A 68,970-nucleotide genomic window follows, 5' to 3' on the forward strand; every position below is an offset into this window, starting at 1 on the left:
TTCCCATCTGATTCTAGGAGTCCTAAGATAATTCAAATACCCTAATCCTTTTTCTCCTTGGGTTCAGCCGTGCCCTTTGCCCTATATAAACAACTTGGCAAGAGTATTATGCTTTTCATAGTTACGAATGTTTCGTCAATGCTTATGATTTTCACAGAACTTTATGATCTTTGAGATGTATCTCTATCATGCTTTTCATAGTTACGAATGTTTCGTCAATGCTTATGATTTTCACAGAACTTTATGATTTTTGAGATGTATCTCTATCATGCTTTTCATAGTTAGGGAACTTAAGAAGAATAATTTGGTTGCGTCGCTGAGTCCAATTCAATGAACCTAGGAAAATCTAAGAGTTAATTTGTCCAGTTCACAGTTAATTTGGAGCATTGTCATTCATGGTTTATAGAAATAATAACTGGAAATTGATATAAATATGTTTCATGTGTGGAGAACAATCTTTTAGCTATCCTCTCACCCATATTTCATTTACAACTTAATTTACTTGTTGCCCTTTACTTTTGTTTTGATTAAATTCGTCCAAAATCTCCCCCGCATTGTTTTAATGTTATTTTAACTTAGTTTTCAGTTTATAAGTTTAGTTTGTGTTGATTAGCATCCCTTCTAATCCTCATAATAGAACGATCCCTACTTGCTCATACTACAATCGTCTAAATTATATGGTTTAATTTGTGTGCTAGTTTATACCACATCAGAGACTTAGTCTTCAGAAAAGCCTTCATCACCACCTGACAGGAAGGCTCCAAAAAGATAGCTTTCATCTGGGAAGGTCCGTACAAAATCAGCTGAGTAGACAGAAGGGGCAGCTACACCTAACCACTATGAGCGACAAAGAAATCGACAAGCAATGGAATGCTTATAACATAAGAAAGTGCTACGTGTGAACCGACCTCCCACTACTCATTGGACAATGTTTAAGGCGAAAAAGTTCAAAGACTCAAGCAGCTCGATGGACAAGACCTTGCATGCTAAGAATTATCAGTTGTTATGACATTGTTGCCTACGAGCAAAGTTAATAAAAGCCTTTATCCTCAATGAAGATTGAAGGAATTATTCGCAAGTTTGGGCCAAATGCATAAACAAACTGACCAACTCCCGCGATAAGCAAAAGACACCCGCTGCCCGGTAGACATGGTGCAAGACACCCGCTAACATGGCGTAAGACTCCCGCTACCCTGCAAACATGGCGTAAAATGTACGCTGCCCTGCAGACATAGCATAACCAACCTTATGACAAGCAGAATACGCCCTATGCACGTTCAAACATGGCATATTTGGAATATCCAGACGTGGATGGGTGGTACGACTGATCGGTTTGGCCTGATATCAGCGACTACATGAGTCGGACGACTCCCAGAATTGGCCAAAATAGTCCTTCCACTGGAATAGACTTAGCCAACTGAATGATGCAATTCTATGGGATCCGAGGTTTCTAACCGGAAGAGACGCTAAGTGCAGGACCCCTACCCATGAAAGAGTTCGCGTGGCAAAATAGTCTGTTATCGACGCGCAAATCTTCATGAAGTGGCTTGATTTTAAAGTGTTGCAATACTAGTTAAGTGACTTGCAGGATCAAAGTTGCGACTCAGAAGGATATGGCCTCTGAGGAGCGACTTCGCCCATACCTCACGCCAAAAAAGCCTCGGAGTGCCAGGGATGATGACTGAAGTGGTTATGCGGGTTGTCTGGTTCTGTAAGTAAGACACTTGGCTGATAACCCGACGATTAAAAGCCCAAGGTAGCCTGTAAGCCGAAACTTACACCTACCATAACTACGCAGACTCGTCTGCTTATTTACAAGCAGCACTTCTGGCCGACGGTCTATGGTTTAAGTTTTGATGGGACAAAGTCGAGTGCTATGACTATAGCAGCTACGCGGACCTCCTCTGCTTTCTACTAGAAGCACGAGTCCGGCCGACGGCTCTATACGTAAAAAATCTTGCGACATGCCCCCGGAGGGCTAAAGCTTAAGAAGCTACTAAAGTCGAATGTCATGACTATAGCAGCAACACAGACCTCTTTTGCTTCCTATGAGAAGCACGAGTATGGCCGATGTGTCTATAAGTCAAAAATCGCGCAACACGCCCTGGGAGGGCTGAAGCTCAAGAAGCCACTAAAGTTAAGTGTCACGACTATAATAGCTACGCAGGCTTCCTCTGCTTCCTACGAAAAGCACAAGTCCGACCGACAGCTCTATAAGTAAAAAATCTCGCACCATACCCCGGGAAGGCTAAAGCTCACGAAGCTACTTAAAGCCGAGATTCACAACTATAATAGCTACGCGAACTCGCCTGCCTCCTATGGAGACAACGAGTTCGGTCGCCAGCTCTATAAGTTGGAAATCCCGCATTTCTTCCTTTTGCAGGTAAAGCTCTAGAATACCTAAAGCCAAAACTGAAGCCTAAAGTGACCGTGTGAGTCAACTGCTCCATCGAAGTAGCCAACTCAAATGCCCATCCTATGGTAAAATTTTGCAAGACACCTCAAGCAGGCAAGGCTCTCGAAGCCCTAAAGCCAAAACTAAAACCTAAGTGATAACGTGGGATCAACTGCTTCATTGAAGTAGTTCACCCTGCCTCCCGTCATACGGTAAAGTTTTGCAAAAGACATGGCAAAATAGAAAGATGAAGCAAAAACAAGGAAAGTTGTTTATTAAATTTCGAGCAAATTGATAAACCGACTCAAATACCAACAAAGTTCAAGCAAAGCAGAACAAAAAGGAAAAAGAAAAAAAATCATAAGTCTAAGTAAAAAGACTAGTCCTTAACAACTTGCGCAACCACTGGTTCCTTGACTGCCACACATTCAACAGCCGTGCCCTTCCCAGCAGCTCAAACTTCCATTAGCTCATCCTCAGCCGCCCCTACTTGGATTGCCTAACCCTTAATAGCTCCACTAAAGGCAACCTCAAACGAGAAATCAAGCAGATCAACTGGAGAAATGGAAAAAGTCTCGAAGTCCTTATCAAAAAACTCATAATCTGACGGCCTACCCTGAAGATGGTCTATATAGCCAAGCTTGTAGAAATCGGCCTGACAAGAAGCAAGTGCCACTTCGTGACCAGCTTTCTCATTCTTCAGCTACACATTCTCCTCAACAAGCCCAATGTGAGCATCTTGCAGCTCATCCGGTTCTTTTTTCAGGTGCTCACTTCAGCATGCATAAAGATAAGCTCATCGTCCTTGGCAAAGCATGAAGATCGTAGCTCCGAATTAACACGCTCAAGGTCCTCGACCACCAGAGAAACACGACTGACTTCCTTCTCTGTATCTTCCAACATCGCCTGAGTCGTACTAAGCCTAACATTCAAATGGGCAACCTTCTGATGAGCGATCTCCAACTGCAAAGAAGTGGGAGCAGAGACATCAGACCCCTTCAAAACGGCGAGTTCAGATTTGAGCTTTTCGATATTTTCAGCAGCCGAGTGAAGCTGAGCCACCAATGCCACTTCGACCTCCTTAGTACACTTGACATCATCCTAATCAACGCGCATAGACTCAGCTGCTAGGATCAAAGTCTTATGCATTGTAGCAATCATAGAGAACCTCCTCGAGTAGGCAGAACACTTCGTAAAAACGTCTGAATGGACGACAACTTTCCCAACACTGTAAACAAACTTGGCGCATGCATCAATGTTCTCAAGCAAGTCAGCCTCCAGTAGCGCATAAACTTTGGGAAACTCTCTAACCTCAGACTCGGTGGATATCTCACAACTACCCGTGCGAGCAGATTTCCTCTTCTCAACATACGAGTTAGTCACGAAAAGAAGAGCAGGCCCAGACGCCACCTTAGCAGTAGAATCCACCTTCCCACTCTTCATAGTGGTGAGCCTCTCAAAAGCGAAGCCAAACTTAGCTCCCAACGGATGCTTCGATACAAACTCGAACACCAGAGACACCACCGAACTCTTCCGTTAGGCAAGTCTCTCAGCAATGGATGCGATCACCTTTAGAGTAGCAAGTTTCTTAGGCTCAGGCTCAACGATCATCTTTACCCCCTTGGGGGAAGTTGGATCAATGACAAGCTTCTCAACAACAGACGACCTCCCGCGAGCAGCAGAAGAAGTCATCGGCTTCTTTTTAGCTGAAGGCTCACAGGCAAGTGAGGAAGATCTTTTCTTTCCACCTTCAATGGCAACAAGATCTACAGCAACGATCGGGAAAGCCAACACCTCGTCCTTTATTCGATTTATCTTTTCCTTCGGAGGCAGACCACCATTCTCTCGACTAAGAAGGTTGAGCAGCCAGCACCACTCACAGTACTTAGCAGGAATGCCCAAGGCGACGTGTTCTTTCTTCATATCTGCCAAAATCTTTGGAGTTGAGTTAAACTCCACAAAATAGAAAAGGTGATCAATAAATTGAATTGTGGAGCAGTTCAACAAAAATTCAATTAGGACAAGAATGAAGTAGTTCATTTACCATTGATAAAGGTAGTCAGGACATGTAGCTCAGGAGAAGAGTCAGACTCCCACTCTCTACTCACCTCCAAGATGTCTCTCACCCACTCATGATCACCTTTGCTAGAAGCATCGAACAACCTATGACGAGACTTCAGTTGCCTCGTACCTTTCTTGTGGATGATTTCAAAGAAGTACCATAACTCATTAATGGTCAAGCCAAGATCAAAGAACTTGCTCAAGTTTGAGAACCCCAACATCACACGAACTGCATTTGGGGAGCACTGAGCAAATGCGTATTTCATGGAATAGATCACCTCTTGGAAAAGACGCCGCATGGGAAAAGTGAATCCCAACACAAAGTAATATGGATGGAATTTGATGGCCCTCTTCCTAGCAGATGCACCATCACCGCATGGTTCATGACCGCTATCATCTTTCACCCGCTTGACGCGAACCCCTGACGGAATCGCATGCTTGTACGCCTCAAGAAAATCCCTAAACAACTCTTCGGAATTGATCTTGACATGTGTAGCCTTAAAGTAACCCACCTTGCCAGAAGAACCACCTTGACAATACAAAGGTGAAAGATATTCGTCACTTCTATGGTCAGAGGATGACATCTCAAAATCTTTGCAAAAAGTACAAGGAAAAATATTTGGAAGGCAGCTTGCACAAAAAAAAAAAAAGAAAAAAAAAAAGGGATATATGTGTGTGTATGTGTGTGTGTGTGTGTGTGTGTGTGTGTGTGTGTATATATATGCGCAAGGAGCAGCATAGACGCAGCCCACGCCGCACGGCTCAGCGAAGGGGAGGCCCATGCCTCCACCTATCTTCCTTCCTCCGCGCCCAGCGCACTCCAAACAGGCTCTAAGGCCTTTTGGCCAATCTCCTTCACTCGCTCTCGCCTGCTACTACAGGCCCGAGCCTGCTTCTCCTAACTTGGCCCCTGTAAAGCACATTCAGAAGGGCTAGAGCCTTACGACTCGCCCAGCCCAGCGCCTCCGTGCACTTGCCGACCGTGTCACACCACTATGCTACCCATTCACGCACACCAGCCCACGACTCTATGCCGTGTCTCACTCACACCACCTTGGCCTCCGCCAAGCCAATTTTTCAATTCCCAAGACTCCCGAAAATTCAAGAAGAAGAAAATTCAAATTTTTCTTACCTTGGTGCGGCACGGAGAAGAAGAAGAACAACGAGAAACGACTCTTTGCAAGGGCAGGAAAAGAAGAACGCCAGGGGAGGGGGAATAAAAATTTCCTCTGGCTTCTCTTTCTTGTTGGGATAATAATTGTTCTCCAAATTTATTTAATCCCCTGCTTAAGGCAGAGTTAAATAGGTATTGGGGATAATTATTTTCCTTTACCTAGAAGAAATCTATCTCCAAATCAAGAAAGAAGATCAAGTTCAAATTGGGAAACAATTCTGCAAGCCTAAGCAGGTTTGGATTCCTACACCTACAATCATTTTCCTAGTGCAGCACAGTAGGTGTGTGAACATTTGTGGAGCCTAAAATAATCCTAAATACTCTAGAGGCAACACGTGGACTTTTATTCGAAAACGACAAGATTGCCCTTAATAAATGGGCATGCTTCTCAGATGCTCCCACGCGCAGCTCATACCCTTGGAGGTCTCAGTAGTTGAATACAACTACCCACAGCTCACCTGCCCTTGGCAAGGAATTAAAGATAAGGATTAATTACACAAATCCTATCTTTAATACATTCCTAATTGAAGATTTGACTCCAAGTCTCCAATCAAGTAAGTAATTCTAATTTAAATAAATTAGGGATAATTACATCATTGTCTCAAAATATTATTTCCTATTTAATACCTTGGGAATATTTAGAGAATATCTCTCCATTAAACACTATATGGCCAGCCTTAACCCTATAAATACCTCTTATTCTACAAATTTTGAGAGCTTTTGCAACCCTAAAAAAGCTCTAAACACTTTACTTTCTTAGAGAAACTAACTTAGGCATCGGAGATCTGTTGACCTAAACCCCCCCCACACCCACCTTGTGGGCGCGTAAGGCTTAGGTCTCTGATCAAAAGTGTTGATTGTTTTACAGGTGCATTTTCGTCAAGACTGAAGATGGTGGAAATTTGCATTGACAATACCTATATCAAGGGTTAAGCAAACTTAGACTACATCGACATAAGGTTGTTTCATATTACTATAGTTTAAAGTTGGGGAGAAATTGGCACCAGTTTTAAGCTACAGTGGATTTGGATTTATTTTTATATATTTACCGTTTTGCCATTTGTTGCCTTGGGTTGATTTTGTGTGCTTTCCATTTTGTTCCTGCCAAGTTTGTGTTATTACTTCTTCGGCTATTGTCTCATAAAATATATATACACTTTTTTTTTCTTCTTCCTCATCTTTCTCCCTCTCGCTCATCCCCGACTGCGACTCCAACTCCCCGCTCTTCTCTCTCATTTCTCTCTCGCTTCCCTCCCACTCTTCTTTCCGCAACTCACTAGGTACACAGTGACCGATGATGATGATTTCAACGATTTCGGCAACGGCCGTCCTCGAGGTTGATCTCAATCGATTCCTTATCACATCAGGTAGCTTCTAGATCTATTGCATGTAAGCATCTGCTTCAAATTTCTGAATTTTAGTAAATTTTTCATAATTTGTAGAATTCTTCCTTTAAATTCTAGGTTTTTGAAAAATTGTTCACTGAACATTTTATGTGACTTCATTTTATCAGAATCATTTATTTAAATTTCCCCATCTCATATGTCTTTATGATTTTAGAAATTCTTTTATTAATTATTACCTATTTTTTTTCATATTCACTACCTATAAAGAAATTTTGATTTTCTTATCTATTGATTATGTTTTGAAGAAGTTGTATTAATTTTCCTTTGGCTGGAAATTTGGGGATTTCTTAATGTACAATGTTAATATACTGATTTTCTGATTGTGGGGTTTTGCAGGGAGCGCTAATGTACTGATTTTATGGGACTAGAAACGAGATGTTGATTTATCTGGTATTTATTTTATTTATTTCCCTTTTTTTGTTTAATTGTTTTTTTTCTAAATTTAGGCTTGATGGACAGAATCTTGAAAATAACAGCCCCTATGCACATTGCAATTATTTTCCCTTAATTGATGCATTCTTCATAGTCTCCATGAATTGAGCATAGAACTTAGATGCAGAGGGTTGCGATGGGAACTTGAAGACATATTTCTTCACCGTGAATCTTTACCCAGAATCGAATTCTTAGTAGAATTTTGTATTGCAGTAGTCCACATTATCATTGTGTATTGCATGGTAGTTGTGTATTGCAATATTACTCCACAATATTTAACATCTCAGCTTACAATACGCAATGTTTTGCAATTGTACATGTAATTTCGTATATCCAACAATCATTCATGTATGATAGTCATTGCGATTTTGTAATCAACATGCATCAAACTATATTAATCTTTCGTTTGATATAAAAAATGCAATTAGACAATAAAGAAAACTTGTTGCAAGTTTTGACATCATATGTCAAATGAACACGAACCTGACTGGAGTATACTACGAACTTAAACGCACGCATACGGAATTTATGACGTGCACTCATTAATCAAAAGCCACTTATATTGTAGACAATATTATTACGGACAAGGATTGTTTGCCCTCCCACTTCTGATGCCCTCTCGTGCTCTTCTGTTTTGTGTGGTCACGATTAAACCACGTCAATATTTTATATTATTTTTTTTACAGAGATAATAAGAAAAAAATAAATAGTAATATAAAATATTAACATGATTTAACCGTAACAACATAAACAGAAAGGTACAAAAAGGCACCGAAAGTTGGAAGGCAGACAATCTTTATTCTATTATTACATTCTCATGCATCTCATCTTGTGCAAATAATATAACATTATTTGAGTTGTCAATTTAATGTGTGGTCATTGCCCACCTGATTAAAATACTTGCCTTAAATAGTGTAAACCATCTTTTTCATTCGATTATTCCCAACAATAGTGCTTTTACTGTTAATCAAATAGTAAGTGTCAGTATATATGTGGTGTTTAAATTATAGTAAAGAATCCACATACTTACAAAACCAGATTCCTTGTAGATTCCTCTCTTTCTTTTTTTTAATCTACTTTTGCTGTTATTTTTATTTGTAATCATACTATTTCGGTTTCGAGTACTCTATTACGGCTGTAATTCCTTTATCTTTCGTAAAGAGACGGATTGTCTGTCCTCTTGTTTGGTGTATTTTTCATCATTTTTTATTTTGTATAGTTATAGTTGAGACGTGTCAATATTTTATATTGATTTTTTTTATAGAGATAATAAGACAAAAAACAATAAGAATATAAAATGTTAACGTGGCTTAACCATAAACGCACAAATAGGAGGAGATGTGAAGGGCACGAAGGCAGATTGTCTATCCTTATGTTTGGAACCCTTCACATCCCCTCTTATTTTGTGCGGTCACGGTTGAGTCCTGTTAACATTTTATATATATTTTTTTTTATAAAGATAATAAGACAAAAAACAATAGAAATATAAAATGTTAACGTGGCTTAACCGTGACCGCACATATAAGAAGAAATGAGAAGGGCACCCAAACAAGAGGGCAAACAATCTACCTCCCTTTCGTAATGGGCATTGGCATTAAGTTTTGTACCTTTGGAAAATTTTCAGGTTTTAATAGCTGCCCCTAACAATGCATCGACGTTTTTGGACAAGGAACAAGTACCATTATGCTTCATTGTTTCAAGTTTCTACTTTTTTATCTGTAAAAACGAATTCAATTTTCCTAAATTTATTGTTATTCGTTTTCCAATTTTCTTTCTTCTAGTCTTCTAAATTAGTGCAATTTTGCATCACAATTGTTGCATAGGCGACTGTTGGATGCATTATCTCGACATTAATATTCAATTGATTTAGTTTTAAGAGTTTTGTTATATGTCTCTGATTTTGCATATAATTATGGATTGTTTGATTGGATTGCTATATCTCTTCTAACTTGGAAAATTCTTGGAGCTTGCGCGTGGACTTAATTGTTAAGTAGTTTCTCATTTCACGAAGGTAGTACCTTAAAATGTTAATAAAATGCAGAGTGAGTTGGAACTTCCATGTTCCAATTCCACTTCAACACCTGTCACAGCTGCTAATTTCGGATTTAGGGGTTCGAATTTTTGTCAAGTATGTGATTCTTGCAAAAGAGTTATAAATAGAGTTGTAAACCCCACCATTGAATACCTAGTATAGTTGTACTTATATATATATATATATATATATATATATATATATATATTCTTTGCATGTTTTATACGGTTTTAAACATATGTAGCATCACACAGACATACTTTTTTTAGTTTGTTACTGTAATGAAGAGAGTTACATTTACATAAAAAGCATGATTTCTTTTAGAGATCAGGGAAATACTCTTTATGTCCCACTCATAACTATAACTTTTCCATATTTATCTATCTATAGTTACCGACTTACCGTCTTAGTTATGCAAAATTATATTTTATGGCTAAAACTTACCTAACAGGTCTATAATTTTTGCATGTAAGTCTCTTTCTCGTGTTTTAGGCAAATAGTTTCAGATTGAATTCAATTTTTGTAAAGATTTTTTATGAATTGAGACTTACAAAATAAATTGTTTAGATCGTTGAAGTTCGATGTAGTATGAACTTGACAAAGATTTTCTATATATATACACACACACACACACACATAATTTGTGTGCGTACAAACTTATGTACCCTATATTTGATAGCTTTGTTCCTATACATATATCTATTTGTGTACCTATATGTACGTATGTGTATGAAAGTTACATGTGTTGCCTATTTTGGTTCGTCTCTTCAACAAAATGTAACCAGAACAGAAGGTTATAAACTCTCTCACTCAACGAATCCCCGCCGTCCATATTCATCTAATCGACGGCTTCCGTCCTCGATCCGCGTACTTCAACCCATTGGCTCACATTCAAATCCCAACCCTATAAATACCTTACAACCATCTCAGTGCTCCTCCGTAGCATCTGACTGTCTCTCAATCACTTCTCGAATTGTTCTCGGAGGTCCATCAATGGCGGGTCGTGGGAAGGCTTTGGGATCCGGAGCCGCTAAGAAGGCCACATCGCGGTCCAGCAAGGCCGGTCTGCAATTTCCAGTCGGTCGTATTGCTCGTTTCCTGAAAGCCGGAAAGTATGCCGAGCGTGTCGGTGCCGGAGCTCCGGTCTACCTCGCAGCTGTCCTTGAATACCTTGCCGCTGAGGTATAACCCCTCTTTCTCGATCTTTTAATTCTTCTTTATTTGTATCTGCATGTGTTTTTTTCTCCCTTTTTTGTAAATCTAGGTTTAGGGTTTCGAATTAGGAAATATTTTGTTTCAATTTAGTAATTCTGTGCAGAAATTACGTATAGAACATGAAAAATGTGAAATTTTGCTAATTTGTTCTGCATCTGCTCCTGATCAACCAATTTTAGGATCTTGGATCTAGGTTTCTTCTTTTCTTTGAATTAATTTATTTTATAATAATATTATTCATTTATTTTATTTTTGGCTGAATTAATTTGGTATTCTTTTATTTTTCGTATTCATGTAGGGGGCTATGAACTTAATTTAATCGAATTCCTCATCCATTAATCTTTAAGTTATGATCTGGAGGTCGATATTGTTGAGGCATTGTTCAATTTTTAAAAATTAGGGTTCCTTTTGTTTTGGTTATTTATTCTATCAAATTATAATTTTATTGCAATTATGTTATTCTTAATTGTTTAACAAAAAAGGAATGGTTATTTTTAATTGCAAGTTTATTGGACTACTGTGATTGAAATTTATTGATGGTCGAACCATATCGATTTGAATGAGAATTTGTTCCTCAACGTGCTTTCCCCTCCAATTTAGATGTTATTGCGGTTAGGGTTTGTGCGACTGGGATATTTTCTTTGGTTAAGTTATGATTCTGCAACTGAATTGATTTTCAACTTTCAAATTCGGGTTTTGATTCTAATGTCGTTTCAATTTGGTTGATTTTACAGGTTCTGGAATTGGCTGGCAATGCAGCAAGAGACAACAAGAAGACTCGCATTGTGCCGCGCCACATTCAGCTAGCTGTGCGGAATGACGAGGAGCTCAGCAAGCTTCTTGGGGATGTGACAATTGCAAATGGTGGTGTGATGCCCAACATTCACAACCTTCTGCTCCCAAAGAAGACCGGTGCCTCCTCCAAGAACGTCGGTGGTGATGATGACTCTTAGATTCAAAACAAAATGATGATCGTTGCCGGACTAATATGTTAGTTCTGCTCAGTAGGTCAAAGTAGGCTATTGGGGTCTCTGTTTCTGGAAATGTAGTTGGGTTTTAGGGTTAGGGTTGTAGGTTAGTAATGTTTGTGAATATAATCATCTTCTAGCTTCTTGATAGATAGAAGATTTTTGTGGGAATGTTGTTTGCGTTGTTTTTTTTGGATGTGTTGTTTGTTGGTTTAAATGCGTAATGACAATGCTTCAAAGTTTGAGCATCGTATGATTCTTGTGCTGTATTGTTTCTCAGCTTTCACTCTTTCACTTGTGCCATGGAATTGTCATTACTTTGTACCCGTGGTAGTGAAATTTATTCACCTGAAATCTTTTGCACTTTACATGATAGTGAAACCGTTAAAACGGTGTCAATGTTGCGGAGTCTTGAGGTGTTCATGTCGATGAAGCACTCGACGCTGCTGCCATGGTGACAACTCATATTAATGGTTCACGTCTGATTCATGTTTTGACCGTATCGTTTTCGAGTCGGATTGTCCTGTTTCCGAACCTATGTAATAAAGTCGTGATGAAACCCAAGTGCCACTGCCATCCTTGTTTGTCTAGCACTCAATTGAAGGGCGATTTTGCAACAACTGTTTGGTCCGGGATCAAGCAGCCATTCCACCACCATATACCTCAGTAGTCACTACTCGGTAGAAAGTTTCAGTATAAATATCATACTCCAACAGACTTCACAACTTTAAAAATTCATAGTAAACGATGATAATCTTAAATCGAGTACCATGAACAGAATACGGCTTTGGTTTTGTTAGCTTTGTTATAAATCCTGCTACGATCAGACTAGCAGTCACAAAAAACGCAAATGCTTCTACCCTAAAAAAGAGCAAATATCCATGACTATACCACTTGTGACATGTTCATATGTAGATCAAATTTTCCGTTACATGGGAAAGTTGCGGTACATCAGGTCCGTACTTCTTTCCAGGGCCTAGATATCACTAGCAGCCTCATTCCTGCAAAAACACACTGACTTAAGTGAGTGATTTCCATTGCACGATAATTAACTGATAAAAAAAAGCTAATAATGGATTAACACACACCTTTTTAACGCTTCCGCTCTGCCCGCCACTTGAATACAGGGTTGGATGTTGGGGAGACAATCTCATCTTCACGTAGTTTGCGTTTTTTACCCTTTTTCTGTAATTTAGACGGAAACGTATTCAAAACTATCCACGGACAACCAAACTCCCAGAACTAAGCAAAGAAATTTAGATGTCAATACCTTTAATTCCTTCTGCATTGCCATATCCATATAGATTTTCTCCAACTCATTGACTCTCTTACTCCTTGCTTCGAGCTCTCTGTAGGAACCAGCTGTTTTCCTGCACATTGAAAACGACAATATAAGACTTAAACAAAATAATGATATCGCGCTACAAGAATCCTTACTGACAATGAGACAGGAAGGCAGATGCAAGAATTATTCCACAAATTGAAAGGTAGCATAAGAATAACATGAATTTGTTAACATGAGTGAGCTACCTAGGATTCAGGAATACAAAACCAGCATTCTCAACCGAAATACAATTCCAACTAGCACCTAATAGTTGGGCCTCGGACCAACTTCTAATTTATTTCAATTTCAATTTTGCCAAAGAGCTGTTTATCCCATGCAAAGTTGGGCTTTAGTTGGCATAGCAGCAAAGAGCTGTTTATCAAACCGGTTAATAACTTAATATACAGAACAACTTCTGCGAGATAATTTTTTTATTTTTTTGCCATATACTTGTAACCATTAAGATTTGTTTATACTCTTTTAGGTCAGTTGGCATAATCACAAATCACAATCACATACAGTATAAAAGCCAAGTTGCAGCCTTTAGACTAAACATTAAGAGACTGGGTTTGCTTAGAACCTTTTCTCTGTTACGAAACATTCTAGTCCAATTCACTTCACGATTGATGGCCTGGTATCACAAGTAATCTTATTGCTTTTAGAATGCAACCATGCAAAGTGCAAAGGGATCACTGCACAATTATTCTTAGATAGCAATAATGCCAAGATCTTATCACCATAATCGATGCATAGAAATGCATAATTGATGCAATATTGATGAAAATCAAAAGACCAAAACTTCCAGGATAAACCTAACTCCTCAATCTGTCCTCTATCACTGAAAATTTTGTTTCTACCTTTTTATATGATCAGGAATGTCCTCAGAAACCGGCATTTTTCCACTTCTTGAACGTGATTGAATTTCTCTAGCCTCCTCTCTGCCAAAAAAAATAATTAACAATAGATTTTTTTAAATGTGCAAAACAAGATAAAACATATTTGGCAAATGGGAACATAAATGACGTGAAATTAAGAAACTACTTTCCTTCCCAACTCTTTCACCCAGAGTGGTTTCATGTGAATTCTATAACATTATAGGTCTTATCCCCATCTGAAAGAATTGAAGAATAATGTCTTCCCAGGAAAAAATTAATAACACTAAGAAATTAGCCTAGTGTCCCCAGTTGAAGCCATGAGGATCTACTCTACTATAACTACATGGGCCAGAAAGGAGGTAGTTTGCAGATTTGTAATAGCACGCTTATTGTCCTTGTATCACTGTATTTCTATGTCCCCTTTCTCGGGGCCATAATAGTTTTTGTAGATATACTCAAGTAAACAGGATGAAAAACTTTTCATACAAGTCCAGAACAGGATCAGGAGAAACACACTTTCCATTTATTGATCAAGTTTTATGGATGCGTCTTCCCATTTGTTACAGTATTCCTTTTCAGTGTTTGTATGGGTGGATGTGAAACTTCGGGTTCATGTAAACTAGATATGTATTTGTGTTTGTGTGTGTTTTATGTTGTGTACTTGCTTAGAAACAAGGGTTAAAATCACTCTAGATACTTTTGCCTACTGATGAAAAAACCAATTCAATGAACATGAAAAATATACATAACAAAATCAATTAGAACAATGGAAACAGACCTCTGTGGATAATAAGGGACAACAAAGAACCAAAAAATGGTGAAAATGGTCTTTCACCATATCCAGTCTGATTACAAATAACAGCAGCAACGAAAAATTACAAATTAAAAAAAATCCACTAATTCAGAATTAAGATTCTCCATGGATAGAAGATGTGAAGGAAGCTCAAACCTGTCTTCGGCAAAGTAAACGTGTCTACTTGAAGGCCGATTATCAAGAGAGTGCAGTGTCGCAGTTAACTTTTCAATTTTCTGCATTAATTAACACCATAATTAGAACCAACATGTTAAATTCATAAAACCAACTGGTAGACCATAGCTTCATGATATATATTTATAACCTTTTTCTCACTCTGCACTTTCTGAAATATGTATCCAATATCTTGGGTCTTCATAAGCATGAGCTCTTCTGGAGTATACTTGTTTGCCTGACTCCTGTAGTAAAAATCCATATCACATGAGTAGCAAGTGTGAAAAAGGAAAACGATATAGAAGAGTAAAAGAGAGTTTTATGTTACTCTAATTTATGGACTCCATTAACAGTTCGTGTCTTGATCATCTTGAAGTTGAACTCATCTGGGTTTCTGTAGAAGGCTTTCTGCTTCAGTATCTGTTGAGTGAAAAGACAGATGAGACATAGCCTAAGATGTATACCATATAGGAAGTTAAATTACCAGACTATTAATAGATGACGAAATCCAAGGAGAAAAACAACAAAGCCATCATAAATCTACCCGTAAAGTCTCCTCCTTTTTGTGATACGCTTTCGCGCGCTCAACATAGTCCTTGTGCTTTTCAAGAAGCCCAAATTTTTTCCTCGATTCCCTATAAAAAATTTGGACCCAAAACACAAAAACATTAATCCCATCATCTGATTCAAAACAACATTATCCGAAAGTCTAACAGCGAAAAGGAATGTGGTCACTCACGGTTGAGCTCGCTCCTTGTGAGCCCGTCGGCTAACAGCATTCCTTAAAGACGACATGCTGAATAATTCAAAGCAAACACCACAAGTTAACTGCGAAGGTACCACTAATAAGCTGTGGAATTACAGATACAACAAATATTCATAACCATGTCAAACAAAATTTGATAAACCACAATGTCGAACAATTAGGGAAATTAATTCTTGGGTAAGTTCCAAGAGCTCAAATCTTTACCCGTCTGACTACAACAATTGAATTGAATTGAATTAAAATCCTAAAATCTAAGCAGCAACTAGGTTGTTAAAGTTGAGCAATTTGAAAGATGAATGACAATAATAAAGATTAAAGCGAAACAAACCTTGACGATGAAGAATTGGGATTCCTGAGCAGCCCAATGGAATTCCGAATCCCTCCTTACTCTTCAGATGGTGGAATTAAAGCGCAGGCAAAACCCAAGATGGAGAACTGGCCTTTGGAAGACGCAGACTAAACCCTAGAAAATGATTAGGGTATAAGAATTGGTGATTACAACTAAGGAGGAGTGAGCAGTGGTTGTGTGTGGGGCGGCCTACGGCTGCTGGGTGTGCGTGTTCAGATGTAATTTGGTAAAATTGGGTTTCCAACTTTCCACACGACTTTTCTTTGTACTTCTTAGGTTGAGGGCGATAATAAATAAAATTAATTTACGATACTATTTGTACTATATTTTTGTATTATATTTTCATATTATTTTAAGTGGCATTTAATATAGGCAGCCACATCATTTGAACTAATCAGATTTTTAAATTTAGTTCATTATTTAATAAATTAATAATTAAGAAAAATTAGTTAATTAAATAATGATCGTAATATACCAAGAGTCATTCTCCTTTCTTTCTTTGGGTTTTGCAAATTTTTCAAATGATGCGGTTATCCACATCAGATGCAACTTAAAGTGGTATAGAAATGTAATACAAAAACATGGTATGAATATCATTACTCATTTACGATATGAAAGAAAATTACATTTTAAACTAATTTGACGAAATTTATGTCTACACACTATTTTTTACATTTTATTTGGAAAAAAACATCATAATTATTGGTACTGAGTAATTATGGTGAACCGACAACTATTTCTAATTTGATCCATTTTTATTCGTATGACTAACCCTTCAAGGCAAAACTACATAATCGACGATTCTGATTATTAGTATGCAAGATTGGAAAGGACGTTCACATATTTCTTGAATGGACAGGATTGTCTACCCTCCCACTTCCGATGCCTCCCATGCTCTCCTATTTTATGTGGTCACGGTTAAGCTACGTCAACATTTTATATTGTTTTTTATAGAGATAATAAGACAAAAATAAATAGTAATATAAAATGGTAACATGGCTTAACCGTGATCACACAAACAGGAGGACATGGGAGGACACCGGAAGTGGAAGGGTAGACAATCCTTGTCCTGAATGAATGTCAAGTATTCTCACCTAAAAATTCTCCGACGATCTCAAGAAAAATGGTTCTCAGTCCACTATGCCTCTTTTTTTTTTTTTTTTTTTTTTTTTTTTTTTTTTTTTTCAACCAACAATATTTTTTATACTAAGAAGGAAGAGATGGGCTTAGCCTCATGATGGGCTAGCAATTCACCTTTGGCAAGAATCAAATCTAAAGCCTATCACTAAAATAATATTAAATGACACTATAATACCTCTTTAGTACAGTTGCTTTATAATTGAGGGTATTCATGTTATTTTCCATTTGTAATTGAAAAAAATGGCACATGCATCAAAGAAATTGAGGAGTCATGGTTGTCCTCATCACTCTTCACGCGATCAAGTTGGTCATGTGATTATATAATAGGGTGAACTACCAATTTAGTTCTTAATATTATATTTGAAACTACAATATTTAATTTTTCGTCAATTTAAATCATGTTACTTGCATGTAATACACATTGGATGGTAGATTGGTAGTTTTTCATAAAGAAATAATGTATGGAGTTAACTTTGTAGGGTAAATTGGTAGTTTTTCATAAGAAATCGTATAAGTTAACATCCGAGGGTAAATTAAACGTCAGATTCGTAACTTATATGAAATGTTAAGGTCTTATAGACGAGAAAATGACAGCATCACACTCTAAAATGTGTTAAATGACTTAAGTTGATGAAAAATTAGATAAAATAGCTTTGAATATAATAGGAAATTATCAATTTTTAATGAATTTAGAGACTTAATTTACCGAAAAAATAATTCAAAAAACTAATTTTCACTGAGAAGATAGTTCAGAGACTAAATCAACACTTCACTCTATATATTATAAAATCGCACAAACACTTTCTTTTCTTATCATGGGTTGTATACCTTTTTGTTCTTTTACCACGCATCACGTGATATAATCCTGTGATGTGTGATGATGGATAACGTGGTATACACCTCGGGATAGGATGTCTTTCCCGAGGCCATGAGATCGTTCCTTACAAGCGTTCTCTCGACAGTAAATTTCATTCCCAAGAGTAAATTGAACAATTCTATACATAACAAAACTACCTTGCTACACCTTTCACTCCCAAAAGGTCAAAATTATGAACAAAAGAAAAAATAAAATACAAATAATGATAGGTGGAAGAACAAAAAATAGGAAAAAATCACTTAAGTCTAAATCGCTGCTGCGGACGTTGGGCTTTCTGAAGGCAATAACGTTGTTTTGTCATGAGTTCATTCTCAGCAGGACACCAATTTACAACGAAGGTTGCTGTACCATGGCGATGTTAGGTCCAGTAGTTACAATCACTCAAGAAATTGTTCGCCTTTTGAATGATGAACAGCCACAGTTCCGTATAGTATTGGTGTTCTGAGACTCTAGTCCTGTCGTCCGCCTGATCAGTGAGGAGTCATTGATGTACAGAGTCAGCCATGAGTAGGTGTCAAACATCACCGGAGGTACCTTCCAAAGCGACCGTAGGTTCAATCCAGTGAAATTCCACTGCAAAGAGAAGGGCATGGTCCGCAGGCTCAGCTCTTAACTCCCTTTCACTTATCCTTCTGTGATCTATGGATATGGATAACATCTTGACAAGAACCAAGAAAGCATTTGTTGTCGAAATTGTACAGTGATGGTCACCTGAGAAGATGCAAAGACAAGAATTTCTTATTTGGTATCCTTAACTCGCTTTTTTACTAATTAAATTGCACGCGCACGCACACATGAATTGAACCTCTATACAATATAAGAGAGATTATCTTTCTTCAACTAGGTTTAGAACATACCTTCTCCAAATAAAATAAATTAACTTTCATCATCTGAACTAGAATTATCCATTCGTCGATCTTGGATTTTCGGGAAAAGCCGCTTATGAAGATCAGGAGAAGGAGGCTGCCGAAGATCGGAGGCAGATGGCATTGTTGAAGGCTGGCGGGGATCAGAGGAAGGTGTCTCTTTTTTCTGAACTTTTGTCGACTTTTTTGGTGCCAATCTTACCTCTCTACAAACCTTATCTAGCATTATTAGAAAATCTCGGACAATAATAAACAGTCGTAAGCCTTCATCCTTCCCTGCATTCCCATGAAAGTAGTCACCGGTGCTCTTCACCAGAGCCATGATTCTCTTTTCTTCCTCGAGGAGACCCGTGATATCAACCTCAGCATTCTGCACAAAACTCTTCAGTGCTTCATGGAACTCACTATCTTCCCCTGAATCTTTCATGTCCGTGTTCAGGAAGTCCCGGATCTTTATCAGTGAATGACCAAGTTTGGCAACAGTTCCTGTTAAGCTTTCAGAATCCAAAACAGATGCTTTTCTAACATTCTCAAGTTCATTGCTTAAACCTGAAACTTTCTCAAGTCCAAGACTGCGATAGTGTTCTTGTTCTTCTGTTTCATTGGAAGTGTCCTCAAGGAGATCATCTGTTTTGACGCTAGAGAAACTCCTGTTCTCTTTTGCTGTACGAGCAGCTCTGACACCCTCAGAGCGGATTATTTCCTGAACAACAAAGTGCAAAAGCGTTGTCTTGCCATCTATTCCTTTAACATCTGACAATTTCAAGAGTGTGTCAAGTTTGAACGCTTGTGCTCCACCACGAAATGTTCCGTCGTTCATGCGATTTCCAGTTTTAAGAACAGCTTCTAAAAGCTTGAGGAAAAGCCGGCTGCTTCTCAGTTCCTTACATGCAACCTGCCGTAGAAATGAGATGCCACATGATTTAAATATTTTTTAGAGCAACGTTTCAAGATATGGACCAAAAAACACTCGCAGACAATGTCATGCACATACAAAAAAATGATAGGTTACAACAAGAAGAAACTGCACCCCATTTTAATATAAAATCATAGACATTTTTTATATACGCTGTAAAAGTACAGTCGTATACACCCTCATGCCAGATTATCTCCAGGAGTCTCCCCCAGATGCAGATAGATACTATATCTCCAAGAGTGCCCAAGATGCAGATAGATACCATATCTGACGTCCCAAGGACAGTATGGTCTGGGGCATTTGAGCCGTCAGCATTGCTGATATGACTAAGCCTAAGATATCTAATAGATATGATATTGTTTCGCCTCAAGAAAGCTATCTAACAGATAGTTTTAATATGATATTGTCCTTTTCTTCAACATGTGAATATCATTAGCAATATAAAAATGAAATCTGAATAAACTCGTCATCGAAGAAGTGATGTGAACTTCAACCATAAGCAGACCGTACAAAATATCTGCGAACATTTTCCAATCTCTTCAGCAGTCTCATCTAAGGAGAAATAGCAGTCATGGGACATTTATCATTTGAGCTTGTAGATGAAGTAAAGCAAGAGTTGGGGTCCAAACCCCACCAGAAATAAAAGCGACCACAGGTCTGCCACTACATAAAGTTCTCAACACATGTGCATAGCGGCAACCAATCCCGTCTGTACTTTGCAATCATGGCATTCATTATTCTCATGTTACATCAGACTTATTCATGCTATTTCAACTGTACATTCTTCTTTTGCGATTGGCATTTGGCTCTTTATCGGTTTAGGTTTTCAAACAAGGGGTGTTCATTCTCCATTATCAACTGACAATTTGCACAGCTCAAAAGACTGTCTTTGTAGAGGGTAGGAGAACATATGAGGCTAGCTTAACATAGATCTGCACTGTGTTCTATGTTTAATTGTTTGTTAAGGTTGTATAAACATAATTTAGGTAGCTCTTAATTCTTTTTAGCACTTTCTGAACAAGTGGAAGTTAATCTAAGAAAATTAAAAGCATGCGTAGATGAGCTATGACACGCAAAATCATATAAATGATGCAATTCAGAAACAGTACCTCTAAGGTCGCGAAAGACTCTTTAAGCTGGGTGGCCTCCTCCTGAAGAGTGCACATAAAAAGTAATGCTTCCAATCGCTTAAAAGCAAACGGGATGTCAATCAAAGCTTTCAGGAACCGCTCAGCGGGCCCAAGTTGAGAAAGTGGACCATTGAACAGTCTAAGCTTTAGTTCTTCTTCTTGTGTCGGTGCCATCTTCAACAAAGTTTCTAAGAATTCTGAGGGAAGCTCATTTCCTGATCCAATTAAGAAAGTTAAACGTATGTTAATGGCTGACTGTAGAAACGGTCTTTATTAAGAATTCTTTATATGTTATTCTATTAGTCAGACAAGATGTTCCCTCAAGAATTTTGAGAAGATGCTCCCATAAACAAAGTGGCCCCCCAACTTTCAATTGCATCAATGTGACCCTTAAAGTCTTGTACCATGCATAAAGGTGGCTCCAGACTTCTGATCCTTCAATTCCTGTTCAAATCAATCACATGCAAAGCAGATGACCAAATATTGAGGGCAGTTTTCACTTATGGGTTTCAAAAACAATGCTTTTTATTCTTAGTCTACAGTGTTTGATTACATGGTTAATTAGTTCAATTAGGTTTTTTGTAACGTTTGTTTAGCATGTTAGAGTACATTGACTATATACTAGATTGGGAAGAACAAGTGGAGAGAGAAAGGGTGATAGAGAGGAGGGGGCGAAAAAGAGACAGATATGTCCTTTGTAAATCTTCAATTTAGCGTCTAATATACTATTCTACTACTTTCGACAAAAAAAAAAAAAAAAAAAAAACTCTTCTACTTCTAGCCCTGAAATTACATTATGTGCTTGCTGCTTGACAATTTTTAAGTGAAAAACTAATGGATCAGAAGCCGTGGGGTACATTGATGCATAATCCCTGAGTTTGGGAGGCATAATGATGCATTTCAGTGACCAATTTAATTATCGACAAACAGTTCAGGGGGAAATGGTTATAAAAAGCATAATCATAAGCAGAGTGAACAAACTATCCACGCATCAAGATGTACAGAATCTCTAGTCTACCAGCTGCTAAGTCTACCATAAAATTTTAAAGATAATACAACAGAAAAACAACAAATCACAACTACATCAAAGATTGATGCCGTCCAAGCTGCGTGAATGAGAAAGAAAGGTATATCAAGTAAATCAAAACACATCAAATCCTAATAACAGACTTTGTCCCACAAGCCCGTCAGCCTTCACTTCCTTCCCTTAATCTTCAGAAGTTTTCTTACTCCACAAGCACTAGGTTAATTTTTTTTCAACTAACATGCTGTACAGATAAGTGGACAAGTAACTCCTCAAAGAAAATGTTTCGCCAAGAATTTGCAGAGTAACATTAGCCCTAAGTGCATCTGCCACTTGAACTGACCTAAGTCAAAACTTCATAAAATTACAAACTTGCAGGCTTCCCTCTAGGAAATTCATACATCCCTTCTAGTACATTTTATTTCTACACACTGTAAAATGACGAAAGGACAATACTTGCATATTATTTAATGCCATGGAAAGAAAGAAGGAGAGAAGTTACCTTCACGAATTGCATCACAGACTTCTTCTATGGTCACATTCAATGCCCGCAAAAGAATTGATAGATTTTGTGCCTTTTTGGGATTAATAAGTTGAATGAGCTGGGGCGTAGGATTTTGGGATGAAGACTCTTTATTAAGTTCATTTTTGTTTTTATCAGCAGCGTTATACCCAAAGAGAGTTTCAATCATATTTTCATCGAACCTGTAAAGAATCACATTGTTTTCAGACGCTTATAATATCTAATGATTCATGGGTCACAAAGAAGAAAAGGTAAGAAAACTGCGACTTACTGGAACGATCCTGATTTAATCTGATGCCAAACCATTGAGTGATCCGGGTTTGCTAGAACCTTATCCCAAAAAAAGGGCTTCAGCTTGGTTTTAGGAGCATCACCATCAGCCTCCGATCCAGCATCCGGTGGACGTTTTGGTGCAAGAGGTGGAGGTCGAGCTACCTTTGAACCAATAGCCATTGCTGGAGGTGGCCGAGGAGGAGGAACGCCACTCTTTGGAGGTGGTGGGGGGCGAGAGCCAGCAGGTGGTGGGGGATGAGGACCAGGAGGTGGTGGGGGGCGAGGACCAGGAGGTGCTGGAGGAGGTGGTGGGGGAGGGCCTGCACTTCCTGGGGCTTTTAAAGCAGCAGGTACAGGTGGCGGAGGAGGAGGACTAGCCCTGCTGGGAGGAGGCCTAAAAGAAGAAGGTGGTTCAGGTGGGAGAAGCTTTGCTCTGCCAGGAGGGGGCTTCAAAGGAGACATTCCAGGAGGAGGTGGTACTAGTCCATTGATATTGTTGGGCGTGTCAAACTTGGAAGCACCTCCAGGGGATCCTAATTCTGCAATTTCATTTAGTGAAGCATTGAGAACATGAGACTCGATGCGAAAATGCTATTAAAGATTAGGCCTTCCAGAGATGACTTTGAGTTATTACCTAATGATTGATGGTCAAGCTTCTCTTCTTTCATTGAATTTCCCATAGCATAAGACTTGTATGAAGAACCTGAAACATCAAAAATTTCAAAGAAATGTCAAAATGGAAGGGCTCCAAACAACTGAAGATAATATAAACAAGATATCCGAGAATTATACCAGCAGCATCAGTTAAACTCAGGCTAAGGAGGGGCCTCTCATCATTTTGTCTACCCTTTTTCCCATTCCTACAGATTTTAGTACAACATAAAAAGAGCAATGCTGCAACAATAAATGTTACTGATGCAGTTATAATAACAGCTGTAACAATTGTTTTACGTTCATTTCGTCCTTTATGTTCCTGTATATTTGAACCAGAAGCTGGCCCTGAAGCTTGAAGACTCGAATTTATGGGATCCAAAGGAAAAAATGATTCTTGTCGAGAATGGCGTGTAGACCTAGGACTAGAACTTTGAGAAGTGGAAGGTGCTAGACCAGGAGATAGTGCTGGACTACGTTGAGAATATCTTGGTGCAGAGGCTGGAGAAGGTACATCAAGAATGCTCTGAGGCAAATCACTAGCCAAATTTCTTCTTGGAACATAAGGTCTGGGAAATAGGGACTCAATATACTCGGCATACCAAATCTTAGAGGCACCCTCTTCTCCAGAGACACTGAACAAGAGATTATGTTTTCTTAAACAATCTGAAAGAGTATGTTTCACTTCAGGATGCAGGATATTAATAAGATTTTGAAACTCTTCTCTTCCCAATAACCGAGTTTTTGAATTAATTTCCTCTGTGCCACTAGATGTTTCATCTGCTAACCATAAGTCAAAATGTTCAATAGCTTCCGTCAAATGGATCAAATCTACCCTGCAACTTATCCATAACAGCTGTGCCTGCAGGCCATAGAATTTCATATGTTTTAGTGTCAACTTTTGCAAAAATGAGCATATTAGTGAAGAATACAAACTTTACTGGTGAAGGCTGGTGAAAGTGAAGCTTAAACACATCAAAGTATTATTTTTCATATAAATTGTCTTCTGGTAAGGCCTTGTATCTGCAATATATAATTTGTTAAAATTACCAAGGCACCGCTTAAGCCAAATACTACTTCTGGTATCGAAATAAGTTACCCCCAAACATTCTCATTAAATTAACATAATCAAGATAAATTTCAGTAAAAAATAGCTTCGTCCCTTAAACATTTCATAAGCTCCACACGGACTTCCACGAACTCAAAAGCTTAGACTTTTTAACCAACTTTTGAATCTACTTTTCCATCCACAAATATGATATGATGCTCCCCTACTTTTGTGATCTTTATATAAGATGCGTCTATATAAATTTAAAAACGAACAACGTTATAACATGACCAAATTTATCATGTATTGAATTAATCTACAACTCACTAATATGATAAGTTATCAAGCTGAAACAAAAAGAGTTATTTAGTGTGTTACCATGTCCCCATCAATCTTTCCAGTTGCTGGATCAACTAGTTGACTGAGAAAAACTTCCTCTGTGGTTCTGCTCTCCTCTGAGCTCATTGATGCTGAAGCACACAGCAGAATAACAAAAACAATAGAACGACTTGTCTTCATAAGACCCATTTGTTGTCAGATCGTCGTTCTCAACGTTCAATATCCTTCTCATTTCATCAATCCCTAAACCTCTCATAACCAAAACCCTAGAACACCTTCATCACGCAAAACCCACACAAAAGCTTCAAACTTTCACGATTTGGCACCAACCCAATTCGATTACCCTCAAGAAAACACCTATAATATCCCTATTTCCAGCAAATACAAGCAAATCTTCACCTACCCACCAAATATTTTCTCATGAGAATTTGAACTCTGAATACAATAGGAAGATATTCAACACCAAAATTAAGGAAAACCCAGAATTTTCCTTCTTCAAAGCAGCCAAAATATTGAACCAAATCACAAAAAATTCAAAACCCAGAAAGAAACAGACCAGAAATAGCTCATGGGGAGCTGAAAATTTCAATATTCGCCTTAATTTCCTTGAAGAAAAAGCCCTGAAATTGAATAAATTTCCAAATGGGTTCCAAATGTCAAATGGGAATGCAAAAAACAAAGGCTCCTCGTGCGAAAACCTTATATAATGCTGACCAGATCCACCCAGAGGAGCTTAAGGAATGTTTTGTCAGCTTTTAAATTCGTATAAAAGACATTGGCGGTATTGACCAGAACATGTCGACAAAGGTTTTAAGTTTTTTTTTTTTTTTTTCTTCAGAACGTTTCTCGTCTCTTTCCTTTTCCTTTTCCCTTTAATCTTTAATTTTTTAAATTTTTGGTAGAAAATTCCCCCTCTTGTACCACAGTACGTGTGTGTGTGCGTGTCCAGATTGGAATATTATCATTGTCTTATCCACTAATTTCATTTCATGTAAATGACATTGAAATTTGAGTTTTTCCTTTTTTGATGACGTTATAAACTTAGAGTATAGCATTTATGTTATCATTTTTCTCATTTTAATGTTTTTTTTTAAATGATTGATAAAAATTATTAACGTACTTTTTAAAATGAAACATGCAATTTAAAAGTATTAATTCTTGACACAACATGATAACTTTATTTGAAAACACCACAAAATAATCATGTTTTTGTTCGTCAAAATCTTGTCGACACGTTAATGTAATTGTGCAAGATATTAGCACGTATATGACACATATAATCCTATACCATGAGATAACCCTTTGAATTTGAAGTTGAAATGATACGTTTAACCAATTTATTTGATGTGCGACTTATTACTATGGTCTACTGACATTTATCTTCACTTATACGTAAAAGGTCTTAGGTGCAAATTTTGAAAATGATAAGTTTGCAACCAATTTATTCTCTCACCCCTTATGGTTTTTTTTAATGTAAACATTATAAAAATATAAATTACACCTTCCAGCGTCAAAGACACTAGAGTTGAACGAGATGCAGTTGCAATTTAAAATTTTCTCATTGAAATAGACATGCAATGGTTGGTTAAACCATAACTATGTTTGTATGTTGATTCCTTACAACAGTTGAAAGCATGATAATATTTTAAACTTTTAGATTTAAACTAATATAATTCTGTAGTTAATTTACATTTGGTCCTCAAAGGTACTCAAAGCAGAATTGATATATAATAGTCTTTTAAGCGAATCTTCAAGAGAACGGTTTTGTTTAATCCACCGGCAATCTTCGAGAAGGTCTCAAGGAAGAGACCACTTAACTCTTGACACCTCCCAAGTGCTAAGAAAGTATGGTTTAACCCAAGGGTTTAGGGGCCCCTTGTTTGGGCCTTTGTCACTCATTTAACCCAAATTGGTTTAAGTAACATGTCCTGCATAGGCCCAATTTAAACCTGGTTTATTTTCTAAACTTTTATAGTCTCATTTGAATAATAAATTTAATTTATTTATTTATTCAAATCTTAGTAATTTACATTTTAATTTTTATATCACTAGAACATATTTCTTTTAGCTTTCGTATCCGTTAGTTTCTAATTGACAAGGTAATGAGATTAATTCGACTCTTTGATTATTTTAACGAATTTAAAACTTATTTTAGTTTACCTTAAATGATAATGATAAGTTATGACTCCAGGATATCTCATGGACTACAAGCAACACCTAGCCGGATATCGTAGCCCCCAAGCCAATTTAGGACAATGTAAAAAAACCTATTCAACTAGAACTACAATGCAATACAATAATTTTCGAATAACCAATACTCTTACTCTTTTTCTTTTTTCTTTTTTTAATTTTTTTTTAATTTTACCATTAATAAAGAGAAGAGGAAGAGTTCAAAACTATTACTATAATTTCAGGGATCAAAGACTTCGGGATCCAAGACACATGGGTAAAAACTCAATACCCTACTCACTAGGATATTAGACGACATGCAACCAATACTCTCAATCTCATCAACAACGTAATACAACCTCAAATGTGATGGCCCATTTACATTAAAGATCCAAACCTAAGTCTTTCAATACTTGTTATCGAAAATTACTTTAAATTCCCGCTGAAGGATTTTTAGAACATTGTGAGTATTCGACTTACTCGGAGGTGTAATGCAGAATCACGAAATCACAAACCTATCCGCATGACAAACAATGATAACTTAGGTTTAAGGAGAAATTTGCATTATTACAACTAGAGAGTTACTTGCTTGACATGTTGATAAAACTCCATGCAAGAACTCGATTGATTATGTGCAGTATCTAACCACGTACTTACATACTTATCTTAGTGTCAAAACACAAATGACAAAAGAATCACCATTATCTGTTTAAGAGGATGCCATTTCCAGTTAGGAAATGGTATTGAGTAAAATAAAATAAATAAATTGTTGTATCAAGCCCGTCAATTAGGATCCTATCTTGCAAGAGTTATGAGCTCTCACAATTAGGCAGTAAGTCAATATCTATTTTTATCTTCAACTTTAATAAAAACGCTACTATGTCCGCCCACCTATCGAGAAATAACAAGAAGAAAAAGAATTTACAAATAGATTACTTTGCTCCACTTGCTGAATTTTATGTTCCAAGCAGAGAGTATAATTGCCTTATCGAGCACCGGAAATAATTGCCTTATCCTAGCTGCTCCCATCATACTTCAGTCAGTGGGGGATGAAGATGATGAATCACAATACAGGGTCAATTATTCTAGCATTTGCAGCAGATATTAGTCCTCACCTTTCATGATAAACTGCACCACCCTTTGTGGCTGTGTCCCACTATCCAAAGTTGCCCCAGAATTTCCCAGTGGGCTTAGAAATTCAGCATCAATCATGTAGATACTAATCCTGCTTTTGGAAATAGCAGCTCTCCACAGAAGCTTTTTTTTATTTATGGGAGGAAGTGCAAACATTTACATTTATGGGAGGAAGTGCAAATATTTACATTTAGGGGGCGTTTGTTGCGCCGGACTATCTCGGACTGGATTAGCTTCAAGGACTAAGCTGGACTGGCTTAGACTAGACTAAACTGGACTAACTTAGTGAAGCGTTTGGTGCAGTATTGGACTGAGAAGCTGGATAATAACAAATTCTAATATTATATTATTTAATATATAAATTATTAATATTTTATTATGATCTTATCTTTTTCTCCATCTTTTCCTACCATTTCCGTCCCACTCTTTTCCTCTTCTCTCATCGTCCCACCTCTCCCTCTTTTTTTCCTCTTAGACCTCTCAATTCATGTCTCTTTCTCATTCCTGGTCAAACTCCTTATTGATTCAAGTCTCTATTTCTCTGTCCTCCCTCCCTCTCTAGCTATGCGTTGTTCGAACGGAACCTCACGGCTTCAATTTTCCTGACGAGTTGCAGGTTTCCCGATGTGTTTTCCGGCCAACCCTCATTAAATTGGATGAAGTTAGCACCGCTAAAAAATTCATCACCATCCCTGGACCGAGAACTTAGCTTTGAATGCTCGAATCTGTCATGGATTTGAAGAAGCCCAAACAGGCCGAGACTTCCAGGCCATTTTCCCGCCACATTCGACAACATTTTAGCCTCGATTCAGGTAAAATCGTAATCTTGTCACTCCCAGCTTCAATTTGGTATATTTTATATGAAAGTTGGTTGTGAAATGGATCTGAAAGAGAGTCGGAAAGTTAATGATTAATTTAATCAAGGTGACTGGAGATGACGAGGAGTCTGTCGGGAGTGGTCGTTGAGCATGACGAGGACGAGAAAGAGAGGATAGTTTTAGCTAGTCCCATGGTTATTGGGAGGTCTCGCTAAGACCTCTTAGTGAAGGGTTTTGTCCATGCTAGTCCCCTTTAGTCTCATTAATGTTAGTCCCAGCATGGAACAAACACAGTATTGGACTAATAGCTAGTCCAGTCCAGTCCAGTCTAACTTAGTGAGGGCAAACAAACACCCCCTTACATGACAGAGAGAGATAGACACCCAACAGATGTAAATGTGTGACAAATATTCCTTTCCCACAACCTTAATGAGTACCAGATCGGGATATTTGTGTCTAAAAAGCAAAGGTAAACTCCCTTATTGGAACTTTAATACACTTTAGTTTAGATGGAAAAGAAAGGTAGTTTGCATGGAGAACAGCACAATGGGTGTATTTGATGTAGCAAAAGCGAGTTTAGGTGTATACAGTTTAGGGTTTAGTCTCTAATATAATAATGGCAGCATGTCCTTATACACGTCTAAAATGTAACGATCACATGCGCTTCTACGTCATTCATTATAAATTAAACATGTGTTACATATCCATGGGAAATGATAGACGTGAAATGTTGTGTGTTAGAGAATATTTCATGTGAGAAGATCTAAAAACTTTGCACTTATTGTCAATTTATTTTAAATTGGACACTCGCATTCTAACACATATTCATGCTACAAGAAATTGGTCCTTTTATCGTGTGTAGTCTATGGTGTGCAAATTATCCGTGCTGTTAATAATATTTTTTAGCATAAACTTCTTGTGCACCTTAAATTCAGTTTAAGGCACGCGATGTGACCAAAAAAAAAAAAAAAAAACCAATTTTGATGTAGTGATTACTCCATCGGCACTCATCTATGGTTACAAAATAGTCTTAGAAATGGATCATAACTTCTTGTTTTGTATACCAAAGAACAAAAACCAACTTTGTGTCGTTAGAGACAATTGAGAAAACATCCATGGTCGAAACAAAAGAAGAACATGTTACGTACTTAGCCTTTGGGCTGCCATAATTGATTTCTTCACACCAATGAGAAAAAATCTAGAAAAAGAAAATATTCCAAATAGCTTTCCAGCCCTCCAAAATATTATCGGCAGGGAATTTGTGCTCTACTTTTCTCAAAAGTTCTTCTCCTTCAGTATAAACACCAAGCAACCCTCTAACCTCTCTCCACCATACACTCAAAAGTTGATCTCTCTAGCTCCTCCAATCTTCTCCAATGACTACTACTACTACTACTACTAGGAAGCAGCTCGAAGTCGTAAGAGACGATCAGACTCCGCAGAAATGGTGTGTTTTATTGAGAGAAGATGTGTTCAGAAGATTCATGGCTCAAGGCAGCACAAATCCAACGGTGCAGAAGGTCTTTGGTGGTGCATCTTTTTTCTGTCCTTTGCTGTTTGGGAAATTTTTTGATCCTTCTGATGCCTTCCCGCTGTGGGAGTTTGAGTCGGATATCTTGCTGTCTGGTCTCAGAAGCTCTGGCCAAACCTGTATTGATTGGTTTCAAACAGATCAAGACTATGTCCTAAAAGTAGAACTACCAGGTAAAATTTTCAACTACTTTTAAAATATTTATTTTTCAGAAATTAGACTTCTTAATTTCCTAATTATGATTTAGATTTAATGAACCAAGAAGACTGCATCTGCAAGTATTGGGATTACTCCTTAATTCATGAATAACCCTTTTAAGACAAAGGGAGAAGACTTTATTTTCAAAGAGGTTGCTTAATTATGAGTTATAAGGATTAATGAATATTGAATGGGGTTTTTGGTTTCTAAAAGGGGGAGGGGGTTTGGTACATCATATGGGATCAAACGCATAAAATCTTAGACCAATAATTAATATACGTGTATTAAGTCAGTTGATTAAGGCACATTACTCGTGTCTTTGCACTCAAATTTAAATCTCCTACTCGATGAATTATAATCAGTTTAAAATATCATCAGAGGGAGGGTGGTGGTGGTTGTGGGGGGGATGAAAAATGCAATCGCAAAAGGTCCCCAAAATTTTTTGTCATCTAATATTTATATGTAAATGCTATATATTAAAAAATTACTTTTATCAGCACTTTAGAATTTCGTTGTGCACTCTTTATAACTGTAAATTTTTTTTCCTTCTAAAACAACACCCTAAAAAATGATTTTTTTTTCCCAATTTTATTGTTTAATAATGTTGCATATTCAAGTGAAACTTTAAAGTTAAGTTTTTGAAGCCTTTTCTTGTTTGGTTGTTTAAGATTGAACTACTTGTGATTACTTAGGGAATGTTATATTTCTAGCTCTTTTTACTTATTAATTAATGACATTTCTAAACTTACAATCAGTGAGTTCTAAAGTTTATTTTGATTTAAGCTATTGTTTTCTAGTATCAATACATTGTCCTACTTTTTTGGAAACCCGATCTTAAGATGAGGCCTTTTATAAATTTCACACATGATTCTAGCAATCTTAGAGACGACCCTGATTCTAGCAATCTTAGAGACGACCCTAAATATCATGTCAAAATGAAAAAACCCTAATTAGTTATATTGCCCCTTTCACAGCCTAACTTACTAGCCCAATAGCCTTATCAGACTCATTACGGTTATATAAATGGGAAAGGGATCCTCTCCGGATCCCTTCCTCCTAATCCACCAAGTCCGGGGATCCGGACCGTTGAAATTTGATCTAACGGCTAAAGTTATTATAACTTTTAAAATTTCATCGGCTCGGATCCCCGGACTTTAGGGATTAAGAGAAAGGAATCCGAAGAGGATCCCTTTCCATATAAATGAAGAGTGAGGGACAAGGCCTAGAGTCCAAAAAGGTTTTAACTATAAACTAAATTCACGAGAGCAGGGAAACAAAATCTTTGATCCACATAACTTGTAGCTAAAATATTAAGAGTATTCTACCCTAGATCCGATGTTTTGGATTCATTTCTCAAAGCCGAAATCACTAGTGTAATGGTTTGGTGAAATAGGAGAAGGGAAAAACAATGTTCAAGTGTATGCTGAAAATGGAAAAGTGGTGGAAATAAGTGGGCGGTGGAAGCAGCAGCAAGGAGGAGAGTCCAACTCCTTGAAGAGCACAAAGGATTGGAGAAGTGGGAATTGGTGGGAACATGGTTATGTTCGGAGGCTTGAGCTCCCACAAGATGCTGATTCCAGAAGGATAGAGGCTTCTCTCACTAATGACCTACTTTTGGAACTCAAAGTTCACAAGATCAACAAACCCTTGGATTCTCTAATGACAATGCAAAAGATAAAGATCCGATGTGAGTTTAAAAACCTAAACATAATATTTGTGGCTTCTTAAATTTTGACATACCTATAGTATACATATGTGTGATATGATGATGTATTTTTATACAACAGAACATTTTTTTACATCTATCATAATAAATAATTTACATGAAACAAGTTTACCGTTATCTTAATATCTCAGTCCAATAATACAGTAATATTTATATGTTTTTCTTCATGTAATATAGAATTATTATATCAGAATGTCACGTGGTAGTGAATCCGTTTCAGCAGCTCTCCTAAGCGTAATTATTTAGCATATTATAATTAAAAAAGGAAAAATGACAGGCAATGGGGATGTAGCTCAGATGGTAGAGCGCTCGCTTAGCATGCGAGAGGTACGGGGATCGATACCCCGCATCTCCACTGTTTTTGCCTTTTTTCATGTTTATTCAGACGGCTATTAGCTTGTTGTCGTATGAATTAGCTCACAAATAGTAAACGACGCTAAGGTTAGCGAGTCACAGACGGGAGTTTCAGTTAGACGACAATAAATTAGCATGCAAAGGTATGTGATTCTATTTTTTTTTTTTTTTTTTTTTTAATTTGATGAAAATCCTATTTTCTTTCTTTGTACCAAAAAAATGTGAGGTTGTTTCCTTCCTGTTTTAGCCTGAAGAAAAGGGAACGAGAAACTATATGATGTTGATTAAATCGACAAAATTTTTGCTTAATTCAAATATACATTTGATAGGATTTTTATCATCTGCAAAAGTAGAGATAAAAACACTTAAAAAAATACTTGTAAGAGTACAAAGTTATCGTAGTATGACAGTTCAAGCAATATCGTTCTCCATAGGAATTAATTGAATAATTTGCATTTAAAGTAATTCTTAACTAATTATTTCAAACAAAGTTTGGAAAAAATTGATTTTGAATTTTAAAATAACAAAAACGAATTTTGATAAAAACAATTAAAGAAACCAGTTTGAAAGAAAACAATCTTAGAAAATAATGATACAATGATAGTTCCGTCATCATCTTAATAATCCTATGTAGCTTTACCAATTAATTATAGATTACACATGCAACTTTGAAGGTTATGTTTTCCTTATGCATATTCTACTTGTGGCATTCAAGCTAGAACGTATATCAAACATCTAATCGTCTATGACATTTAGATCAAATATAAACATGCATGACTATTACACTTTGTGAAAACCCTTAAAAAACCATGTAACCCCTAAGACGTGTCATTCGCCTTAGTTGAACTTACAAGTATTAACCACAAGAAGCATTCCTCAATTTCAGGGTGACATGCCAATAGAAATTACATCCAATTACTTATCTAAACATCCTAATGGTTGCGAATCATTAAGACACAAAGACAGTTTAAACATAGTGATTAATAATTCAAGGCATGCATGCATAATATCATAAGCAATTAAATAAATACTACATATTCATGCTAAGGCTCAAGGCATAGTCCTAACAAACGGAAATTAATTACGAACAATCATAAAACAAAATAATATTAAGAACAAAGATAGAAAACACTTTATAGGTAAAAAGTCTGAAATTCTCCAAAATACTACGACCTCTTCTAATAGCTAAATAGCCTTATTTATACTACTACAAAATAAAACCCTACCTAGAAAAGGTCTTATAATACAACTAGGAAACATAATAAAATAATAAACTAGCAAATAAAAGGTTTCTATTTGAACTGAAATTCAGACTCTAAAAAAAAATCAAACTTTTGACCGACCAAATCAACTCTGATTTGGTCCCAAAATGTCTCTTTTAAAGCTTGAGATGTCCCTAACAAATGCTCGTAAGGAATCTTCCTCAAAATATGTCATCTTGACCTTCAAAATACCTAAACATCCTCCAATTGGAACCACTCCAAAATTCATCCATTTGATCACGTTTTACTCTAGAGGAAGTCGAACGTCCTACATTGAAAATACAAAAAATAAAGTATCAAAGTTCTACCAAAATAACTAATAAATTAATACTAAAATTATGGTAAAATATATAGTATATTATCAACTCATAATGTAACATAAGAGTACGTGACTGTTAAACCTAACACATGTTCAACTTTTATTATGAAATGTGAGAGTACAAGATTGTTAGGTCTCACACATAAACAACCGTAAACTTTAATTAAGTACCGTTTGTGAGAGCATGTAGTTGTTAGGTCTAACAAGTAGATAAATGTCAACTAATTATGTCATGTTAGAACACATTATTGTTAGGTCTAACACATAAATAATCATCATCTTTTATCATGAAATGTGAGAGTACATGATTGTTAAGTTTAAAACACATAAATAATCGTCATCTTTTATCATGAAATGTGAGAGTACATAACTGTTAAGTTTAACACATAAATAACCATCAACTTTTGTAATGTTTGAATTGCGGAATTATTTTATTGTTACATTATTTAGGCCACAAAAGCCCAATCAACCTAATAAAAATCCACATAGCAAACACATCTAAAACTAACAAATCATGAAAACCCAAACCAGGCCAACTTTCTATTGGATTGAATTTACAAATCAAGGAGATGGATTTGGACCATAGTTGTGAATGATAAAAACTCGATTGTAATTAGACTGGGTGAAGCATACTCTAAGTTGAGTCAGATGGAAGACCTTATCAATATGTAACTAGTTAATTGCTTTATAATATTATACCTATAAAACAAGTGATAAAAAAAATGTGGATGTGATAACAAATTAGGAACGCAGGTCCTCTCCAGAGCAAAAGAAACATGCCAAACTCCTACAACAGCTACCCTCTCCTTACGTTGCTATCTCCTTCTCCTCTCACCATCTTCATCAGATCTGCATTTCTATGAAGATTCAAGCCTCTACAGTTATCTCTCTTTTTTATTCTGAGCAAAATCCAGTTCTCAATATATGGGGAAAGCAAATAAGAAAACTTGAAAGATAGTCGTGGAGCCTTTCTGAGATGAGGGAGAGAGCGAAAGGGTGAGGGATTCACTTTGAGCCGTACGATTTTATGTGAACGGTTTAAATATTTTGTTCGGAGGTTTCGAAAAAACTGCTCCGAAGAAGACCTAGTTCCCAAAATTAGGAGTACCAAGACTAGCGGCAATCAAATAATAATTTTAAAGCGGACAAATTTTATGGTTTATCAATTAGATCAACAGTCACACATAAGAAGTTCTTTGTATTTAATAGCACCCGAAACTGTTCTCATACGATTGTCCATGATGCCATATGTGGGCGATCAAACATAACATGCCTCTCGTTGAAGCTTACGTTTTTGGTTCAACTAATACCAAATTGACAAAATAAGAAGACTCAATCAACAAGATATGTCACCACTCAAACATTTTGATTAATTCAACATATATGTATTATACTAAGCAATCCCCTCTTTGTTTCGTAACATATTTGTTGTTAGAAATGGGTGGTTTATATGTAGTATTCAATTGACTTTGTGCATATCATATTAAATACACTGACAAGTTCTTTATTTACAATTTAAGAATGCTATTGCTATATTTTAGTGTTTTTTGAATCTTGAGAAATGCTCAAAAGGACTGTTTTAAAGTGGAAACTCCATAAATTCTCTGTCACATCTCATAATTTAATGTTAATTTCTGTGCTAAGATAATAAAATATTGTACTAAAAACATAAAGTGACAGACAGTCCATCGAGAGCAAGGTTCTAAAAGATGTTATGCGTTAGTCGGGCGGCGAGCTGGAATCTCATGCATAAGCGGCTAGGCGGATTTAAGTAAATCTATTATATTTTGTGTAAATAAGTGTTTGTTTATATTTAAAATATATGTAATTTCATTAAAAACTACAAAATAGAATGACATATATATTATGAAGTATTGGAACATAATAAAAACATAGGGAACAAGCATATAATGTGTGTTTAGTTAAGTACTCAATAAATCTCTTACAATTTATTTAAAAAAAAAAATACAAAATGAAAGTTATCTATTTTCTTCTAAGTGTGTCGCAACTTAGGCTAGTGCCTAGGCGGGCTAGATGTGTGCCTTAGTAGGTCTAGGAGCCATTTATTAATTTTCAAAAGTCTAGACGTTAATCAAGGCGATGACCATCACCTAACGTCTAGACAGGATCTAGGCGGCGCTAGACATGAATTTTTAGAACAGTGATCGAGGGTCTCATTTTAAGAAATCTAACTTAGCATTTCTCTTGAATCTTTGATTGAAAATGTATGATTTGTTCATCTCATGCAGGCGGACACTCCAAAGTAATCCAAAAATCGTGGGACACCGTACAACGCACAAGCTTGAAGACCATGATTTGTAAACAAGTTTTTTTATGGTCAATCAGTTCATTGGAGTTTGCAGCCGCCCAAGCATTTTGAAATTTTTTATTTATTTTATTTAATGCTTGGATAATTGGATTAGGGTTCGAGTTGGCATTCACAAAAGAATAAACACTTGCCAACAACAATAAGAGACAAATATTAGGTCTATAAGAAAATATATGAAAAATTGGTTAACTACAATTTACACTTTTCAGGTGTGAGATGGTTTTAAGATGAATTATAAAGTCTTAATTTTCTCACATTGTACCATAAGTTTTTATATTAATGAGTTTTTGGTCAATGGTGCAATTGTGACTTACATGTCAATCCATATACAAATTTCACACTCATCATATCATCAACTTACGAAAAATAGAACTATCAATTATGCGAAAAATGTAAGCTAATACAATTTCAAATTTTCAATACTTTATGTTGTAATATGAAAAAATTATTATGTTGTAATATGAAAAAATTAAGGCTATATGTCCTATTTCAAAAACGAATTCAAAATTAAAGGGTGTGCTTTATATAAATGATTGAGGAATTATATACACTATATCTTCTTCTTTGTGACAAAAAGAAAAATATGCATAGTTGATAATACAAACCAGACGGCTTAATTAAATATAACTTAATCTAATTAGATGCATAGTTGATAATACACACACACACACACACACACACACACACACACACACACATATATTGCTAATAGTGGCAAACTACACATGCAAATTTGGTCCCCAGCAATTATAACGACATTTTATTGTTAATCCTTATTACGTTATGTTGAAGTAGGTTGTTGCTCCCTTGGTCAATTTTTTTACTTGAATTATATTAATTAAGACACAGGAAATAGGGTACTTTATGTTTAAGAATTAAGCTATATCACCATTGTTCATTAATTTTTACTAATTAGTAATTAATCAATCATATAAATTTAATTATTTACTATTTGACCACGTGCACGCAATTCATCATTGACAAAGCAAGTTACATCACGTGAATGCTCACTAATTATTAAGTTGCATACCGTATTCATTCATTCTCTTCTTTATTCACGGCTTCCCTTTATTTAAAGTAAGTAATTTAAAATGCAATATATTCTTTTTCAGCATAAAATGCATTCTTTTGAAACAAGCCAAGCCATACCTAGATGAACATTATTAGTTGTTATTGAGAAATGAACATGGAACAAATAAGCTCTTAAATAAATTTATAAGATTTTTGAGGCTTTTTTTTCCCTCTTGAAAATGAGAAGAAAAGAGAAAGAACGTATAGAACCTCAGATACAAGGGAAAAAAAAAATCTCAAATTTGATCAATTGAACACAATTTGAATTTTGACCAGTGGGTTCATTCTTAACTAAGATCGATCGATATATTGAACCTAACACTTAAATAAATCTCATAATCTCCAAAGTCTATATGTGTATATATTTTAAAATTTGACTGATGTGCACGGTGCACCGGCATGACATTATGACGCCTCAGTGTGTTTAGTGATTACATTTTACTTATTAATTAAAAAGGCAAGCTATGAACATCAAAATAGACAGAAAGAACATAATTACCTCTTTATTCCCTTTGGTAAAGTCACCAATCCATATTTAATCAGCAGCTTCTAAGCAAGAAAAGTCATCATGAATCATGATAGCGCATATATCACCTTGAAATATGATATCTTTTTCTTTTAATTAATCATTATATAAAACATTAGCATAGCATGCACGTTTGGCATATTATCTTTAGAGAGAGATCTAGTTTACGTGATAAGTCTTCAATAGTTCAGATTACTAGGTAGTCTGACTTTATATTCATTAGATTGGCAAATAAGTAAAAATATTGTTTTCACAATTCAAACTTGACCATTCATTTCCCGTATTATTGTAGAAAATCTACTAATTTATGAGAGTAGCTTAATTATATAGAACGAGTTTACTAGCATCATGATATCTCGAATAAATAATGCAATGTATTATTGGACTCGAGTCATTATAGTAGCAATATATCCATAAAACACATGATATTATATTTATTGGTCAAACATCATAATGATGGTAAACACATGATATTATATTATTAAACTGATACATCATAATGATGACAAAATGAAACGATGGCTATTAAAGAAGCTTCCAGAAAAGGACCATATAATTATCATCAGAAAGTCACCGACGAGAATGCAGCTGAGCACCAAGAAACGAAAAAGCAATATTACCAACACAGCTAATTGCACCACACCACCATGCATGATGGGAACTTGTCTCCCTTCGTTTGTTACAAAAGAAAACTGGTAGAAAAGCTTTTCCGGGAAAAATTATAAAAGTGAAATACTTGACCTTCATTTGACGCAAGGGAAAAAGATAAATACAGTTTTTTAAATTCTTAAGGTTTTATCCGGGTGGAAAGTCAGGGAGCCAGAGCTGGCCTTTGGTTGCTTCAGCTACATCAAAAGAGATCATCACATACACACACACACACACACACACACATATATGTACATATATATTTATTTATATATGGTTGCCAAGAATATGACAATTACTATAAGAAATTAAGAAATTAGTTGCACCAAATGTTTCTTTAATCTAAGAATTATCATCTAAAGTTGAATTATTGGGTTAATTATTAATCATTCTTTGTGTTTTAAATTTGATGAAAGATAAAATACTACATAATCATTATATGTAGGTCTCCTAACTGTACCTATAGCTCAATTCCCTACCAAACCATGATGTAGAAATATAAGTTAGGCCAAGTTACTAATATTTTTTTGTTGAGATAATTTTTACAATGCGCGAGAGTTATAATAAAGAGGATAAAAATGTGCCCAGTGAGGGAGGCTGACTAGAAACTTGACCTCCAATTTTTTTTTTTTTTTTGTTTTTTTGTTGAATTGGACGGTTTTGAATCTTTAACCTAACATACTCACATACATCCTCACCACTAGGAGTACTTTAGTGACTTGAAAAATACAGTCTTTCAATAGAACGTCCAAAATAAAGTCAAGTAACACCTCAAACGACTCAATACAATCTACAATAGAAAAAACATACTTAATCAAGCCAATCAGAGCTCGCTTGAAAATTGTGACATCCCACATCGCCCAGGAGGGTGATCCTTAAATGTATATTCTCATCCCTACTTAGCACGAGGCCTTTTGGGAGCTCACTGGCTTCGGGTTCCGTTGAAACTTCGAAGTTAAGCGAGAAGGGGGCTAGAGCAATCCCATAATGGATGACCCACTGAGAAGTTGGTCGTGAGTTCTCAAAAACAAAACCGTGAGGGAATGGTAAGCCCAAAGCGGACAATATCGTGCTATGGTGGTGGAGCGGGCCCGGGAAGTGATCCGTCCCGGGCCGGTGACATCCCACATCGCCAGGAGGGTGATCCTTAAATGTATATTCACATCTCTACTTAGCACGAGGCCATTTGGGAGCTCATTGGCTTCAGGTTCCGTTGGAACTCCGAAGTTAAGCGAGAAGGGGGCTAGAGCAATCCCATGATGGGTGACCCACTGTGAAGTTGCTCGTGAGTTCCCAAAAACAAAACTGTGAGGGAATGGTAAGCCCAAAGCGGACAATATCGTGCTACGGTGGTGGAGCGGGCCCGGGAAGTGATCCGTCCCAGGGCGGGATGTGACAATTTGGTATCAGAGCTTAACCCTGGTCGCGAGTGTGCCGACAAGGACGTCGGGCCCCTAAGGGGGGTGGATTGTGACATCCCACATCGTCCAGGAGGGTGATCCTTAAATGTATATTCTCATCCCTACTTAGCATGAGGCATTTTGGGAGCTCACTGGCTTTGGGTTCTGTTGGAACTTCAAAGTTAAACGAGAAGGGGGCTAGAGCAATCCTATGATGGGTGACCTACTGGGAAGTTGCTTGTGAGTTCCCAAAAACAAAACCGTGAGGGAATGGTAAGCCCAAAGCGGACAATATCGTGCTACGGTGGTGGAGCGGGCCTGGGAAGTGATCCGTCCTGGGCCGGGATGTGACAAAAATGCTTTTAAAATATCTGACAAATAATATAATAAGTGTTCATTCAAATATTCGACATGTCTCTCACAATTTATTGAATAAATAAAATGCAAAACAGAAATTATCTAGTTTTCATCTAAGTAAGAGTGGTGACCTAGGTGGTCTAGGCGGGTGGCTAGACAGGTTTAGGCGTTCTTTCTCATTTTTTAAACACATAGGATTAATCCTAGTGGTGATCAACTACCTATTGGCTAAATGGAAAGTAAACTACCCTAGACAGGGTTTTTAGAATACTGATGCGCACACTATACATGTCACCTTTCGTCATTCGGTCGACAAATTTAACAAGGAGAAAACTTGATATAGGTCCCATTTTTTTAAGCTAATATTAGGAATAGTTTAGTTTATTAAAATAAGTCCGATTCCTTGAATTTAACGATAAGATTTACTATAAGAATTAAATTTCTTTCTAATTATCTCTCTAATTATTATATATATATATATATATATATATTTTTTTTTTGTTATTTCTTATTCTCCTTCATGCTCTACACCCCCAATTCATAGGTGTGATTTTTAATTTTTATAATCAACCTATATCAAAGGTTAATTGTATTTATCTACCTATATGACATATTATTTTCTACAATCAATCTGTATCCAGATTAATGTGTCTTACTTGTAGGTACATTATGTTTTTATACTTTTTAGTCAGGTTTCATATCTCGGTCATATATATAATATACATTAATATGTTTGTTATTATATTAGTTTATGTTATTATGTTAGTTTGTTGTTAGAAGATATTAAGTAGATTTTTCGAAATTAGAAGATGCATGAAATTATAAGTTTTAATTTATTTATAATATTTTAAAAAATATAAATTTATTATAAAAAAATAAAAGTGGAGAAAAGATTATGCCGGACTTAACCTAATAGCTATGTTGATTTTTAGACCAAGATCTAAATGCCTCTTTAACAAATTGAATTTTATTGCAAGTACCTCACATTTGTTATCACTTTTTACACCAAAAAATGTAGTTAAAATAAAAAAAAGGATAAATTAGGTTGCCATCCCTCATTTCTCCTTCTCATTAATTGAAACATTATTCCTTTTTTATTTTTGATCAAGGTCCCTTGACTTTTATTGATGTCATTATTTGAATATTAAATTATTTTACAAGTCATTATATGTCAATTTAAAATGGAAAAATTATTAATCATTTTCAAATATAATATTTTTAGTTTTTTTTCTTCATATATTTCTATTTATAATTTGTATCCTTTTTTTTTTTTTATAACTTATAACAATATTCTTTTAATTTTGAATTTTAATATGTACCCATATTTTCCATTTAATTTGTACCCATATTTTTGAATTTTAATAGGTACCCTCATTTTAAATTTAATTTGTATCAATATTTTTTATGAACATACCCATGCTAATTATATGTGTTTATTTTATATTTTAAAATATATAAATTATTACTTGCACTGTATTAATAATTACGTGGGTATATATTTTTTTTTGCTAGAACTATGTGAAGAACAAATTAGTCTATTATTGATTTTTAAGTAATTGTTATATTTGTAACAATATTATTTGGATTTGTTTAAATATCATAATTTGTGGAATATCGAATGCATAAATACATGAGTTAAATCCCTTAAATGATGCTAGGGACCTTGATCAAACTATTTAAATAAATAAAATCTTATTCTAACAACTAGATTAATTAGGGACCCGAATAAAATGACCCATAAAAAAAGTGCATGAAACCTAAAAATCAAATTGGGCGCCTGGTACCGCAATTCAAAAACTTTCAAATACCAACGACCAACGGCAGTAAAACCAAACCTTACCCATTCCAACAAGCAACAGCCAATGATTAAATGAAATAATCACTACAAAAATCGAAATTGTACTGTTTTTTATTTATTTATTTAAATTTAATACAAAAATGTAAAGATTTGTTTTCCCTGAGAAACAACAAACGCATAAAGAATTCAAATTATATTGCGGTCTCTGGGTTTCTTGCTTGTAGATCATCCATCTTCCTGCTCGGTGAAGCAACGGCTGAGATTTTATTGTTAGCTTTGAACGCAATCCATGGCCCCACACAGCATCACTTTCTGAACTCTCTCTCTCTGCTTATTCAAATAGTTTTCAAGAGAGAGATTTAGTAGGCTTCATTTCCCACAAGATACAATACAACCCCATCCCATTTGTTTGTCACATATGGGTTCTTGGAATCCGCGCTCCAATTTGTTTACTTGGTGGATTTTTGCTTCTGGGTTTCAGCAGAAAGAGAGCTAGGGCACCCAATTTCGCACTCACGAAACGTTTGGATCACTTTTCACTTTTGGGTTGCTTTTGTTTTCACCGTTCTTTTCTGGGTTGTTCTTGAAGATTGTTGCTTTTTTTCTTGGAAGTGTTGGGTTGGTGAGATGAAGTATTGAAGTGGGTATCTGAAAAGTGGCGAAAATGGTGGGCACTGCGCAAAATTGGAGGGTCCGGCACGCGTTCTCGGTGGTGAACGGGGGCCAAGACTTGGGTCCGAGCAGCGCTCCGGCGAGTAATGCCGGTTCCGAGAGCGGTGGTATTGAGTTTACCAGAGAGGATGTTGGCGCATTGTTGAATGAGAGACCCAAAAGGAAGGACAGATTCAGTCTCAAGGTCTGAGCTTTCACTTCTTAATTTTATTTATTATTATTAATTTTGTTTGCTCTCAGAAATTTGAATGAATGATTTTTTGAATTTTTTTTGGATTAGTTTACCTGAGATGGGTTTTGGGTATTTCTCAACCTTATGGAATTTTTTGTTAATTGATTATATAGGAAAAATGTGAGACACTAAGTGAGTATGTTAAAAGGCTGAAACTTTGCATAAAGTGGTTCCAAGAGCTTGAGGAAAGCTACTTGTTAGAGCGCGAGAAGTTAGAGAATGATGTACAAGTGTCAAAGCTGCAACGTGATGAAATGGGTATGAATACCATCTTTTGTGTGTTTGAATTCTCAATGAAGTTGTTTACTAGAGTAATTATGTTTGTTGGATTGCAGGGATCTTACTGAAAAACAAGGAAGAAGAATTGAATTCGATTATTGTGGAGCTCAGGAAAAACTATGCTTCTTTACAAGAGAAATTTACGAAAGAAGAGTTGGATAAGATGGTAAGTAGGTGGGTTTGATGTTCATTGTGGATGAGTTCGATTAATTTCTGTAGATTATTCAATGTTTGAAATATGTCTGTCAGGCTGCAATGGAATCTCTCACTAGGGAAAGAGAGGCTAGACTTGAAATTGAGCGATCACAAAAATCCCTCTCGGATGAGCACGCGAGAGTTCAAAGAGAGCTTTCAAGTGCTACTCAGAAGGTAAAGTAGAATGTGCATTCCTTTCCTTCTTTTGCTTCCATGTTGACTGGTATGGAGTTTCCTTACAAATGCTTTAATCTGAAAATTGTTCTTTTGGGAGCTCTGCAGATAACTTCACTGAATGATATGTACAAACGATTGCAAGAATACATTGCAAGCTTGCAGCAGTACAACAGTAAACTGCACAACGACCTCTCTACAGTTGAGGAAGACTTTAAGCGTGTAGAGAAGGAAAAAGTTAGTATGGTGGAGAACCTGAGCATGTTAAGGGGTCAGCTTTCAGTGTCCAGAGTGAGTTTCTTATCTTGAATTGTTTCTATTTGCATAAGGAATTTCTCTCATTATGCATCTACAAATCTGACCTCCGTGTTCTCCTAAGTAGGCATCTATTGAAAATTCTACATAGGGTGGTGTTAGTTGTATGTTGTATGATTCGCATTATGATCAAATGTTCTTGAAAAAGATCGTACATTGTTCTGTAGTTCTGACTTTTGTGTCTACAGTGCATTTTAGATGGGTAAGAAGTGGGTCAAATAGTATGAAATTTAAAGTTGGGTTTCCCCTTCCTGCATATTCTTTCAAATCTTTGTTTCTGAAAATGAACTGTTTCAAACTTTTATTTGATGGATGACATACAGCAAACTCAAGATGATGCTATAAAGCAGAGGGATGCTCTGGTAAATGAAGTTGCATCCCTTAGGATGGAGTTGCAACAAGTGAGAGGTGATCGGGATCAACATAAACTCCAAGTGCAGACCCTAACAGCTGAATATACGATGTACAAAGAATCCACCGAGAAATCTAGTTTTGAGCTGGATGACCTCAGATCAAAATACACTGAACTGGAGGTCATTTATATAATTCTATCTGGTAGTTCTGTGGGTTTTGTTTCCGATAGTGTTTATTAACATGCTATAGTGGCGGGTATTCTTCAGGTAAGATGTCTGTCTCAGAGTGACCAGATAAGGACATTGAAGGACCAACTAATGATTGCAGAGGAGAAAGTACAGGTGATAATATCTGGTTCTTTTGTGACTCAGAATAATACGGGTTATCAACATTGTTGATGGGGAATGCAATGTTGAACCACTTATTCATCATGTTGATTGAACGTGCTAAGTATAGATATGTTTTCTTCCAGATGTCCGACTTATCTACAATGGAAACAAGAACTGAATATGAAGGGCAAAAGAAACTTATTAGTGAGTTACAGACTCGCCTGGCAGATGCAGAATTCAAACTTATTGAAGGAGAAATGCTGCGTAAAAAGTTGCACAACACTATCTTGGTAAATCTTTTGCCTCAACTTTTTTATCTTTACATTTGCTTTCAGCTTATAAATTCTCTCATTCTATAGGAACTAAAAGGGAACATCCGTGTATTCTGTCGAGTGCGACCTTTGTTGGCGGATGAAGACTTAAGCCCTGAAGGGAAGGTCATCTCTTATCCAACATCAATGGATGCTCTTGGACGGGGCATTGATTTAGTGCAACCTGGTCTGTTAAGCAATAGTAGATAGCTTTCTCTTTTAGGCTGTCCTATTCTCTGTTATTCAAACTCACATATTGCCTGTATTTGTCATCAGGGCAAAAACATTCTTTCACATTTGACAAAGTTTTTATGCCTGAAATATCACAAGAAGATGTGTTTGAAGACATTTCACAGCTTGTACAAAGTGCTCTTGATGGTTATAAGGTGATTAAAAGTTTGTTATCTTGTTTAAGTTACCATTTTCATTTCATACAAAGCAATGCCTTTATCGTTTAGTTTTCTCAATTCCTTTCCAACTTTGTCTTATTAGTTTTGGTAGAAAAGCTTTCAATTTGTAGCAACATTTAACTTTATATGCATGTATACTATATGCTTCATCTATGATCTTTAAAAAAAATTTCATTCAATATGTGAAGATAGATGCATCCTGTATATTTGTTCGAATGTTATCACATTTTTGTTTCCTTTTTTACAAATTGATAACCTGATGTGTTGGCAGTGCAATATATGAATGTATCTGGTGCATAAGCTTGCATGTATGTGCTTTTGCGTCTTTAGGAATTAGGAGTGTATATTGTATTTGGTTAGAAGTGCATATTCTTTTGCATTCACTTTATTGGTTTTTTATATATCCCTTCATCGTTTGAATTGTGCACTCTTAGCCTGATGATAGTGGCTTCTTGTTTCAGGTTTGCATTTTTGCCTATGGTCAAACAGGATCAGGGAAAACCTATACCATGATGGGTCAGCCAGGAGATCCAGACCAAAAAGGATTGATTCCTCGTTCATTAGAACAAATTTTTAAAACCAGACAATCTCTTCAACCACAAGGTTGGAAATATGAGATGCAGGTGAGGGGAATCTCTCTCTCTCTCTCTCTCTCTCTCTCTCTCACACACACACACACACACACACACACACAATTAGTTTAGTTCTGTGAATGCATCAAATGAATATATTCATTTCAGATGTAATTTTCTTTTTTGTTTGACAAATATGTGTAGGTGTCGATGTTGGAAATATATAATGAAACTATTCGTGATCTGTTAGCACCCAATCGATCATCTTCAGATATGTTGCGAGAAAATGGTACTGGTGGAAAGCAATATACAATCAAACACGATGCAAATGGGAACACTCTTGTCTCTGATCTTACCATTGTGGATGTGCGCACTGCTAAAGAGGTCTCATATCTCTTAGAACGGGCTGCACATAGCAGGTTTCTATATCTAACTATTGACTCCTGTTTTTTTGTTGGAGAAATTTGGTTGTCTAAATACAACATATAACTAGTCTTCCAATGCATGTTTCTGTATCTTTTTAACTTTCCCCAGCAGTACTAATGCTTAACAGTGGGGATCTAACTCTAACTCAATGAAAAATGGAATTGCTGATTTTGTTTAAAGGATGAAAATTGCTATTGAAAGAAAGGCGCTTACTTATCTTCTACTTTGTTCCTTTCAGGTCTGTAGGCAAAACTCAAATGAACGAGCAATCTTCAAGAAGCCATTTTGTTTTCACACTACGAATATCTGGTGTTAATGAGGTAGGCAACATCCATTTTCTCTGCAGATACTCTTCTGTATGCAAAAATTAATTTTCTGGCTTTATCTTTTTTCATATTTTTGTTATAGTGTTTACTTTTCTTAACTTACCATCTCATTGTAGAGCACTGAACAACAAGTACAAGGTGTCTTGAATCTTATTGATCTTGCTGGGAGTGAACGACTTTCCAAGAGTGGGTCAACGGGGGACCGACTGAAAGAAACTCAGGTATTTTATGAAAACCTTTGTAGTCAATTTCGTTTATATGTTACTTATTTTTCGTTTATGGTAATCGTTTTTTCCCCTGAAATCAGGCCATCAACAAAAGTCTGTCATCTTTAAGCGACGTAATATTTGCCTTGGCAAAGAAGGAGGACCATGTACCATTTCGGAACTCAAAGCTTACATATCTTCTTCAGGTTGTTTACTTGTTTAAGTTTATTTTTAAAACATCCCATCGTATCTTCTTGAAAGGTAAAATTCTAAACTCTTATGAAATTTTGACCAGCCATGTCTAGGAGGAGACTCAAAGACATTGATGTTCGTAAACATTTCTCCCGATCCCTCCTCAGCAGGTGAATCACTCTGTTCGCTTCGCTTTGCTTCACGGGTAAACGCTTGTGATATTGGGGTTCCACGACGTCAGACCAACATGCGGCCTCCAGATTCACGTATAAGCTATGGCTGATCTTTGATCGAAGATTTCTTTTTTGATTTAAAGTAACCAGTGGTTTGTATTACGTTCCAGTAGTATCATAAAGCGAAGTTTGAGAGTGGTTCTAACATAGGCTTATCTGTATAGTGAAGAAATAGGGCGTGCATCAGTACACTCGGAAAATTCTCTATTCAACTAGTGATTTGATTGAGCTTCATTTCTCAGTAATTTTTCCTCTTGAGTGTTCTGTAGTAATGCTTGATTGCTTGTTGTATGTCGATGAAGTAAAACTGACTAGAAGCGGAAAACAGAGTCCGTGTTCCTAGTCATAAGCTCGAAAACTCATAACTCAACCATCATGTACAAGTTCTATGCTTTTACATTTGCAGATTCAGTTTGACAGAGTATGAACTTACACATCGGTACAAATAAATTTGCAGTTGGACTAATATGCTCTATCAGATGAACAGATTTTAAGAATTCACGCCATTCGATCCATGACCTCTTGGAGAATAACTGTTGTGTCTTTATAGTATGTTTCTGTCTGAAGCAGGTCGCGCTGCTTCACGGCACCATCAAGCTGTTGACATATTGGAAAAGAGTTTAAACATTTCTCCAGCGGCAAACAATCTGAATTAAGTTCATTTTAACGTTACCTTTTCGACCGTGTCAAATAATCTGTTAGCAAGATCAGTAAGGGGCTGTTTCTCATCCACTGGAGCTGCAGAGATTACTCGATCGAAATCAAAGTACATGAATGTGGATTTTAGCCGCAGATACCTTCGAACATAGTTTAATGTATCTTTTGCAATCAAATCCGCCATTGCCAGAAGATCAAAAGCATATTTCTTAAGCCTGAACTTCCTCCCTTTCGTTCCAATATTTGCCATGTAGAGTCCCCTTTTCAGAAAAGATCGCGTTCCGGTCTTCTCATTTGCAATTTCTGCATCAAAACACATGGTTGGAGTGAATGACAATGCAGCAAATGTTGTAACACTAAACTGCTCTGTACGAAATTTAATTTACTGTTTTCAGCAGAAGGCACAGGCAGAGGGTCGTCGAGCCAGAACCCGTTGCCCTCAGCAAGAGAGACACCATTGCAGCAGTTTCCAACAAGTGCAATAGAGGCAAGGCCTAATGCAAGTCTTCTTGTAGTTTGTAGTGGCTGTTCCTGCAAACCTTCACTTTTCTTGCTCATAAAGCAAATAATGCTCGCTTTCTTTTGGGTTGTTTGTAAGCTCGGAAACCTTGGAATGACCGGCAGTGTTTCGGAGACTCCCTTTAAGTTTGCCAGGCGAGACATTGCAGAAGAATTGGCTGAGAAAATGGCAGTCTTGAGCAAACAGAGAGCGGGTTGCCAAGAATTTGAGCTCTATCCTTGTGCAAATTGCACGTTTGCTAAGGACCACCAGAAGGATATCCTCAGGAGAAGGGATAATTTGGTAATTATATACGGCCCGATATATGCTTAAGCCCACATGGGCCCTTACCAGAAGATTATGCAAACAAATTTTTGGCATGACGATATTATCTACATTAAGATGTAGAAAAATGGGCTAAGACTTACATTGGACTAGTAATAATGTGATTCAAAATTTTCTTTTGTGTGGTCAATTTTCGTTAGGTACTGTTTATATTTAATTTTACATAAAAATTTTAAAATAATTTCTAACTGCATAATGTACGATAAATAGACACAATTGATTAATCATTTAAATTCCCACAATTAGGATCTGGATGGGATCCTATTCCGACCACAAGAGTGGTTGACTTCCACTATGGCACAAGTCCTTGATTTTTTTTTTTTTAGGGAACTTTAACCAAAAGCTCCCTGTACTGTTCGCTTTAACGAAAAATCATATTTTTACATTAAAAAGTCAATCCTAGTACTATTCACTTTATCTTTTATTTTGTCCTCATCGTTAAAACTCAAAGTTTTCAAACCATTTTCATTAGTTTTTTTTTTAATTTTTTTTAATGGAACGCGCATTTTGTCAGAGAAAAGATTTTCACCAACCATTTTGCTTTTGGAGTAAGATTCTCTCTCCTCTTATTACCATCTCCTTCCATCCCCTCTTCTCACACTCTTCTTTTTGCTTTATTCTCTATATAAAAAATTCAAAACAGGATGTAGATGTAGCGTAATCGTAACTATTTAAATAAGAGGGAATGAAAGGAGAGAGAGAGATTAGAAAGGGAGATAATCCTACTCCTTTTCTTTTTCTTCACATTAATTTTTATCCTTTAATTTGTTTGGCTTTATTTAATTTAATTGCCGAAAAGTAGAGAGAAGTGTATAGAGAGAAAAACTGATTCGTGAAACCCATTTCACTTTTATTACTCCATCTTCCCTTTCCATTTGCACACACACATTTTAGTTTTGATCAAATGAAAAGAGAAACTTGAACTTGGATTGTTTTCAAAAAGGATGTCGTCATCCATATATATATTTTTATTTTTCATATATTTCTCTTATCTTCTAATTGTTTGATCGATTGAATTGAAGAAATCAATGGATAATAATTAACATTTCAAAAATTAGGAGGAGACCACTAAATGAAGAGCTACATAAAGCGAATATTTATTGTTTTTTCTTGAAAGTAATATGCAAATTATCTATTCTAAAACTGAGGAGCAATTGACTGTTCATTGGGCTACAGTCAATTGTTTGCCCCTCGATTTCACGCTATTTACAACAAAACCATCAGATCTGGGCTGGGTTAGGAAGGTAATTCCCAAAAGTTAGGTGGTAATTGTGTCCGTAGGATTGAGCCGAATTTCACTTTATTTACAAAATTGCCATCGCCTTTTCTTTCCCTCTTTCTCTCTCCCTGCTCTCTCGATAACCATCCATCAAATCCCCCATTCTTCCCTTTTCTCACTCTGTAACCCTAGCACCGTTTCTCTCTCATTTCTCTCAAATTCGAGACTTCTCTCTCCATTCTCTCAACCTAGCCCCAGCGCTGCTCACCCCATTCCTCTTCATAATCTCAGTTAAATCCATCGTCATGGGACCTTCTTCCTCAGACCTTCATGTGTACGTTACCTTTTCATCTAAATTAGGATCAGGGTTCTGAAATTAATTTCCCCCCAATTTTCCCTCTCTCTTTGCAATGGAAGAACATCCATCGTCTTCCTCATCTTCTTCTTCTGCTGCTGCTTCGACCAGTAGGAATACTTCAGGCGGTGCTGCTGTTGCTGCCACTGCCGCTATGACGTTTGAGAGCTTCGCAGGTTCGGGAGGAGGACGATGACAATCAGTGCTACCAACACACCCATTTCTGGCATCCGGAGCTGGAGCAAAACCACGAAATCGGCACTTCGTACGGTGGTAATATGCCGATGAGGTGTCAACATGATTACATATGACACGTGGCGTGGTCCTGCATCATCGCCCTCCTCACCTTCTGGTTCTTTGGTTTGTATCCAATTGTCAGATTATATTTTGGAATTTTGATGGCAATTCATTATTTGATTATCCATAATTTGATGGTAGTTGGATGTTCTGCAACATAACCCCTTTTTTTTGCTCTCTATAAAAGTTGTTTTCGTTCTAATTTTACCATTTTCTATTTTTTACTTATAGGCCTGCTGCTTTTGCGGTGAGGAATTCGAAGGATATGTGCTTCTGAGCAATTCCTAGGCACTAATCACTCACCATATCCTTTTCCACTTACTGGGATTTTCTTAGTTTGAACTATTTTCTTCAGTTTAATTCAAAACTTAATAGTTATTTAAAGTGTTTTATTCATTTTTACAATTACTCTCATAAATTGTACCTGATTTGTGGTTTGGTGGGATTGAGGTGATGGGGACGATACGTGAGGTTGCAGCCATAAGATATAGGGCCTACGCGCGGGGTTTAGGGGTTTCACGGGGGGAGAGTTCCAGAGGGAGGGGGTGCACACGTGAATTGCAGAGGGAGAGGGAGAGGGAGAAAGAGGGGGAGTAAGGTTGCTGATTTGCTATATTCAAGTTCTTTATTTATTTATTTATTTATTTTTGTTTTTTGTGACAGGTTGAGAATGTGAAAGCTTTGCTGGAGGTGGAGGTGAGAAGTTTATTTTAATTCATGATTTATTGTTGTTGTTGTTTTTTTTTTTTTAACTTTATTTTTATGGGATTGTGCTGTTCTGGGGAAACAATATTAAATTGAAGTAAAGTTTAGATATTTCTGTAATTGGGATTTAGAGTAAGAGATGAAGAACTGAAAGTGATTGCAAAATTAAAAGCTTAGAACTTTTTTGATTTGGAAGCTAATTTTAAATTCAGTTAGCTGATTAATTAATAGAGAAGCGTATAATGAATGTGTGATATGTTTTTCACTGCATATGAGTAGACATGAATACTGCTTCAGCGGCAGCAGCTGCTATATAATGGTAGGGAGCTGAAGAATTCTGAGATGCTGGGTGCTCTTAATGTCTGAGATGCTGAGTCTGCATTCTACGTAACTTTTCTTGCAGTTACATGCTGATGAAATATAATTGAATTTTTTTCATTCCCTTCTTTTTTTGAATGCAGTTACATTTATATGATGATTTGCAGCATATATTCATCTTTTGGTTTCTAATTCTTCATGCAGTCTAAGCCATGAAGGATTTGATAAACCCACAATTGATAACAATGTGCGGCCGCACCAACGGTTTTGGACAAGGGGTGCCCGAGATAGGATTTAGGAGATTTGGTTTAGGGTTTGCGGAGAGAAAGAGATAGTGGGTGATGGTGAACAGGCGCAAGTATGGTCCCTTAGTCCGGGATTCACTCTTCATCGTCCATACTCTGTTGCATGCTCAGATAATTGTCTTTCAATTATATTTTGTACTAAAATCTCTGTTTTTTTATTGTTTCTTGCATTTATATCTGCGTGAATGTGCTGATTGAAAGCCCAAAAAAAAAAATCCAAATCTTTTTGTACTGTTTTGTTAGGATAGGCAACATGGTTTTTGGGTTTTTTTTTTTTTTTTTTTTTTTTTTTTTTTTTTTTTTTTTTTTTTTAAATCGATTGGGGGATTTTCTGGCCGTCTATTTATTTGTTTGCCCTTTGGTTTGTTTTTCATTCTGGGTTCCCCTCTTTCATTAGAGAGTACAAAAATTCCAAGGGTAAACATCCAATCCCTTGCTTCGCTTTTCTGTCCATAGCCAAGAATTGGTGAAATAAGTGTGGTTCTTGGATCTGCGGTCTGAAACAAGAAAATTGTCTATTCTCTGTGCCAACTAATGTATCTGTGATTTCTTTGCAGGACGCTACTGCAACACTCAAGTCCGTTTGGAAAATGGAGAGCACACGACTTAAGGATCTCGGACCCAAGGTAAAATTTAATAATCTCTGGCTCCCTTGACTAATGTACGCTTGCATGCACTAGATTTGTGAATTTTAATTATGCATTTGCACTCTCTGTGCCAAAAGTTTTTAGATCCGAAGCGGTCAGGATGAGAACGATTTGGAGCAAGTGACTCAAAAAGTTAAAATTCGATATCAAAATTAATGGAAACCCATTGGTATGATTTCTTCATCTGAAATTTTTGATTGCCCAATTGGTTGTTTCATCAATTAATTGTGTGCAAACGTTTGTGTAATTTTTTTGCTTCTTCCAATTAAATGGTAAGATCAAATTAAGCTAAGAACTTTGGATTTTGTAAATGTTGTGTAATTAAATTATTCATATTATCAATTAATTTTGATCAAACATTTCTGGGTAGTTGTTAATTTCCCTCAATATTTGATAATAATTAAATTAAAGCTGAGAACTTTGTATTTTGTTCATTACCTGCCGTAGATTTTACTTGACAGAGAAAATGTAGTTTCCTTGATATTATTCATGTTTTGTTTTCTTTCAGATCCGGTTGTAATGGGTCTCTTTGGAAAAACAATTCTTAAGACCAATTGTGAGGTTTGTTCTTATATAGTACATGAGTGTCTTTATAATTCTTTTGCACAGTTGTTAGTATTTGTTGTTATGATTGGTGTTGTCCTACATTTTGGCCTGAAGAAAAGGAGACACTACTTTTGATAAACCATATTGAGAGTGAGGGAATCTCCTTTGGACCTGGTCATGTTGGAGTATATTTCTACTAACTTGGTACACTATGGAAATTCATGGACTCTTTTACTTGCCCCTTTTTATATGTATTTGTTAATTACATGACAAAGTTTTCAATCCGCTGCATCGCGTGGGCATGAATAAGGAATTGGCCTGTTCATGGCTACAGTAAAACAAATGCCCCTCGATTTCACCTTATTTGCAAGAAACCCATCAGATTTGGGGTGGGTTGGAAGGGTAATTATGAAAAGATAGGAGGGTAATTTTGTCCGTGGGATTTGGGTGCCCAGCTATACACGTGTTGGGCTGACCATTACATCGGGTTGCATTCGTGGGATCAACGGCTGTGTGTGGTGGGATTTGGTGAGGGGATGGGTTAGAGAGAGCCTTTAGCTTGCAGGGAAGAGAAGGATGGAGAGAGAGAGAGCATGAAGAATTCCACTACTTCTCCTGAATGAGGGTTAGCTGTGCAATTCCAGTTCTCTCTCAAAAAAAAAAAAAAAACTCTGCTTTCGTCGCTCTCGACTTCTGCTTCTATCTCACACAGGGTAGGGTTGCTATCGGTCAGAAGGAATGGGTGTGAGATTCGGTGAGAGGAAGGAAGGTGAGGAGCAGGGAGATGGGCTCAAATAAAAACTTCCCCCCCTTCATAACCTATAGACTCAGCACTCATGGAATAATCATGGATTATTGTTGAGGTAATTTGATTGTTTCCTCTTTTGTAAGTTCTTTCTGTTAGTTTATTGTTTTTGAATTTTAATTTTTCTCTTTTCGGACTTGGAACAGTCGCCCTCGGGTGAGAGAATCATGATGTGACCATCATATTCTCTCTCATATCTCTCAACAACGAAATCGCGCAAGGCTTTGTCGATTTATGTCAACTCCAACCACGGCTAGCGTTGGGTTAGCTATCGACCACCCCCTTTCCACCTTCTTTTTCTTCTTCCGCTTCTCCCTGTGCATTCCAGTTTGATTTTAGCTCAGGTACGAATAGTGGAGTGAGAGTGTTTGGTTTTTGGCTTAGCTGGTCTCACCTCTAAATTTTCAACCTTTACATGATTTTCCCAATTGAAAAACCCTAGAAATTTCTGGGTTTTACTGTAATTATTTAAATCATTGTCAAAAATTGATTTTTTTTTTCTTTTTCTTTTATGTTATGTAATTCACACTGGGGTCTCTGCATATGTATATGGGTTATCGTAGGAGAGTCTCAATTGGGGCTCTCAGCAACATAAAGCATCGAGTTTTGTCTTCAGAAATTCAAGACTCTTTTGTATATATTGGTGGAAATGCAGAGATGGGTGCTCTTTGTTGCTGCCCTTGCGTTGAGGAATTCCAAGAATATGCGCTTTCGAGCAATTCATAGGCATTGCTTATGTCTGAGATACTTCTTCCACCAGCTAAGTAGGTATAAAAGCCATGATCAACTCAATACTTTGTCGGTTCTCCCATTCAGGAACTCTCCTAGGAAATTTACATAGTTTTCTACTATCAGATGCATTTGGTTATATAAATGTTTTAGATTTATTGTCTGAAAAAGAAAGGGCAGTGGACCATAAATTGGCATGTCAATTGGAAACTGAGGAGCCTGATGCAACTAAACAAATCTGTCTGCTTTACTTCTAAAAATTTGTAATGTTAATGATGGCTACAAAGTAAACTGTTCGAAATCATCTATCAGTTTTAAGTTTCGGCCAATGTACTTGAATAGAAAGACATTTTCAAGGTTATTGTTAAATGAAAATGTTTTGTTTCTTAAGCATATTAGAAAAAAAAAAAAAATCATGTTTCATTCTGAGTTCCTGTTTTTTCCCAGTATGTCTAGAAGTATGAATTTTCCTTTTGATTGATTATACTACTGTGTTCTCTCTCTGTAATTTCTTTTTTTTCAATTTACAACACTTTTAAACATTGAAGAAAACCTAGGATTCTGTTTTTTTATTTTTTGTGTCAAAAAACCAAGGATTATAGTAAGGTTTTCAATTTACAAATGGTTTTTCTGTTCGGATTTTCTTTTTGTGAGTTTTGTGTATGAATTTGTAGCATGATCTTCCACTGCATCATCCAAATTTTGCATTTGTAAATTGTCAAAGAAAAACAAAGTATGAGGAAATTATAGGAGATTGTGTCGGCTTTGGCCATGAAGGATATCAACAGATTGTTCCCCCATATAGGTGATTAATCGTTTTTCAGTATGTGTTCTATTGGGATGAGAAAGTGAATGAAAAAAATGATTTTTTTATTTGTTGGTTGATTTGGGTATGGACTATGTATTAAATTATTATTTTATTTTATTTTTTTTGGAATTTTGTGTAATGTGTAGAACCAGCAATGCAAGAGCAGGATCTGATCAGTCATGCCCGAAAAGAGGTTTGTTTCTCAAATCACATTCATGAGTTTGATTATTAATGTAGTTTGGAAGGCTCTTCAACATGATTTTCTATTTTCTCCTTTCCAGCATTCTCTTTTTGGTTTTTGGAGTATGTATGTGATTTATAGTTGATCATAGAATAAAAATTAATAAACACGAGGTGCAGCAATTAATTTGCATCCTTATGACAACACATGTATGAGAGTGCATTCGATTTCAATGTGTGCATGTGTGACAGGATGTGCCTGCTTGCTGCTGTTTCTCGCGCTATTAATTTTTTTTGTGTGTGTTGATTTGATTAACAATTCAAGCGTATCTTTATTTTGTTGGTGTGTGTTGCTTAGCAGCCAGTTTTATATATTGGTTTTTTTATTTGGATTTATAGCACTGAGGGTATAGGTGAACAGTGAAGCGGTTTGTATGGGCTCATGTATCTTAAACATGTTGTGAGAAGTGAGGATTTTGTTTGAGTGTTTTAGACAATCTGAAGGAATATGTAGATACTATGATTTGGGGTTGCTTTCTTAAACCATGATAAAGCAGTCCAAGTAATTTTAACATAGATATCATTTTTTATGTAATGCATGAGTATATGAAATGTTAAGACGATAATATATCATGTGATTTAAAATTCAAAGAGAGACAATGAACCGTGTTTGATATTTTGTTTGTCTTGATTCGTTTAAATTTGGGTGTTTTTCAGTTGGATTCATGGGTTTTGTTTAAGATATCATTTTTGGTTTATGAATGGTTTGCCAATGCAGAAGTTTGCATCTTTTCTTTGTTGGATTCATGGGGTTTTCTTAAGCTTTCAAGTTTTTAGTTTTGATCAAGAAATTTTGGGTTTCATTTATTTTTCAAACTCGACACTTTTTTGTTAAGATTTTCTTTATACTTCAGTAACTGATTGCTTCTTTACCTGTAAATTTGACTTCTGTAAATTTTCAGGTTGTACCTGCAGCGAAGCGCGGACAATTTTTCTAGTATACTCTATGGAGAAGATGATTCGAACTTAATGGCCAAGTGACCCACATTTTCGAAATTTTCTTTTAAAGATATCATCCAATATTTTGGATATATTTTCTTGTATCCTAATCTTGTGAAAAAAAGTTCAATGCATTATAATTTAAGGGTTATCCACTTATTAAGGGTAAGACATGGACCAACCATTCAAGCGAGAAAACTGATAGGACAATCACTTCAAATTTATCTAATTTATGGGAAGGAAAATTCAAACTTGAATGCAAAAGGTGGACCACAAACAACGGGAGAGAGGATCCTCGCCGGATCCTCAAATCACATCCATCCATTGTACATTGTGCGGTTAGTTTTTGTCAGGTACTGTTTATATTCAATTTTAAATAAAAAAATTTACAATAATTTTTGACCGTATGATATATGATGAACAAATGTAATTGGAGGATCCCAAAATCCTCACAAAGAGGATCCGGCGAGGATCCTCCTGGAAACAACGGGACACAATTACTGGTAGCGGTACCATTGACCTTCAACATTATGATTGTTGAACTCGTAGAAGGGACTATAGTAGCCACAACAAAATATCATACCGTTGAAATCACTAGCAATCCCCATAGCTTGACTTACAGTACATGATGAGCGACGCAAAAACAATATCTTGTTTCCCAAGTTTTCAACCCTAGTCCAATCTTTTCGTGACCAATCAAACCGGTAAATATTCCAAGATCCATAACAGCCACCAGCTTCATTATCTACTGCCAAAGGCAGCTTCCAGCAAACTCAACTAGGAAATTTTGTGAACTGTTTTTAGAACGTACTCTTCGGGAGGCAGAAGAGTCCATGATCATCGACCAATAACCACGTGCCGCGTCAAAGGTATCCAACGTTAATGAAGAAGAAGAACCCTTACAAAGAAGACAACAAAAAATTCCATCCACATAGGCCACGTCCCTAACTTCGGTTGATCTTGAATGTTCGAATTTATAAACACTCCATCTTCAGTCTTTTGAGGTTACATGTGCTTATTCTAAAATTTTTGCTCTTGGGTTTATTAGTTAATTTAGTTTTCGCGATGAAAATAGTTTTTCACCACGGAAATAACACAATCAAGACAGGTTGGAGCCGTAGTGAAGGTCGCTACCAATGTACCTCTTCTCATGTGGAAAGCTAATGGAGGTAGCTCTATAAGCTCGTTGCGAAAAGGACTATAGAAAAGGAATGTTGTAGCTTTCGGCTCAAACTTTGCAAGTAACAACCAGCCATATTTCCAAGCACAAAGATGTGTAAACTTATCCGTAAGGCTCAAATGTATCACGTTTGTAATCGAGAACCTTTCCTTAGTCGACAAACCAAAGAGGCGAGCTACGGTCAAGGTTTCACCATTATTTTGGCTACAGCAGTAGTAAGAAGTTAAAGGTGGGTGAACTGTGCGTTGTTGAACCCATCCGTAACAGCTTGCTTATTTTTGCATACCGCACCAAAGCGAACAAAATAAACATACGAGAGACGTTCAGCCATTATGTGTAAGATATCCGTTGATAGATCAGACCATTCAGCCATAGGAGAATATGTTATTTCTTCCAGAACTCGACTATGAAAAGACTCTTTCTACTTGGAGGCCGTAAACGCCTACGAAAAGATTGCTTGGATTTATCATAGTTGTAGCCAGGGCTGCTGCCCTAGGGGCTCATTGTAATTAAGGTTTTTTTTTTAGTGAAAATAAACTAATTGCTCATGAAGCCCAGGCCCAAACGCAAGTTTTTTATTTTTTTATTTTTACTAAAGATACACTGAGCAAAAAATTAAAAGAAAAATTAATGGAAAGAGCTTGAAAACTTTGAGTTTTAACGATAATGATAAAATAAAGAGTAAAATGAATAGTACCAGGATTGAGTTTTTAGTGTAAAAATGTGATTTTTCGTTAAAGTAAACAGTACCATGAACTTTTCGTTAAAACTCCCAAAAATAAATTCGCATCGACTCGTTGTCCACAAATCAACTATTTATACATAAGCCACTAAATCATGAATAAAATTTGGATGCTCAACTGTTGATGAAAGCCCAAACACGTAAAAATTGAGTGGACCAAACATGTAAAAATAAAACAAATTTCTCTTCCCCGTGAGAGCTTTTCTCTTCCCTGTGAGAAACTTTCTCACCATTGTGTGAGACCTTTTCGTTCTCTTTGATTTGCGTCGGCGCCGGCCCTAACTTTGGTTAGGGTCGGTGCTAGTCCCATGTTTTTTAAGTGTGTTTTGTTTCGGTGGTTTGCTTGGTTTCAGTTCTTTCTTGCTCTTCCTGTTGCCTACAAATTTTCCTCCCATCCCTAGCAATTTTCTCGATCTTATCCTCTATTCTGTCCTTTTGCCTTTGATTTCACCTTTTTGAGACTTAAACCCCCACACCCCCCCTCTCTTTTATTTCATAATCTTTGACTCAACCAGCCTCTTTGACCCATACCCCCTCTTTGATCTATACCCCTCCACCATCTACATCTTTTGGTTTTGCCACCTCTATCCTCAATTTCGGTTGATTTCCGCCTCTGTTTACTGCGCTTTGTCTAGCCTCTTTGACAGGGTGTGTAGAGTTTTAGCTCGGGTACTTGCACCACCACCCTTTTGACCATTATTGGTCCTACCTGTTGTTCACCCTTGTTGGTGATGTTGCTCGTGGGTTCTCCCTGCGCGCTTCCTTGTTCCTGTGGCGGCGGTTCTTGCTGGTTCTTTGAGAATGTTGCAGCATCTTGCTTCACCAATTCAGGGGTTCTTGAAGTTGTAATCTTAGGTGAACATGTTGGGAGGCAGTTCGTGAAGATTGTTCGGTGGTTCTTTGGCAGTAGCAGGAAAACTAGTCTCCTAGGGTTTTTTTGTTTGTTTAGTTTGTGTGTGCTGGGCTCCAAGGGTGGGCTTGGGGCTTTGTCTTTTGTGTGTTTGTGGCCCATTTTTGTTTGTGCTTATTTTGTTTTGGACCTTTGTTGTACTTGTGGTTCTGGTAATGAATTTTACTCTTTATTAAGGACTTGTGGTTAATAGAGTAGAAAGTATGATAATATATAGGGGTAAACTATAATATAGAAGTGATGGAAAAGAATGACCAATTTTGTGGAGGATAGATTGAATGGAAAATGTGAAACTGGCCTATAACTATTTATCTTGCTCATGCACTTTTTCTTGCTAAATGTACTTGTTCTATAGCTTCTTGTCTGTCTCTTTCATGGATTAAATAAGCAAGAAATTAAAAAATTATTTATCGTAATATAAGAAAAATTCATCTACCATCTCTCGCTTACTAGTTTAACTTGTTTTATATTATATCCTAGGTGGGCTGAAGAATGCTTGATAGTATCACATTCTCTTCATATATCATTTCTAGGTTCAAAGTCTTATTATAAAGTGAACAACAAAGTTTAAATGTGCACTTTGTTACTCCGAGGCTTTGAAAGGATTTAATCACTACTAGCTACAAGGAGCCTAAATATCGTTAAATATAACAATGTTGAATGATAGGAATTCGAGCATAAGACTTTGACTGCAAGACTAAATTAAAATCCAAGGTACGAGTCTCAAGCAACCACCATAATGATCTTAAAGATCATTCAAAAGTGCACAAGTCACAAACCACTCACAAACATACGAAGAGAAATCATTCATTCCAAATCTTCTTCATCTAAAACAAAGGTAATATCATTTTCTTCATTGGCAAGTCCAGTTGAAACTCGAAATTTTGAAGTAAAGAAATGTGAGAGAGGCGTCTATGGCTGCGTGAGATTTGCTGGCTATCGCTGGTCTGCTCTCATGCTCTCTGTCTTTGTGTTCTTTTACGCGAACGCGAAGTATGAGATAGACACGCCAATTTGGGCTTTCAAACGCATGTACATGCCAGTCAAATATATTACAGACAAGTAACATTACCTAAATGAAGTCAAATTCTAATATATATCCAAACCTCAATCAAATGTTTCAAAATTGTATATCATTCAATGTTATAAACTCCTAAAAGTTCTCGAAGAAGAAAAAGGTTAAAATAATGTCCGTAATATGACATAATATATAGGTGAATAAAATTTAGATAGACAATTGAGCCTGACCATATATGTAAGGGGTTGAAACCAAGCCTTCTCTCTAGTACTTTTGATGAAATACCCACCTGCCTTCACCTCCACCTTTGTAGTATAAGACTCGTACCGATCCTCCAAGCTACGACAAACTATGTTTGCAAATTCAGTAGCCTCCCCCACTGCTGGACTCACAATTGCTTTCGATGTTTTGAATAGGTTAGGCCAGCAGAATATAAACACTACTCGATTTCCCAAACTTTCAACTCTACTCCAAGAATTTTGGAGATGAATCAAACCGGAAAACATACCAAAACCTAATCGGATGATAATTTTGGACACAATAAACCGCCAATAAGAGCTCCCCATCAGACTCAACCAAATAATGTTCCACTGGATTATAGAGAAAAGGTTGTCTTGGCACGTAGGTTATACAATGTTAAATGTTTCTAGGCTTGAAGTGAAACATCGAAGGCACCCAAGGTAAATGAAAAAAAAAAGCATCCCCACACCATAGACATAATATAAAATTCCAACCACATATGCTACTAGATTCAGTTTGATCAAAATCATAATTTCCACGTATACAACTCCAACTCCTCTCTGTCGAGTTCTATGTGCTTATAAAGCGATATCCTTGATAATATCTTATGTTGTCCCATAGGACAAGGATGAAACAATCAGGAGAAGTTGGAGTGGTTGTAAACCTTTTCATCCGTGTACAGATCTAACGGAGGTATTTCCAGAACCTGATTGCAGAAGGGATTAAAATAAAAGAATGTTGTCCTCCCGCTATTGGACGAATTTTCGACTTTTGAGAAAAGTAACCAACCGTGTTTTGAAGAATGAAGTCGAGCATTGGCAATGAGCCCTCCCCCTTCTTCTCCTATTAGATGCGTGCTTCCAATAAATAAGTTGGATGACAGATCAAAGAGCTCTAACGCCTTCACGGTTTTACCATCGACCTTCTTGCTCCAAGGTGACACACTATGTAGGCATGGTGATGATTGCCTGTTTGCACTCAGTTGAACCCATTCCGGAACAGCTCGCCAACTCCTGCACACCGCAGAAATGTGACAAAGATCAAGATGTGAGAGATGTTCAGCTACTTTGTTTAACATATCAATTGGAAGTTCAGATCATATTCGAGTCATAATAAAGTATACTTTTCTTGATACGGTGATATTCATTACTTAATATAACTGAACTACAATGGGGGATTCAAATTTGTCTACGAGGAGGGATTCGAACTTGTCTACAAGGAGGGATTTGAACAGAACTTTGCTCTATCTTCAGAGGAATTCTTTGCTCTAGCTTCTAAAGGAATTCACTCATCTGTATGTGTGCATGGAGGACTTTGCGGCCCTAGCTAGGGTTGCAAACTTCGCTTCATTTTACACACAATAATAAAAGCATGATGAAATAAGCCCAAGCCCAAGCTCATGACATTATTATCTAGGCCCAAACCCAGCACCCAGCACGAAGCGTGAGATGCTGGTTCAATGACGAAGGCGAAACACACACCCAGCACACAACCCACTCCACCTGTGCTGTGCCATCAATCCCCACATCATCATCATCAGCACACAGATTCTTCTCCGCCCCCGGTTTTCGTTTCGAGGGTAGACTAGTCCACAGCCGGAAAACCAACATTTTTTTTTCCGGCAGCCTCCAAAGATGGTCTCCCCGGAAAACACCAACTGGCTCTTCGATTATGGGCTCATTGACGATACTCCTGTCCTGGGAGGGAACTTCGCTTGGCCAGTTCAGCCCATCGCCGGTTCGTCCAGTGTCAGGTACTTTCATTTTTTCTGTAATTTTTTATTAATCAATTGTAATTTTTTTACTAATCATTGATTAATTCCTGCTTTGTGCAATTAATCTGACTGAGACGAATTAGGGTATTTTTTTGGGTTTTCAATTCTGCTTTTATTTTTTGGGTTTCTGGATAATCTCTGAACAATTGGGTCCTTTTTGGTTCATGGGTTGGGACTGAGTGGCTGGAATTTGCTAATTTCAAGATACTTTTTTTTTTTGTCTTATTCCCAATCTGTTGTTTGGGGTTTTGCTTGTGGTTTTGAGTGTTTGGTTAATTGGGTCTGGTTAGGACTGGGAAATGTGTGTAGAGAGAGGCTTAGATTCAAGCTGGTTACTGATTGAATGACTTGAGATTGTACTGTGTTCTTTGTTGGTGGGAAAAAAATATGGAATTTAACCGATACAGCCACATTTTTAGGGTGTTTGGCTGAATAGAAGGAAAAAGCAGCTTTTGTAAGAACAAAGAAGTGACTTCTCCAACAATTTAGGGATCTCTAGCTTTACTGACCAACTGCTTGTGCTATAGGATTTGAGCGAGACATTTGTGGGACGAACAGTACTTGTCCACTAACTGGAAGTTTTCTTGGAAGTTACTGTGAGAGAGATAACATGTCAGTTTGTTTCGATCACTTGAAATTTTTTTCTATGAATTGTAACTTTAGCGGATTACATTTGCTGAGTACTAGTGTTGGTTGGAGTTGTGGGGGTCCTCGGTTATTTTCTACCGAGAGACGAAGATGACTTCAGCGGTGGGGATTTGTGCTTTAGGGGTAACATTGAGTTCTTTTTGCAGTGAGGGTTCCTGATGACAAGTGGTACACATATACGTGTATATTCTTGCATTTCCGTATAAAGGTTTTACAGTTATAGTTAAGCAATGACCTTTACATGTACTGCTGGACCATTTTTTGAACGACTGTTTACAGAAGGCTTCAGAGGCTTGGTTTACATTGTGGATTCGTTATTTGAGCATCTATTATGTTGATGAGCTCAGAAAGGTTTGGTTTAATTGTATGTACTTTTTGGTCAGTTGGAGGTGATAGAGTTCAGAAATGTTTTGAATGTTTGTGTCATGATCTTTTTTCTATTGCGTAATGTTTACTTTGTCCTATGCAAGGGTTTGTATTGTTCATTCATTTTTAGTTTGGGTCGTGTTTATGGTTGCTCATTTATTATTCTATGGCGACTTTATCTATTCTGTAGTGTTGAACTTGATGGGTCATTGGGGGATGCAGAGGGACTTAAGGAATCTGGCTCAAAAAAGAGGTACAAACTTTGACTTTTTCTCATCAAAGAAATCAGAATGTGTAACCGCCTCAAAAAAATTTGTTCTCATTGACTCTGTTCTGCGCTTTATACCTTCTCACGTTTGACCCTTTTTTTGAATGCCTGTGCTGCCGTAGAAGAGATTATAGATTTGTGTTACAGCAGCCTTTGTCGAGGATTCTATACGAAATCTTGTAATCAGCTCTTCAATCACTAATAAGCATGCTTATTTGTTAGTGTTGTCTGGATCATCTATGAACGGTTTTTCAATCGCTGATGATAGATTTCTTTCAATTTCGTGTTAAAACACCTCATGTCATATCTTGACAAATTATCATGTCTTGAAAATCACTGCCTGGAAGTTACATTTTAGCATTACAATTGAGTTGATCAAGGCTAGTAAGTTCATTTCAAATTCATCTTATTCCAGCTGTCTTCCTCTGTCTGTTGCATTTTTCTCCTCGCAGGGTCAGAACTGAATCATGCAGTGGAACAAGCTCCAAGGCATGCAGGGAGAAGTTGCGAAGGGATAGGCTAAATGACAAGTACTCTCTTTTCTTCTCCGCCGTTTATTTGTCTCCCCTTCTGTCCCCTCTTTTGGGGCAGGCTTGTCTTCTCGCTTGACACGTACCAATAATAGGTTTGTGGAATTGGGCTCTATTTTGGAGCCTGGAAGGCCCCCCAAGACGGACAAGGCTGCTATTTTGGTTGATGCTGTACGAATGGTGAATCAATTACGTGGTGAAGCCCAAAAGTTGAAGGACACACATTCAGGCCTCCAGGAGAAGATCAAGGAATTGAAGGTAAGCCTTTGTGTTATCAGTTGATAGGACTTACCGGCTTACATAAAAAAAACTGCTGATGTGACAATGTGCAAAACCTTTTTTTCCCTTGTGCAGGCAGAGAAGAATGAACTTCGCGATGAGAAACTGAGGCTGAAATTGGAGAAAGAGAAGTTGGAACAGCAACTTAAATCCATGAATGTCCAGCCCGGCTTTTTACCTCCCCCTCCTGCAATTCCTGCTGCATTTACTGCTCAAGGCCAAGCTTGCGGAAACAAGATGGTGCCTTTCATTGGCTACCCTGGGGTTGCCATGTGGCAGTTCATGCCACCTGCCGCGGTGGATACTTCGCAGGATCATGTACTCCGCCCACCGGTTGCTTAAGTCGGTAACGTCTAAAATTGATTGGGGTGATTTGGGATAACATTGTCCCAAACTAGTGTATTATCATGTCATTGGTCGTGTACTTTTGTTTAACTGTCTACTAACTGAATTTGGTGGGTGACTTGACTGTATTTGCAACTGCAATTGCAAAACGAAACCTGGGTACTTTTTATGTATTATGCTGGTAATATTTACATGTAAATCGTATGAACTAATAAGTTATTCTGGCAACTTCTCGTTACCAATTTTTAGGTATTATAGTTGTGCGGATCTGCAAAATGGGTTGACCTTGTATAATTTTCCAGCACCAAGCACAGTATAAATTAGGATGCTCATGATGTTATGCATCGACTCAGGCATTGGATAAGGACCTATATGGAATGGATTCACTGCTATTGTGGCGTCTTGGTCCAATAATACAGAAATCGGGGCACCATGTGATAGTTCGTGGTGTTGAATCTATTTCATGCAACTTGCTCTCAAAAGATGGGCTGCTCTTCGGACGACTCCATCCCAATTTTCGTAGTCTGTATGCCCACTAGCAGAGCTCCTATGTAGATAAGAGTTGCATTGTTCGTCTCCAAATAAAGAGCTACTTTCACTGGTGGTGCGACGATGGTAGCATCACAAATTGATTACACGTTATCATGTAACTTTGACATAACAATGTATAATTGATACGAAATACCGTTGATTTGGCATTCAGTTACATCGAAGTTCTCCGAGAAAACTAGGAATTAGAAATCATATTACAGCTGTGGTAGAAACTAGAAAGGTGAATTAATAAACTATCGCAGAAAAAAGTTAAAAAGTTAACAAAAGGTGGAAGTGCTTTTACAACCTTATCTTGAAGTGCTTCTGGCAAAGTACCTATTTCTCTTTCAGCTTTCTTCCCCTACTCTGTCAAAACGCAAATGGCTTCCCACCTTCTCAAAATCCACACACAAACCATCCAAACCCCAAACCCACTGCTACCAACCCACCCATTCCCATTTCCCAAACACCAACAAAACTCTCACATCTTCTTCCCCTCAACCCTCCACCACAAACCCAAAATTACCCCCCTATCCCCACTCTGCTCCTCCTTATCCTCCTCCCCCACCCCACCAACCTCCAAAGAAGCCGCCATCCAACAGGCCAAGACCTGCCTCTCCGCCACCCTCTCCAAGCCCCTCAACAACCTCCGCCTCACCACCAAGCTCAAGAAGCCTAAACAACCCCGATTCCGACTCGAAATCCCCGTTGCCGACGACTCCCCGGAATCCCTCTCCAACCTCGCCCTCCAGCTCTTCCAAGACCTTCCCATCAAACGAAGATCCTCCAAAGTCAACGTCTTGATCATATGGTCAAACGCTGCCTTCGCAGAAGCCGCAGTGAAAGCCTTTGGGGATTCCCCTTCGAGCCCGGTTGAGCATTCGGACATTTCCTCCATCGCCAACGGTGATACCGGAAATTTGAATTCTGCTGACGTGGCGGTGTTTTTGGCGCCAGAGGGAACCCAGCTGGCGGTTATAAAAACGGTTACTGATTTGCTGTTCCCGAGGCCGGTGGTGATTTTCAACCCCAGGTGGGCGTTCGAGGAGGAGGCGGAGTTGGGCGAGCTCGGCGGGTTCGTGGATTCGTTTGAGGTGATTTTTTCGTTCATGGGTTTGGAGGTGAAGGGGCTTTTGAGCAGCAGGAGTGGAGTGGTTTTCAAGTGCGTGAGAGATGGGGTTGTGAGTGGTGAGAAATGGGCCGTTTTTGTTGAAGAAGAAGGAGGGGAATTGAAGATGGTTTCGACGTTTAAATCGCGGCCTTCAATCGGTGAAGTTGAGAACGTTTTGTATAATCTGATGGCCATTAATTCGCCCGTGACGAAATCAGTGAAGTTTTTCAGGGATTTGGTGTCGAATGTGACCGGAAAGAAGTAAGTTTTCTCCAATGACTGTATTGTATAATCTCCGATTGATAAGTTTTGAAGGTGTAGAAGGTGTTTGTTGAATTGTCTGAGTAAGTTTACTCACTTGTGTGTCTGTGTGCTGAGCTCGCGTCACGTTTTTTGTTGCTTACAAGGTAAGACCGAATCATGACGCTCTCCTCCCTTCGACCATGCTTTTCTTTTAAAGAGCTTGTTTTACGTAGTCAAGCAATTCATAGTTCGATGTGGTTATAAGGATCTGATCTCTCGATGTTGTCAAGAAATCCGACATATTGTCTTATGGACTGTCAAAATTCCCTCTCGTTGCTCGTGTATCCTATCATTTGTCAGGTCGCAGTTCTCATTGAGCCTTAGAAGTACGTTGTCTTGCATTTTATTGCATGTTCTACATCTAACATCTTGTCGTTAAACAAAACTACCGGAAGTTCTAATCACAGCGTAAGGGGAAAAAGGAAAGAGGAATACAGAGTGATAGGTGAAGGAATGTGCACTGAGGGAAGAGAGTCCTGCTGATCAGATGCCCGGTGCTGTTTTTTCATCTTGCATTAAGAAGTATTGAACGCCATGAATTGGGGAAGAACTTTCTCTCATTTTCCTTTGCCTCATATACAATACACTCTTTATCATCAACATTTTCGACATATTCCTCTGAAAACCCAACTTACGTTGCCATGATATGACAGCTCTTGATGAATTTATCTGAGAAATCGACATATTTCGCCCAAAATGGCCGAAGTTTTGGAAATGCAATTTCTAGCCAGGGCTTTGCTCTCCCGTTGTAATGGATGACACCAGCACTCTTTACATCAGCAGAACTTGTGTTTTCCTGATATCCCAGTCCCAACATGTGCCAGAACGGATCAATAACTTGGACATGACCGTGGAATGCTATTAGGCCGGGGGGCAACGTTCCTAGGTGCCAAAGGCTCAGGTCTGATTTCAAGTTCTGCATAAAGATACGAATCATAAAATGGGATGATTTAGAAGATGGTAACGCATTATCTCGATAAATTCTTCTTGCGAAAATTTGAAAGCTATAAAGTTGAAACTTCTCTCACCTGTTCAAGCCAATGGTGGTACGTAAAGCTTATGTTGGTTTTTCTCCAAGCATCTAGGTCGAAGATGTTCATGCCATAAGCCCAGGCACATGCATTGGGGTCGAAATTCTTTGATATCAAAGGATGAGAGAAGTTCAGATAACTCCTATACCGCTTTGACATCACAAAGTTATCTTCTCCGTTGCATGTCTCAACTGCTCCATTGACCTTTCCGTTCATTTCGATATCCCATAGCGGTGAAAGATCAGTTTGAACTACTATGTCGTCGTCCAAGAACACTATCTTATCAAGACCAGGAAACAACTGCATCGAAATTTAGTGTAGATTAGCACAAATTGTAGGCAAAATAAGCTTATAGAAGCATTATAAGCTGTCGTAAACACTACTAAACCATAGTTAACATGGTACCTCGGGTAGATGTATTCTGATATGATTCATCAGTGAGTTGTACTTGGGACTAAGTGCTTGCAGCTTAGCTGCAATAACATTAGGCTTCTCAGTATTATTCTTCACAATGGCCGATGACCCGCCTCTAAACTGCGACCTCACCCTTTGGTCTTTCTCCATTGCTTCCAAAACTGGCACCTTCCCCTTTGTAAACCAATCGAAATGGTGCAACGCCTTGACCTCAATTATGGCAGGTGACAACGAATGCAGAGAAAACCA

General features: G+C 37.1%; 8 protein-coding genes, 1 long non-coding RNA gene, 1 other non-coding gene and 1 pseudogene across 24 annotated transcripts in view; 7 read left to right on the forward strand and 4 right to left on the reverse strand.

Moving 5' to 3' along the window:
- The first annotated feature begins 10,426 nt into the window (after window positions 1–10,426).
- LOC137742662 (histone H2A.6-like) lies at window positions 10,427–11,937 on the forward strand. The gene is made up of 2 exons (XM_068482585.1): window positions 10,427–10,682; window positions 11,450–11,937. The coding sequence occupies exons 1-2, from the start codon at window positions 10,494–10,496 to the stop codon at window positions 11,666–11,668; spliced, it is 408 nt and encodes a 135-aa protein (XP_068338686.1). The 5' UTR covers window positions 10,427–10,493; the 3' UTR covers window positions 11,669–11,937.
- Window positions 11,938–12,454: 517 nt separating this feature from the next.
- On the reverse strand, window positions 12,455–16,079 carry LOC137742287 (probable U3 small nucleolar RNA-associated protein 11). Of its 3 annotated transcripts, none has more exons than XM_068482113.1 (10): window positions 15,944–16,079; window positions 15,589–15,645; window positions 15,394–15,484; window positions 15,178–15,269; window positions 15,001–15,094; window positions 14,832–14,911; window positions 13,865–13,945; window positions 12,954–13,053; window positions 12,772–12,868; window positions 12,455–12,684 (listed from the first exon to the last, which is right to left on the reverse strand). In XM_068482113.1, exons 2-9 carry the CDS (start codon window positions 15,642–15,644, stop codon window positions 12,776–12,778), a joined length of 687 nt encoding a protein of 228 aa, XP_068338214.1. In that variant the 5' UTR covers window position 15,645; window positions 15,944–16,079; the 3' UTR covers window positions 12,455–12,684; window positions 12,772–12,775. The 3 variants fall into 3 exon arrangements, with proteins under 3 accessions (XP_068338214.1, XP_068338216.1, XP_068338215.1); XM_068482115.1 differs by having other exon boundaries at window positions 15,589–15,699; window positions 15,944–16,070; XM_068482114.1 differs by having other exon boundaries at window positions 15,589–15,677; window positions 15,944–16,069.
- Window positions 16,080–17,981: 1,902 nt separating this feature from the next.
- Window positions 17,982–25,575, reverse strand: LOC137742616 (formin-like protein 5). The gene is made up of 8 exons (XM_068482527.1): window positions 24,791–25,575; window positions 23,506–24,226; window positions 23,348–23,416; window positions 22,712–23,252; window positions 22,420–22,622; window positions 20,873–21,108; window positions 18,839–19,742; window positions 17,982–18,692 (listed from the first exon to the last, which is right to left on the reverse strand). Exons 1-7 carry the CDS (start codon window positions 24,938–24,940, stop codon window positions 18,858–18,860), a joined length of 2,805 nt encoding a protein of 934 aa, XP_068338628.1. The 5' UTR covers window positions 24,941–25,575; the 3' UTR covers window positions 17,982–18,692; window positions 18,839–18,857.
- Window positions 25,576–30,146: 4,571 nt separating this feature from the next.
- Window positions 30,147–32,544, forward strand: LOC137741414 (21.7 kDa class VI heat shock protein-like; annotated as a pseudogene).
- A 65-nt stretch (window positions 32,545–32,609) lies between these two features.
- Window positions 32,610–32,682, forward strand: TRNAA-AGC (transfer RNA alanine (anticodon AGC)). The gene has a single exon. It is a non-coding gene; the product is annotated as a tRNA-Ala (tRNA).
- Window positions 32,683–42,545: 9,863 nt separating this feature from the next.
- On the forward strand, window positions 42,546–48,067 carry LOC137743383 (kinesin-like protein KIN-14N). The gene is made up of 16 exons (XM_068483267.1): window positions 42,546–43,247; window positions 43,409–43,553; window positions 43,631–43,740; window positions 43,824–43,943; window positions 44,052–44,234; window positions 44,582–44,791; window positions 44,879–44,953; window positions 45,085–45,231; window positions 45,301–45,439; window positions 45,529–45,638; window positions 46,124–46,285; window positions 46,439–46,653; window positions 46,899–46,980; window positions 47,103–47,207; window positions 47,294–47,398; window positions 47,488–48,067. The coding sequence occupies exons 1-16, from the start codon at window positions 43,056–43,058 to the stop codon at window positions 47,665–47,667; spliced, it is 2,280 nt and encodes a 759-aa protein (XP_068339368.1). The 5' UTR covers window positions 42,546–43,055; the 3' UTR covers window positions 47,668–48,067.
- On the reverse strand, window positions 47,994–49,006 carry LOC137743385 (photosynthetic NDH subunit of lumenal location 3, chloroplastic-like). The gene is made up of 3 exons (XM_068483268.1): window positions 48,661–49,006; window positions 48,291–48,577; window positions 47,994–48,214 (listed from the first exon to the last, which is right to left on the reverse strand). Exons 1-3 carry the CDS (start codon window positions 48,935–48,937, stop codon window positions 48,116–48,118), a joined length of 663 nt encoding a protein of 220 aa, XP_068339369.1. The 5' UTR covers window positions 48,938–49,006; the 3' UTR covers window positions 47,994–48,115.
- Window positions 49,007–50,492: 1,486 nt separating this feature from the next.
- On the forward strand, window positions 50,493–56,304 carry LOC137742466 (uncharacterized). 13 transcript variants are annotated; one of them, XR_011069399.1, is made up of 13 exons: window positions 50,493–51,236; window positions 51,653–51,685; window positions 51,974–52,081; window positions 52,217–52,370; window positions 52,875–52,943; window positions 53,042–53,133; window positions 53,473–53,525; window positions 53,845–54,135; window positions 54,223–54,373; window positions 54,462–54,659; window positions 54,971–55,083; window positions 55,999–56,045; window positions 56,285–56,304. It is a non-coding gene; the product is annotated as an uncharacterized lncRNA (long non-coding RNA). The 13 variants fall into 13 exon arrangements; XR_011069404.1 differs by having other exon boundaries at window positions 53,966–54,135; XR_011069403.1 differs by having other exon boundaries at window positions 50,493–50,671; window positions 50,804–51,236; window positions 53,473–54,135.
- Window positions 56,305–62,573: 6,269 nt separating this feature from the next.
- On the forward strand, window positions 62,574–65,607 carry LOC137741965 (transcription factor ILR3-like). The gene is made up of 5 exons (XM_068481671.1): window positions 62,574–62,874; window positions 64,100–64,162; window positions 64,630–64,707; window positions 64,803–64,965; window positions 65,062–65,607. Exons 1-5 carry the CDS (start codon window positions 62,756–62,758, stop codon window positions 65,326–65,328), a joined length of 690 nt encoding a protein of 229 aa, XP_068337772.1. The 5' UTR covers window positions 62,574–62,755; the 3' UTR covers window positions 65,329–65,607.
- Window positions 65,608–66,123: 516 nt separating this feature from the next.
- Window positions 66,124–67,552, forward strand: LOC137741964 (uncharacterized). The gene has a single exon (XM_068481670.1). It carries the CDS (start codon window positions 66,243–66,245, stop codon window positions 67,236–67,238), a length of 996 nt encoding a protein of 331 aa, XP_068337771.1. The 5' UTR covers window positions 66,124–66,242; the 3' UTR covers window positions 67,239–67,552.
- Window positions 67,553–67,658: 106 nt separating this feature from the next.
- Window positions 67,659–68,970, reverse strand: part of LOC137741963 (probable galacturonosyltransferase 12) — a 4,223-nt gene continuing 2,911 nt past the window's right edge. The window contains exons 4-6 of the mRNA XM_068481669.1: window positions 68,713–68,970; window positions 68,305–68,607; window positions 67,659–68,192 (exon numbers count right to left, since the gene is read on the reverse strand). The exon at window positions 68,713–68,970 is cut by the window's right edge and continues 333 nt beyond it. Coding sequence (XP_068337770.1) covers window positions 67,908–68,192; window positions 68,305–68,607; window positions 68,713–68,970 — 846 coding nt within the window. The 3' untranslated portion in view covers window positions 67,659–67,907. The remainder of the gene's footprint in view (window positions 68,193–68,304; window positions 68,608–68,712) is intronic.

Source organism: Pyrus communis, chromosome 8 (assembly GCF_963583255.1).
Source record: "Pyrus communis chromosome 8, drPyrComm1.1, whole genome shotgun sequence".
Taxonomy (NCBI): domain Eukaryota; kingdom Viridiplantae; phylum Streptophyta; class Magnoliopsida; order Rosales; family Rosaceae; genus Pyrus; species Pyrus communis.

What these genes read in the sequence shown, in the direction of transcription:
- LOC137742662 (XM_068482585.1), top strand. Translation starts at nt 10,494, where the DNA reads ATGGCGGGTCGTGGGAAGGCTTTGGGATCCGGAGCCGCTAAGAAGGCC. An exon ending in TTGAATACCTTGCCGCTGAG is followed by an intron (nt 10,683 to 11,449) that starts GTATAACCCCTC and finishes TTGATTTTACAG; the next exon opens with GTTCTGGAATTGGCTGGCAA.
- LOC137742287 (XM_068482113.1), bottom strand. Translation starts at nt 15,644, where the DNA reads ATGTCGTCTTTAAGGAATGCTGTTAGCCGACGGGCTCACAAGGAGCGA. An exon ending in AAAAGGAGGAGACTTTACGG is followed by an intron (nt 15,270 to 15,393) that starts GTAGATTTATGA and finishes TTCACTCAACAG; the next exon opens with ATACTGAAGCAGAAAGCCTT. An exon ending in ATTCCTGATCATATAAAAAG is followed by an intron (nt 13,054 to 13,864) that starts GTAGAAACAAAA and finishes TTCAATGTGCAG; the next exon opens with GAAAACAGCTGGTTCCTACA.
- LOC137742616 (XM_068482527.1), bottom strand. Translation starts at nt 24,940, where the DNA reads ATGGGTCTTATGAAGACAAGTCGTTCTATTGTTTTTGTTATTCTGCTG. An exon ending in GAGTTTAACTGATGCTGCTG is followed by an intron (nt 23,417 to 23,505) that starts GTATAATTCTCG and finishes TTGATGTTTCAG; the next exon opens with GTTCTTCATACAAGTCTTAT. An exon ending in AGTCTTTCGCGACCTTAGAG is followed by an intron (nt 19,743 to 20,872) that starts GTACTGTTTCTG and finishes TTTCTACGGCAG; the next exon opens with GTTGCATGTAAGGAACTGAG.
- LOC137743383 (XM_068483267.1), top strand. Translation starts at nt 43,056, where the DNA reads ATGGTGGGCACTGCGCAAAATTGGAGGGTCCGGCACGCGTTCTCGGTG. An exon ending in GCTGCAACGTGATGAAATGG is followed by an intron (nt 43,554 to 43,630) that starts GTATGAATACCA and finishes GTTGGATTGCAG; the next exon opens with GGATCTTACTGAAAAACAAG. An exon ending in GTGCTCTTGATGGTTATAAG is followed by an intron (nt 45,639 to 46,123) that starts GTGATTAAAAGT and finishes TTCTTGTTTCAG; the next exon opens with GTTTGCATTTTTGCCTATGG.
- LOC137743385 (XM_068483268.1), bottom strand. Translation starts at nt 48,937, where the DNA reads ATGTCTCGCCTGGCAAACTTAAAGGGAGTCTCCGAAACACTGCCGGTC. An exon ending in TGTGCCTTCTGCTGAAAACA is followed by an intron (nt 48,578 to 48,660) that starts GTAAATTAAATT and finishes GTTTTGATGCAG; the next exon opens with AAATTGCAAATGAGAAGACC. An exon ending in TATTTGACACGGTCGAAAAG is followed by an intron (nt 48,215 to 48,290) that starts GTAACGTTAAAA and finishes ATATGTCAACAG; the next exon opens with CTTGATGGTGCCGTGAAGCA.
- LOC137741965 (XM_068481671.1), top strand. Translation starts at nt 62,756, where the DNA reads ATGGTCTCCCCGGAAAACACCAACTGGCTCTTCGATTATGGGCTCATT. An exon ending in GAATCTGGCTCAAAAAAGAG is followed by an intron (nt 64,163 to 64,629) that starts GTACAAACTTTG and finishes TTCTCCTCGCAG; the next exon opens with GGTCAGAACTGAATCATGCA. An exon ending in AGGGATAGGCTAAATGACAA is followed by an intron (nt 64,708 to 64,802) that starts GTACTCTCTTTT and finishes TACCAATAATAG; the next exon opens with GTTTGTGGAATTGGGCTCTA.
- LOC137741964 (XM_068481670.1), top strand. Translation starts at nt 66,243, where the DNA reads ATGGCTTCCCACCTTCTCAAAATCCACACACAAACCATCCAAACCCCA.